Here is a 72089-nt window from a genome sequence, read left to right as displayed (position 1 = left end):
TCCCCATATACTAACTTGAACGGGGTATGGCCAGTGGCTCGTTTGAAGATCGTATTATAGGCCTACACTGCCACGTATAACTTTTTATCCCAATCCCGTTTCTTTTTCGATACAATTTTGGACAGGATGCCCACAAGCTGCTTGTTGGTGCTTTCAACTTGCCCATTGGCTTGCGGGTTATATGGGGTTGTCTTGTTATGCTTGATTTGCCACATCTCTGTCAAACCTTTGATCACCTTATTCAGGAAATGGGTTCCGCGGTCCGACACTAATTCTTTTAGCAGACCAAACCGGCATATTATCTGCTCTAAAAGGAAACTAGCAGTTTCTTTAGCATCATATTTCCTTGTTGCACGTGCTTCTGACAACTTTGTGAAGTAATCAGTTGCTACAATGATGTACCTCTTTTGCGTAGTCAACGACAGAGTAATAGGACCCACAAAGTCTATTCCCCACTTCTCAAATGGAAGTATCGCCATAATAGGGGTAAGTGGTCGTTTCCTATTCTCTCGACTATCATGTCGTTGACATATATCGCATCTCTTAACATACGAAAACGCATCCTGGAAGATGGCAAGCCACCAATAACCTGCTCTTAAAGCCTTTTGTGCTGTAAGCCATCCTGCAAAATGGCCGCCGCAAGCAGAATCATGGCACTCCTCCAAAATGAATGGCACCTCGTCAGGCATCACACATCAGCGATAGATGTCATCAACCCCTTGCCGATATAATGTACCTGCGATCAAGGCAAACTTTAACGCTTGCTACTTAATTTTCCTTCTCTCAGCTTTAGATAATTCGGATCCCGCCTCTCCCGTCGATAAATAATGCATTATTGCAGCGTACCAGGAGGGAATAGATGCCGTATCTATTTTAAATAACAACTCCATGTCACTACCTTCAGCCACAGATTATTTCGACTCCCCAAAGTCCACAAGACATTCCAAGATGCCTTGCAGCCTTGGTGGCTTACTACGGATTTCATAATCAAATTCCTGCAAAGTGATCAACCACTTTGCTAGACGATCAGGCGGCTGTAGCTTATTCATCAGTAATCGAAGCCTCTCCGCCTTCGTATAAAGCACGACTTTCTCATAGAGAATATAATGCCTAAATTTCTTGGTCCCAAAGACCATCGCTAGACACAACTTCTCCATGTAGGTATAATTGATTTCGGATACCCCCAGCTTCCGGCTAGCAAAAGCAATCGGGTGGTACCACTTCTCTTCCCAAATTTGGGCTAAACAGATACTATACATGGTGGTTGTTGAAAATATATAGAACACCTCGCCTCTTTTAGGTGCTTTTAAAATGGGCGCTCTTGCTAGCTCTTGTTTCACATCCTGGAATGCTACCCTACAAGGGTCACCCCATACAAATGAACAGCTAAAGGACAATAAATTTGTAAGCGGCAACGTTCTTTCTACCAAGGCGTTTATGAATCTACGGTAATAACCAACCGAAGACAAAAAGCTATGAACTTCTTTCGGAGTGCGTGGTGGACCCATGGCAACTATAACTTTGACCTTCTCGGGGTCTGTCGCAATTCCTATCGAACAAACCACATGACCCAGCAATAGCCCATAAGGTACTCCAAAAACACACTTCCGTGGGTTTAGGGCGATGCAAAATTGTCTATAGCACTCAAAGAATTTTCTTAAAATGATAAACTGCCTTCCTCTCATGGTGGCGGCCCCTAAGTCATCAATAAACACCTTCGACTCTTCAGGGGATATGTCACCGAATGTCTTATCTGCTGTTCGTTGCCACGAACCAGGCGGATTGCATAAACCAAAGGCCATCACATGGTACACAAAAGTACCAAATACAGTAATAAAAGTTGTTTTCAACTTGTCCTCTTCTGCAATTGCCATTTGGTTGTATCCTGCAAAGCAATCCATAAACGAATATATCTCCCTACCCGCTAATTGATCCAAAATCTAGTCAATAAATGGCAACGGGTAGTAGTCCTTAACTGTCTACTTATTCAGCTCTCTAAAGTCTACACACAATCAGATTTGATTATTCTTCTTCTTTCTTATCACAACCGGCGAACACCATTCCGTGTGTTGCACAGAAAAAATCAAACCCGCTTTGCGAAGCTTCTGTAATTCTTCAAACAGCCCGTCTCTCAGTTCGAAAGGCATACGCCTTACTTTCTATCGTATAGGACGACTGCCCTCTTTCAACGGAATTGTATGAACAGCAAGACTAGGAGGAATGCCTCTCAACTCATCATAACTCCAGGCAAAGATATCACAGAATTCCTGGATCAGGGCCACATAGTCCTCCCTTTCTGCTGTGCTGAGCATAGAACCTAATTTGATTGGCCGTGAATCATCAGACGTACCAAGGTCTAGCTCGATAACATCTGCATCTCTTATACGATCTTGGCCCTCTATTGGTTTGTTCAAAGTAATCTGATAGATGCCTTCGATGGTGGATCCCTCTTTGGACTCATCACTCGATGATGTCTCACTGGCAGATAAATCTTCTAATGTCTCCAATTCTGTAGAAGATAGAGGAGCTCTCTCACTCTGCGGGGACTCGGGATAAGCATCAACCACCACACGCTGGGCATCTCTACCGAATATTAGTCGACCGGCGGGTATATCTACTTGGCAGTCCGCTTGCAAGATCCAAGGTCATCCGAGTAATACTTGGTAACTTGGATGCCCTGCAAAACAAATCACCCTAAAGTCCAACAGGCATTCTACATTTGCAACAGTGACATGGACCTTAGTAATGCAGCCTTCCGGCTGTCTCAAACTATCATCTGCCATTCTGAGGATTGTGGAGGTATCTTTCTCGATCGCAAGACCCAACCTTTCCATTAGTTCAGAACTCATAATGTTAACAGATGATTCCGTGTCGACAATGGCATAATCTACTAATATCCCATCGGCATAGGCTGCAACCCTTGGGCAATGCTTCTCAGCATTCTCAAACTAGTCATCACCAACTCGCACAATACCCAAAGGTTCTACGATATACCCGGTACGTAGGATCTTTCTAAATTCCTTGCGTACTCCTGGGGAAAGCTTAATAAGCTGTAAAAGATTCACATCCGGCTTGACTTCGCAAAGAGAGCTCGCCAAATCAAATTCATGATAGTTTGACACAGCTCGCTTTTCACGCCAAACCATCTGCTCTTTAGGTTGCTGAACCAGCTTTATTGCCTCTTTTTTAACTTTCACCTTCTTCTTTGGTGGTTCCTTATCGGCTTTACTTTCCACGGGCTTCAAAGGTCTCCCTTCCATGGCAGGATCCAAAACTTGCGTTCCTTTGTCGCCTTGTTTAGGGTTTCCGTCGACAGGCTTATCCTTGTCGGCTTCTCTACCCTTTTGACCTCTTGTAAGAACAGCTCGCAGATTAGAGGTTTCAGCATTATTAACGCGTACAGCCTCAATCAAACTAACCCCACTACCACTAGGTAGCTCCTCCACTGTAGTCTTTGGTCGTTGAAGTATTTGTTTAGGCCCATCTTCTCGCTGGGAATCATTTCCTTGCGCATGATGATTAACATGCCCTGGTTGCCAACTTCCTCGCTGGAGGGAACTGATCTTACTCCAGTAAGTAGCTGCTAAATGGCCGGATTTTCCACAAATGTCGCACTTAACATTTGGGCAATTTCTTTGATAGTGCTGCCCACCACACCATTTGCAACTAAACCTTGAAGGTGCACCCTCCTCTGGGTATCTACTTCCTATCAAATTTTGTTGTTTTTTAAGGAAGTTGACATCAACGGCTATTTGCCGATATTGCTCCATGATCATGTCGGTATAATGCTTCATCATGTCCTTAACCTCACCAAGAACATTGGAAGCGCTCGACTCATAGCCTTGGTCATTACCATGTCATTCCATCGGCCTAACTATTCGATTAGGCACTGGTTGTTGAGCCACAGGCATGGTATTAGAATTGACCGCCTGGCCTCCACCATTTGGAGCCATTTGACTGCTCGTAGGCATCGACATGCTAGGGGGAGCTGGTAATAAAGGCACATTCTGCATCATGTTCCCTCTCCCATTAGGGTTAGCCATCGCTATCCCTTGGCCACTACTACCATTGGCCATTGCCATATTGTTTCCCGATACTAAACCCATATTTGAATTGCCTCGAGAAGCATAGGCTGCTTGTAGTCAGGATTCCACCTCTTGTGCTCGTGTAATGGCAGTATCTATATCCCCCAAGGGGACACTACTCAACTGCAATTGGATATTAAAGTCCAAACCATGTGGGAAATATTGCAATTGGGCAGCTGCGGGGATAGAAATAGAGGTGTCCAACTTACGGAAAACCTCTTTTATTTTCTTCTCATAAGCACGAATATCCTCGTGTGGTTCTTGACGGGTCACGTTGAGTACATGCAACCAATATTGCCCACCCCTTTCAGAGGAAAACTCCCTTCGAAAAGCTCCATAAAATGAATCAATATTCAATATGGTTCCGACTTCTAAACCACAATACCATATGGCAGCTCTTCCTTTGAGAGTCATGTTGAAGAACATCATTAAATGTCATTCTTCTTGAATACGACAATTAAACATCAGCTTTTGAAACTCCCTAATGTGGAGTTCCGCATCTTCCTCAACTAACCCATTAAAAATGGGTAGCGGGTAACCTAGAGCCGGCAAATCCGTCATTCCTGCTAGAATTGCAAGGTTGCGCCATCACAAGAGTTGGATTTACACTAGGAATAGGGGACGGTGGGGTTACACCTCCCACACTTGATGTAGACTGGCTTATGGAAGGAAGGGGAGCACTAGAGCTTCCACCTTCTCCTACCTTACTGCTTGTGGCCCTAGGACCACTAGATCCACTTCCCCGTAAGGGTTTAGCACCGCTCCACTTAGGGGAATATCTCCTAAAAATTTCAACACGCCGCCTAGCTCTTTCGTCTCTCTCTTGCTTTTGGATTTTTGCTAGACGATGCTTATCGATAAATAACGGATCAATTACAGTATCCTTTGGCATAAACTGCTAGTTGGTCCCTAGACAACCAGGATTCAAGGACCGCCACTTTTAAGCGGCTCCCGACAGACGCACCACTGATGGAACCTAGAATGGGTCGGCACTGGCTCGTGCACTAGCCGGACCTCTATCTCACGTGCTCAACAACCCCACGGCCTCACGGCCAGGAGCATTGATGACACATACATTGCCTTCCTAAATGTCTTGCTTTTGTATTACGTCGTTTTGTAGTCTACTCTTCTCTCACCCACTACTCCTCAGAGGGAGTCCCTTACACATTTCCTAATGGCACGAAGCATAGACATAGGGGGTCCTCCAATGGCTGAATTCCACCATCCCTCTGCGACTCTCCTACACCTTGGGGATTGGCCCCTCGATGCGTCACTCAACATATAAACATTTCGCACAAAATCCACTCAAGGTACCATTTAATCTTATATAGGAATGTACCATTGTCCTTACTTCTCTTTTCCTTAGACCCCACGACTAGCCTATGGCTTAGGGTGTCCTATCTCTCACTCAACGTGGGTCAAGGTCCTAATGAAAGCAATTGCTGTGCATCCAAGATTTCTAATACCTTTAAATATCCCCATGATGTATGCATAGTGTGGATGTTAAGTGCTCAAACAATTATGAAATCAATATTGTGCACATGTGAAAAACATCCTTTTAATGATTTTCAACTACCGTTCTTATGCGGCGTTGCACGAACCTAGCACCGAGGAAACCCTCGTACTACTAGGCTCTTATTTTATAATTATTCACCGACCTATATGGCATGCCAACAAAAACAACAATCTTTTCATCATGTTACTCCACATTTAGACACATTTTAACCACTCTACCCTCCCATCGATCAAATATTGCATTATAGTATGGATTTATAGGGCATTTTTCCATCATTTTATGTGTAAAAAATGGAAAAAACACACTAGAACAAGAAGGTAGGGTTGAACTGAGGAAAATCCTCATGCTTCACTCCCCACAAACATTCACAAACATTGTTCTTAATTTTCATTAATTTTCCGCACCCAAAATGCATTTTTTCCCTATTTTTTATGGTTTTTTTTCTATTTTCCTTGTATTTTTCCTTATTTTTTGCATTATTTTATTACTGAAAATTCAAAATAGATTATGGGCTGTGGCCCTTAGTTCCTTCTTGCAGTAAAAATGAAAATTTAGTTGGTGTTCCTATTCATTTTTCCATTTTTATGCCCAAAAACATCATTTTCCCTTGATTTTCCATATTTTACGTGTTTTAGTGTATTATTTGGAGCCACAAGATGCATATTTTTCTGATTTTCTGATTATGATCAGCAAGTACTCATGGAAAATAGCAACATAAACAATTTTTAGCCCACATGAACAACATTTTATCAATCAAAAGCCATGAAATCTCAAACTTCCTTTGAAAATATTGAATTACCGCTTATTTGCACGTTTCGGGTTTCATGTCCATGGCTGCAAATCTGAAAATCAGCAACACTTCATGCTCATGACGATCACAAATCACCATTTCCAGCCCGGGAAGCAATCCGATCCATGCCGGACAAGCCTCCACCATTCTTTCTTCTTCCTTCTTCTTCCCACATGAACTTGCCTTTAGAAGAGAGAGGAGGAGGAGAGAGAAAGACTAAAATCAGAGATCTTCAAAGAGGCCATCATTGCACGAGCAAAGGGCGGAGAAATGGCCAGCATATAGAAGGGAAGCAAGGGCCATGATCATTGTGATGGGTTGTATTGAGGTTGCATGATGCCTCCATCTCCATCAAGCGCATTTTTCGGTGCCTGATGGCGCCCTCTTCTTCCACATTTTTTGCCTCCTCAAAAATGCCACGATTTGATGCCACTTTCAAATGCTACATGTCCCCCCCCCCCCCGAAAGGTCATGACCACTTGGCCAAACTTTGGTCCACCTTTTCAAATCTTGCCCACTTTGTGGCTATTTCCCCGTCCGGACTCGGAATTGAGCTCTGAAAAATCTTGGGCGTCCGGCTTGGCATCCTGCATTGGCCAGTAGCTCATGTGAACCCGCACGACTGTTTGAAAATTTATAAAAAATTCAACAAGTGTCGCTCGGGCACCTTTAAAGCACTTTGGTGCTTAAAATCGTCCTAGGTCGAGTCGCCGCCTTTGACGTTGCATATTTTTCCCTTGATATTCATAAATTTTAGCTATTTTTAAGCACTTTCCGGCACCAAAATTCTGCTCTCAATATTCCCCAATATGGTGTTTCTGCTTTAGATAAGGACCAAAAGCTCTTATATAAACCCGTTATGGACTTTCCTTTTAAAGGGAAAGGTATGGAAGACCCTCTAAGAGGGGATCAAAAGGACATGTTGAAATTTATAGGACTCCCTAGACCACTTAGTGAGTTGGCAGAAAGGGATGTCAGTGACCCTACACCGGAAAGGGTGGGGATGGAAGAGGTTAAAGATCCTAAGAGGTTGGACCCAGATCATGGTGAATATGAAGATTTTAATGACCCGGTGTTGATCCCAAAGGAGAGGACTAAATGTCTTCCTCTTTATAGGAATCTCCCAGTGTTTTATGGGTTGCCAAATGAGGATCCAATGATTCATTTAGAGAATATGACCTAACTTGCATTGCAAGTGGGTTCGACGATATCCATCGGATGCTCGTATTCCCAAGTACCGTGAAGGGAGAGGCAAGGAAATGGTATTAGAGCCTCCCAAGAGGGTCGATCAGATCATTTGATGAGTCTTGTGATAGATTTCTAGATGAGTATGAAAAGCAGCTTCCTATGATTCAGGTCTTAGGGCAGCTTATGCAGTTTAGACAGGAGTCTTATCTGCTGTTAAAGAGTATGCTAGAGCCTTTGATAGTACTCTTACGCTTTGGCCAAGAAGAGCCAGTGCATTACCAGATGATGTGCTATGTGAGCTCTTTCTAAATGGCTTAGAGATTAATACGCAAATCCAAGTGGGATTGCGGAATCCTAAGTCGTTAAGGGAAGCAAAACTACATGCCATTGATTATGAGGATCATATTCAGAGATTTTGGGAAAACTTTTGGAGTTTTCCCCACTCAGTACAAGTGCATCCTAGCTTCCAACCATTTCTGCAAGAAGACAACTCACTTGTTGATACCAAGGCAGCCTATGAGGGGAAATCCGGATATATTTTGTCGAACCCCCAAGAGGATAAGACTGGATATACATTTGACAATATACATTACCTTGGGATACACCCATGTGATGTGCCTAGGCTTGAAGCTCCACCTAGTTTGGGTCGCAGCACTGATTTATGTAAAAACCCAAATAGGGGAGGTTCGAATGAGTATAAAGCTATGATTATTTCTGCTAAAGGAGCCACTCAACCGCTTGAACGACTAGTTTATTCGAATGACAATAAATGTGGGACATGTGAGCCCACTGAGGCCGTTCATTTAGCTCATAGTGCCCAAGAAGGGATCAGCCTTATTGATGAGTAATTTGTGGAAAGGCTTGGATTAGTAGCTCTACAAAAAAAACCTAAGATAAAAAAATACAAGATTAAGCTTTTAGCCAACTTGCATGAGTAGCATGGGGCTAGTCAACCTATGATATGCTATCCTTGGCACCCTGGGTAGTCTGATAGGGTGTGATGTATATGCCAAGGACATCAGCATTACCTGGACTAAAATGACCTATCTAGTTTTAAGCTAGGAAGGCTAGATGCTTTGGATATTACGTCCATATTTCATTAGGCCAAGAGGGTTAGTTGTCTGTTTAGTGCAGGTGCGGTTAATGGTTTCTTGTTTTAGTTCTGTGCTAGACAGGCTTGAAGAAGAGCTTGGAAGGAGCCTTTTGTTGCGTGGAAGCTTCTCGTGGCCCTATCCAGGTGATATCTCTCCTTTATGAGTACCGTGTTTTTATGCTATTTGTGTCTGTGTACTTGTAGGGGTTTTTCTTTTCTTGTTGGGGACCGGAGTCCAAGGCATGAAGTCCCAGGTTTAGGTTCAGTATGTTTGAGGGAGGTCTGAGTAGTTGTTGCCTCCTGTAAAGACATTGTCAAGCATCAAAAGACCTGTTTTAGAAGGTAGTCCTAGTGACCCTGTTCTGCTAGCCTGTTAGGTAGCCATTCTAAGAGTTCTTGTTAGTTGTGAGGCAGTTAGAGAAGCCTGCCAAAAGGGAAAAATGATGATGATAGAGATGAAAAGAAACCCTGAATATCTCAAAGAACTAAATATATACAAAGGTGTGTAAAAAGGGGTTCTAACCACCTATCAAAATCGAATAGAAAAGAAAAGAAAGGCAAATTTATAAGCAGTTGATCATCGCCTTGTGAAGGCCTGGTAGGTTCCTGGGGATGAACCAGACTCGGGGCCGATGCCTTGTCTTCCTAGGGGTGGCGTCTTGCTAGAAAAGAAGAAAGTAAGGAAGGTTGGAGTGAAAATAAAAGTGAGCGTTAGAAAATGATTAAGTGTCACCTTGCGAGGGCTTGGTAGGTTCTTGGGTACCGAGGCAGGACCTGAGGCCGATGCCTTGTTCTCCTTGGGTCAATACACTCAGCTCCCTCCTTTTTACATGCCCGAGTATGGAAGAATAAAAACCCTAAAAGAACAAATGTGCTGAAAGCAATTACTTCTTGATCAGGCTATAGGAGTCCTCACCTAGTAGGAGCTCCTGATTGAGTTGTCCTTACTTAGGCAGGTAGTTCAGACCACCACATAGGGCAATTTCTTTGATTATTCTTTTTAGTTTGGCCGTGTTGGAGCAGTTGGTTAGTGACTTGCTTTGGACCTTCTATCAGATTATGCTAGGCCTACTCCTTGTGGATTTCATGCCTTGGTTTTGTTAGGGGGTAGGGTGAGCATTGTGTTGTGTTTTAGTATGTATCTATTTTATATCAGCTTGATGCTTCCTTTGGTTGTTTTGTGCAGATTTGTTGTGGGATTCAACAGGCTGAGTCACCCTATCCCATGGTCACCAATGAGAGTGGAGTTTTGAGCTCGGGATGTGCCTAAAATTTGCAAAAAAATCCAAAATTTAGAGGAAAAAGATTCAACATCGAAGGCGGCGACTCCAGCTAGGACGATTTTAAGCACCAAGTGAAAGACGACTTTTAAAAGGCGCCCGAGCAACACTTGTGGATTTTTGATAATTTTTCAGACTACCTTGCGGGTTGTCAGGAATTGCCAGTTAATGCGGGATGTCAAGCCGGATGCCCAGGATTTTTCAGAGCTCGAATCGCAGCCAGGACGGGGAAATGGCCACAAAATGGTCAAGATATGAAAAGGTGGACACTTGGGAGACCAAAATTGGGCATGCCTTTTGAGTTTGGACCCCCCCCCCCCCCCCCCCCCCCCCCCTTTCAAAATTTCAAGCATACAAGATGAAAAAACGTGGAGAGAGAAGATGAAGAAGGAGGAGATGGAGGCGCCAACATCACGCCAAATTTTGCGCCCTCTCTCCTCTCTCTCATGATTGGGGGATTGCATACAACCCATGGGACAGATCTTGGGCCTTGATTCCCCCCTGTGGGCCGAGCATATCGCCGTCCTTCGCTCGTCCAATGATGGCCTGGATGGAGAATTCTGATTTTAGTCTTTCTCTCTCCTCCCTCTCTCTCCCTTAAGGGGCTATTCTTGTGTGCAAGAGGAAAATGAAGAATGGTGAAGGAAAGTTTGTCCGGATGAGATCGGATTGCTTCCGGATCAATGAAGACATGAAGATTGCTGATCTTGAAGATGTTGGACATTGAATGAGGGCTGACACGCAGTCCCCCACCAAAACCGAGATCTCGAGACATGAAGCCTAAGCGGTAATTCAATTTTTATGAAGAAAAAATGAGTTTTTATGCTATTTGGTTGATGAAACTTTGTTCCAATGGGCTGAATATGCATCATGATGTTGTTTTCTATGAGTTTTATTAGTTTATGCTCTAAAAATCAGAGAATCATAAGTGATATGGCTGAAAAACACGTGTTTAAGGGGTAAAATATGAGACATAATATCAACAAAACCTGAAATTTTGCTGTCAAGGAACGTAAGGGCCACAGCCCACAATCAATTTTAATTTCTAGTCATTTTTTATTGAAGAAAATAGAGAAAAAATACCAAAAAATGGTGAAAATGGGTTTTAAATGGGAGAAAATTAGGAAATGATAAAAGGAAAATTCCAAAAAATTAAATAAGTGTTTGTGCAATGTATAATGAAGGTAGAACACAAGGTTGGACTTGGTTTACCCTCATTTCTATGTTTCTGTCCGTGTTTATCGCTTTCTCTATAAAGAAATACACATAAAACGACCTTTTCACCTATCAATGAATACAAAACATTAAACGGTAGGGCGAGAGGGGAGTTTGAGCGTCAAAGTATAGTCTTAAATCTGATTTATGTGTTACATCATGGCTATAGGACGTTGTCAAAGAGTTTACTGTTCATAATATAAATCATAGGATTCTTATGAACACAGAAGAACTTCACTGGGAGTTATATGAGGAATTTGCATACAAAACTCAGACATTGTTATCCAATAACCAACTTAGTTATATAAGTTCTTTTGTATTTAGCATATAATTTTTAGTTATACCATGTATATTGATGAAAAATAAGTCTATGGGAACCTACAACTTGGTCAACTGGAAGTAATTGACAGTCTGCAAGATAAATCACATTGATTCAGGTGTAAAAATATGGTCAGAACTCAAGAAAATTGCCAAAAGTTGCCAAAAGTTCACTAGGTTCACAGGGGACCTGAAGTAATAGACTAAAGTGACCAACAAGTGACCTGAGTAGGTCAAAAAGTGACCTCGGCCTGAGCAGGGAGCAGCCCGCATTTTTCGGCGCAAAATGCGGGCTGCACAGCCTGAGCACAACTGGAGAAAGCTGAAGCTATGGTGCATGCTTTGGAGCATGCAAACTGGAGATCAACAGGACTAGAAGATGAAGATGTAAACACGGTGAGAGCTCCACTTATCTGTCCATTTGTCCTTATGAAAATGCATGTTATAACAGTTTATAAAAGGGGGAAATCTGAGAGAAAAGTATTCAGCCTGCCCTTATGCATGACTTCTCTCATTTTGTCCACCTCAATCTTGGTCCAATGAAGCCCGACTTGTACCCAAGTACTTGAGTGACTTTGGGGCAAACAAAGGGTGAGGATTTTGAAGGTGTATGGGCTGTTATGGGCTGAAATAACCAGTCATAAATAGGGCAGCCCACTGTTCTTGTCCATTTTTATGAGCAAACAAGAGATTTAAGTGGTTGTAATGGAAGAAAATGACCTCTTTTTATCAGGTCTTTGTTCATTAATGAATAGAGGAGCTTCTTCATGAGTTTATGCACTCATTTTGAGCTTGATTATGGGCTGAAATTTTATGTTTTAAAACAAGGCTGAAGCTAAAAGTATGCTCCTTCAATGCATTTCATGTTCCATTGGCCCAAATCTTGAATGTATTTGAAGTCTATCAATATACTACTTGTCCCAAAGGGTTGAAATCCATCTATGAACTTGAAATAAAAGCCATTAGAACTTGCATTTGATATTCATAATTAAATTGAGAATCTGAAAATATCCTTTATGTTATGGAGTATGTATCCATAGGCATTTGATGTAATCAAGATAGAGTTATTTCTTTTGTTAATGTATGCTAAATGTTGAGATATCGAGCTCCACTCGTGATACGCCAGGGTGACCGTTGTGCATTTATGTCACCGATGTGTTAGTTGCAGACGCGGTTGGTACACCGCCCCTGAATAATAGCCACATGATAGCTATCCTTATCTACTCTAGTTTGTGGCTGAGTTAGTATGCCACCTTAGTTAGTTGAGTTTGGTTTGAGACCTATATCTAGGGTTCTTCTATTTCTTTGTAAGTGAGTTCTTTTGGCTTACACAACTAAGAAGAGAAAAACGTTTTCAGCCTCCATCTCTGTGTGTCTTCCCCCATTGTGCAAGCAAGAAAGCTTCAAGCGAGACTCCTTCCTTCTCTCCCACAATCTTGACATGGTATCAGAGCCTTGTTCGTGGTAAGGAGCTCAAGAAAGCAAGCCAAGCTCGCGGTGGTCTGGTAAGAGGAGCAGTGTTGCTTTCATTTTCTGTTTTGGGAGCAGATCTCTGCAGGTAGCACAGCCGGAAATTGCAGGAGTGCATTGTCTCAGGTTGAGACGCCCTTCGCAGTGAAGCAAGAGGGCAGTATATGCTGCGGCAGAGGGCTTTAACCCTTGGCGACCTTGTTTTTTTGATTTGAGGCCATTTCGGGGCCTGTTTTGCAGACGGAAGTTTTCTGCACGCACTCAGGAAAAGGCTCAGTTTTATGCTGTGCGACCACTGTTCTACAGGTCGGTGAATAGTTACTATAAAAATTGCATTGTATGCTTGTGCACAGAGACATTGGGAGTTACAGAATCATCCCTGTTGCCTGTTGATGCAAAATCGTCACTAGGAAGTGACTGTGTGGTCAAATACCACTTTCGCCAGTTTTGCAGATTTTCCCTTGTGAGGGTGAAGCTGTGGTTTTTGCAGTGACAGAATTTTTTGCAGTCTTCTGTAATGGCATCTGATTCTCTTTCACAGATTGTCACTGAAAAGCTTGACAAGAACAACTTCCAAGCATGGAAGTTTAGAATGACGAATTTCCTTATGGGAAAAGGATATTGGGAATTTGTTGCAGGAAATGAAGAAGAACCAGTTCTTCCTGATGTTCCCAATCAACAGCAAATGCAGGCATTTAAAGCATGGCATGAGAGAGCCAGGAAAGTTATGTATTGGCTGTCTATCAGTATTTCAGACTCTATGATTGTGCATATTCAGGATGCAAGTACGCCAAAGGAGGCATGGGATACTCTGTCAAAGATGTATAGCACAAATACGCAAGCCAGGAAAATGCAGCTCAAGCAAGAGTTGCACAATGTGCAAAGAGAAAATATGAGCATCAATGACTACCACATGAAGGTGAAGAAGCTTTCAGATGCACTTGCTTCCGTTGGGTCGCCAATGGAAGATGATGATTTAGTTTCTGTGACGTTGAATGGTCTAGGAAAGGATTATGCGCAATTTTGGACATCCATTTCCGTCCGTGAAAGATTTCCTGATTTTGAAGAGTTGATTGCTCTTCTAATTTCTGAGGAACAGAGAAATGGTGGTGCATCTTCTTCAGGAGGAACTTCAAAAGAAGTTGTCTTCTACTCAAATGCTGGAAGAGGTAGAGGCAGAGGTAGAGGAGGCCGTTTTGGAGGCCGTGGTAGAAATCAGAATATGCAGCAAACTCAAGAAAACCAGTCCTATGGAGGAGGACGTGGTAACTCTAGAGGCAGGGGGAGCCAAAGAGGTCGTGGTGGATGGCAAAGAGGTCAAAATGCAAACAGTAATGTTGAATGCTACTACTGTGGTAAAATGGGTCATATGGCTAAAGACTGCTATAAAAAGCAGAATGACATCATGAATGGAAAACTGCAACAAGGGAATTATGCATCTTCTAGTAGACAGGGTGATGACAGAAATGAGCATTTGTTCATGGTGCAGCACATGAACAATTCTGTGACAAGTGGAGAAGAAAGTAATGATGTATGGTATGTTGACTCAGGTGCATCAAACCATATGACAGGTCATGCAGAATGGATGGAGGATGCAAGGAAAATGGAAAAACCAGGATTTGTGGAGACTGGTGATGATACTGCACATCCTATTGTGCAGATTGGAAAAATTCCCTTGTCTATGCAGGATGGGAAAAAGAAATACCTGTCCGATGTATTTCATGTCCCGAATATCACCAAGAATCTGGTTTCTGTCGGTCAAATGGTTGAGCAGGGCTTGCAGGTCAGATTTAATCCTCGTGGATGCTTTGTTGAGGATATGAAAAATAAAGGTCGCTTGATAGCAAAAGGAAAGAAGAAGGGCAGAATGTTTACGTTGGATGCAGACATGTCTGAATTGAGTGCAGCAATGTTTGCACATGGGACCGGTGTAGTTGCAGATATTGATATCTGGCATAAACGCATTGGTCATGTTAATGTACAGCGACTTAAATCAATGCAGGCCCAAAATATTGTTGCAGGTTTGCCAAAATTCAAGGTTGCAGAAATGCATAAGGTATGTGAAGCCTGTCAGTTTGGAAAACAGGCAAGGAAACCATTTCCTAGACATGTTCAAGAGAGTGAGAAGCCATTGGAATTAATCCACTCTGATGTGTGGACTACTAAAGCTGCATCTCTTGGAGGCTGTCATTATTTTGTTACCTTTATTGATGACTATAGCAGAAAAGTTTGGGTGTATTTTATGAAAAAGAAAAGTGAAGTTTTTGGGCATTTCAAAACCCTTAAAGCTATGGCTGAAAAAGAAACAGGTCTGCAAATAAAATGCCTAAGGTCAGATGGAGGGGGAGAGTACCTCTCAAATGAGTTTGCAAAGTTCTTGCAGGAGCATGGCATAAAGCAGCAATATTCATGCAGTTATACCCCACAACAAAATGGAATTGCAGAAAGGAAAAATAGGCATATTGGAGAGGTATCTCGTGCCATGCTCAATGAAAAAGACTTACCAGATTTTTATTGGGCTGAAGCAGTTGCTACAACAGTCTATATAATGAACAGGACTCCCACTGCAGCAATACATGGGATGACTCCAGAGGAGAGGTATACTGGTAGGAAACCAGATATTTCTCATTTGAAAATTTTTGGTTGCATTGCCTATGTACATGTGCCAGATGAGTTGAGATCCAAGTTGGATCCAAAAGCTGAGAAGTGCATCTTTATTGGTTACTCTCTGCAGCAAAAAGGGTATAGATGCTATAACCCTTCTACTCGTAAGTTTACAGTGAGCAGAGATGTTGTTTTTGATGAGATGAGTAGCTGGTATAAACCAGTAAATGTGATTGATGATGTAAATGCACAAAATGGTAATGCTGCACAGAATTCACAGCAGCAGTCACAAAATATTAGTGGACCTGAAGCGTCCTCTAGCAGTGGTTCACATTCTTCGCCATGGACAGGCAGATTGAGATCAGGAGAATCTTCTCAAAGTAATGCAGATAGTGGTATGCAGGTATCACGAAAAGGAAAAGAGAAGGTTGATCAGCCCATGTTTGATGTGAATGCAGGTCACTCTTATGTGGATGGAGAATCCAGTGGCTCAGAACAGAGCATTGATGATGAGTTGGGTATTCCTTCTATTGTTACACCTGGAGTAAGGAAGACTAGGGATGTTTTGAGAGCACCTGGGAGTGAACCCACTTTGCGCAGGTCTACCAGAGTTAGGTATCCTGTGGATAGGCTGAAATATGATGGATTTACAGCCATTCACTATGCATATATGGTCAAGGTGATACAGGAACTAGAACCCACTTCTTTTGAGCAAGCCATGGGAAAAGAAAAATGGGAGAAAGCCATGGATGAAGAAATGGATGCCTTGGAAGCAAACACTACATGGGAATTGGTACCTTTGCCTAAAGGTAAGAATGCAATTGGCTGTAAGTGGGTTTATAAGGTGAAGCACAATGCTGATGGTTCTGTGAACAGATACAAGGCAAGATTAGTAGTCAAGGGGTATGCACAAACATATGGCATTGACTATGAAGAAACATCCAGTCCGGTTGCAAGGATGGCAACCGTAAGAGCAGTCATTGCTATGGCTGCATCAAAGGGATGGTCTTTACATCAGATGGATGTAAAGAATGCCTTCTTGCATGGTGATTTGCAAGAAGAGGTCTATATGGAGCAGCCACCAGGTTATGTGCATGCTGTTCATCCTGAGTTTGTTTGCAAGTTGAAGAAAGCCTTGTATGGCTTGAAGCAAGCACCTAGAGCATGGTCTGACAAGATAGGACAGTATCTTGTCACTATTGGCTTTCAGATTTCCAAGGCAGATTTCTCACTTTATGTGAGAAAAACAGAGAAAGGTATCATGCTACTTGTCATTTATGTTGATGATTTGATTATGACAGGTGACAGTGACGAAGATATCCTTCATGTGAAAATGCTATTGAAGCAGAAGTTTGAGATGAAGGATTTGGGAGAGCTGCGTTATTTCTTGGGCATTGAGGTGATTAGATCACCAAGTAGGATACAGCTTTTGCAGAGGCAGTATGGATTGGACATGTTGTCCAAATATGGGATGACAGGCTGTAAGCCTATTTCAGTTCCTTTGGAGCAGAATGTGAAGCTGAGCACAGATGCAGGTGAGCTTCTAGAAGACCCTACTATGTACAGACGCATAGTAGGAAGTTTGATTTATATGACTATTACCAGGCCAGATTTGAGCTATGCTGTTGGACTGGTAAGTCAGTTTATGCAGGCTCCAAGGAAACCACATTTGGATGCGGCTAGACGCATACTCAGGTATGTGAAGTCCACATTGCAGTATGGACTATTTTATGAGACTGGGGTTCAGATACAGTTGCATGGATACATTGATGCTGATTGGGCTGGTAGTATTTCTGATAGACGATCTACCAGTGGATATGTGTTCTCTTTTGGGAGTGCTGCAGTCACTTGGAGCAGCAAGAAACAGCCTACAGTTGCCTTGTCGAGCACAAAGGCTGAGTATAGGGGTGCAGCAATGGCTGCATGTGAGGTAGCTTGGTTGCATAAGCTACTTTATGATATGCATCAGTCTACAGATGGGCCAGTTGTCATTTATTGTGACAACATGAGTAGTATACACTTGGCAAATAACCCAGTCTATCATGCTAGAACAAAGCACATTGAGGTGCATTATCACTATGTGCGAGAGAGGGTTTTACTAGGTCTTATTGATCTAGTTTATGTCAGCACAGAGGATCAGGTAGCTGACATATTCACGAAGGCATTGGGCGCAGAGAAGCCGTGCAAGTTCAGAGACCTGCTTGGTGTGCAGGAATTGGGATTGAGCTCGAGGGGGAGTGTTGAGATATCGAGCTCCACTCGTGATACGCCAGGGTGACCATTGTGCATTTATGTCACCGACGTGTTAGTTGCAGACGCGGTTGGTACACCGCCCCTGAATAATAGCCACATGATAGCTATCCTTATCTACTCTAGTTTGTGGCTGAGTTAGTATGCCACCTTAGTTAGTTGAGTTTGGTTTGAGACCTATATCTAGGGTTCTTCTATTTCTTTGTAAGTGAGTTCTTTTGGCTTACACAACTAAGAAGAGAAAAACGTTTTCAGCCTCCATCTCTGTGTGTCTTCCCCCATTGTGCAAGCAAGAAAGCTTCAAGCGAGACTCCTTCCTTCTCTCCCACAATCTTGACACTAAATACATAGAGAAAAAGCTTGAATTCTTCTTCTGTACCTAAATCATTTCTAAATCCCGGATCTTATTAAACCCCAATCTATTTCCCCTTCCTAAACTTTGAATCCCATAGTCCTCTTTTGCACTAAAGCCCTGGTAGTAGACCTTCAGCTCTTAACAGACGACAGTGTGAACCCAACGTGAAGGTCCGTTGTGAAAGAAGAAGTGCAATGGGGGAGTCATCAAGTTCAGGAGGAGATGCATTGCAACAGTTGGTTCATCTGATGCAAGAAAGCCAACAACAACAATTGCAATTTCAGCAGCAACTGCAATTGCAACAACAATGGAGGCAAGAAGAAGAGCGGATTGATGCTGCTGCCATTAAAGCTTTGGAAGCAGTTGAGCAAGAGCTCAAGCAATTTAATGGGCAAAATGTGTCCTCTTTTATCCGCCTCTATACTGACAAGATGGTCTTCTTTGGAGTCCCTCAACATGCCTGGAGCCGCTATTTTGCCCATCTGGCTGTGCATGGTCTCCAGGACCAAATTCATGGTCTTTTCCAAAAAGATGCGGGATGGACCATGTTCAAGAAGGCTCTTCGAGAAGAATTTTTTCTTGAAGATTCTGGCCTAATGACAAAGAAAGTCTTCACCGAATGGGTTGAAAGGCCCAATAAGGGTCTAACTGCCACTACTCTTCATCGAGAATTTGAAAGCAAATTTGCCCAACTAGATCCTGACGACCAACAAGGTATGGAAAGTCAAAAGATTGAATTATTTCTAAAGGCTGTAGATTCTTCTCTTCAGGAGAAATTAACTGATCAACTTGAAGACCCTGGCTCTGAGATGGGATTGAAGACTGCTTGGAGTGATGTCACTAAAGCAGTCAATATGATTGCTCGAAGAGAGCGGTTGCACCTAAGATGAGGATCAACCCCTGCAACAACTGAATCCATGAAGGAGCCTGTTCCAGTTTCTCGACCTCCTGTCTCTATGGCCGAGCAACCAAGAAATTATGTTGTTCCATTTCCAAAGAAGGATGTCATGGACGAGCTAATTAAAAGCATGCGGGATCTCCATCTTAATCTAACAGAGATGAATTCTAAAGTGAAAAGGCTTGATGTAAAAGTAGAAGAAAGGGGTCGGTCAATTGCCCAAAGGCCTATACGAGAAGGCTTCAAAAGACGTTGTATTTGGTGTGATAGCCTACAACATGACAAAAGGGAGTGCAGTGCATTCCGTGAGGCTGAAGCACAAAAACTAGTCTTTTGGAAGGATGGTAAAGGCTTCAAAAGACGTTGTATTTGGTGTGATAGCCTACAGCATGACAAAAGGGAGTGCAGTGCATTCCGTGAGGCTGAAGCACAAAAACTAGTCTTTTGGAAGGATGGTAAAATTCATGCAACCGAAACCGGGCTTCCTCTTGAGCCAAACTTTGGTAACGGTGGCATAAAGAAAATATTGGAGGATTTGGCAACAAGAATAGCCTATGCAACAACCTATGGGCTACAAATTGAACCAACTAATGAAATTGTTAAAGCATGTAAAACTAATGCTAAATCTAAAGTATGGATGCAGGCCTTGGATCGCATGGAGCAAGGCAAGGCAACTAAAGATGATTTAACCACTACCAGTCAATGTATCCGAGGAAGAACCGATTGGACCAAGCCTGTGGATTCATTTTCACCTTTTGCCCGGTTAGCTGAAATTAATAATCATGAAGCTATGATAGAAGAAAATAGAAGAAGAGATGATGATGTTGCCGGTCCTTCTAAATGCGTAACAAGAAGTAAACTAGACCAACAAAAGACTGCTAAAAATCCTCCATCGCCAGAGCTTGACATGGGAGATGCCCTCAAGCAAAGAAGACAAAAGGAAAAAGAAAAAGCAAACATCCCAGTTACAAGTTTCAGTCAGACATAAAGACCACAAGGGATCTAAAATGGATGCTAGAAGAAAGGATTCTTGGAAGTAGAATTGAATTTACATTAGGTGAAATTCTCGGAATTGCAAAACGAGGATTTCATGATGTAATAATTGATGTAATTAAACGAAAAAGAAAATATGTTGGTGAGGAAACTGAAGAGTCTGTACATGCTTTTTTGCAACCACTTCATGTGTATTTGCAGGATGAAGAGAAGCTGAAAACTGAAGGGATTCGATTGGAGGCAATCAAAGAATTGATTGCAGTCATAGAAGCCAAAGATGAAGACATTTATGAAGCAGAAACTGAAGAAGCCATTATGGTGGGGACTTCTCAATCTAAAGTGTAGCCCATGTGTAAGAAAGAAGCTCGTCTTCACAACATGCAAGAAGAAAGTGATGCTCACTTTATTCCTAGTAGTCACTACTCCCGTACCCATTGGGCAAGGGCGACCACTGAAACCGTTGTTAAAATTGGAGAAAAAGAAACTCCATGCATTGCCCTTATAGACCATGGTTCGGAGATTAATGTTATGTCAAGAAGTCTCTATGAGAAAGGCAGATGGCCCATTGATGTGGACCCATGATGGCGCATGAAGGCAGCCAATAACTCTTCTGGTGATCTTTATGCAACATGCCCTTATGTACAAGTTACTATTGGTAATGTAAAAGATGAATTTCATTTCTTTGTTCAAGATTCCTGTAGCTATCCTATCATTCTTGGGCAACCATTTATTTCCGAGTATCGTTTAAAGACAAAGGCTCTTGATGATGGTTCATCATATGCTCAGATAAGAAGTAAGGATAATGACAAAGCTGTCCAATTCCTGACCGTCTGTGTAAATCACCACCGGAATAGGGATCGATTGAGAGATCATCTTGTTTCTTCTAATGCCCTAGAATTTAAGGGTTTCGGGTAGCGCTGCTATAAGTGGAGGCTATGGCAGTGCATCAAGTCATAAAAAATTGCCTCCACCTATAAAGAAGGCAAGGCCAAAAGCTAATTTGCATGTTTTTACAGCCAATAGTATGGGCTGTTATAAACAGTTTTCAGCCATGAATAGGGTTGAAAGAAAGTATTTGTGTCATCTGGAACAAGAGCTGAAGCAAATTGATATTTTACCTAAAGATCAAGAAATTTTAGGGCTATTTTATGGGCTGAATTATAATGATACAATGGTTGAAATTTATACAGCCATTCATGTAGAAAATCAAGCTGAAAATCAGTCCATACAGGTATGTACATTGGATATGTATGACATAATTAATGGCAAAGCTTTTTCATTTCAGCCACATGAAATTGGTTGTGTGGATCTAAGCATTGTGGCACCAATGGTGATTTTTACGGTCCCACATGTTCCTTGGAATCTTAAACCAATTTCGGTACCAAGGGCTCATTTGCCTAAGTTATTGGAACTTCTAAATGAAAAGATAAAAATGAGAATTTTGGAGCCATCCTCACCTCCATATTCCAACCAATGGTTTACCGTGCCTAAGAAGAATGGATCTTTGTGATTCATTCAAGATTTACAGCCTATCAATAAAGTCACTATTAGAAATGTTGGATTAGGGCCAATTTTGATGAGTTTGCTAAAGCTTTTGCCGGTAGAGCAATCTATTCCATGCGAGATTTATATTCAGGCTATGACCAATTTCAGCTTGCTTTGGAAAGCCGAGACATTACCACAATGAAGACGCGTCTTGGCTTAGTCCGCATGTGTACTCTACCTCAAGGGGCTACGAATTTAGTAGCTCACATGATGAATGCCATGCATAAGGTATTGAGGGATTATATTCCTCAATTAACTCTACCTTTCCTTGATGATGTTCCAATCAAAGAATGTGAAGTTCATGAGAAAAATGAAGAACTCAATGAACTTGGATGTCGTAAATTTGTTTTCCGATCATATTAATGATTGTGCTCAAATCTTGTCTAAATTGGAAGAAGTCCATCTTACTCTTTCAGGAGCTAAATCTATTTTTGGAGTCGAAGTTCTTGCGGTCGGGCATATGTGTGGTCCATATGGCCGAAAGCCTTCTCCATCCAAAATAGATGCTATCAGCAAAATGCAGGAAATATGTACAAATGTTTCAGAGGTGAGAAGATTTCTTGGTGCATGTGTCTTCTACCTTATTTGGATACCACATTTTGCTCATGTTAATGAAAGAATTTATCAACTGCTAAGAAAAGGCCAAAAGTTTATATGGGAAAAAGAACATACTCAAGCTATTCGGAAACTCAAGAAAATGCTGATTTCAGCCCCCACTTTAAAGAGGGCTAATTACTCTAATGGACAGCCCATTATACTCACAGTGGACACGAGTCCTATTGGAGTAGGATGGGCAGTTGGTCAAGACAACCTTTATGTAATCCGCTTTGGAGCAAAGGTTCTTAATGAATGACAAAGAAGGTATGGTCAAATTAAAAGAGAACTTTGGGGAGTAGTAACTACATTGAAATGTGACAAGGAGTACTTCATGGGCGCACATGTAATAGTTGAAACAGATTGCCTTCCACTCTTGGGCATGATTGCCAACTGTTCCGCTCCCGATATAGCCATGCTAAGATGGATAGCCTATATTAAAACCTTAAATCCCGATTTGAAACATATTGCAGGAAGAGATAATCCAGTTTTGCTGGCATGCTTTCGCGTGCCATATATAAGGATGAAGAAGAAATGATGGATGAAGAAGAACCAGAGTTTATAAATGATGCTGTAAATCTAGGTACAAATCTGAAAATAGAAAGTACAGCTGAATCTAATGTTGATTCAACATACAAAAATGCAGGTACAACATTAATTACAACAAGTACAACAGGTTCACCTGCTAAAACAAATTTTACATTAGCAAGGAAGGATGAAACAACCAAGGAAAGACAGTGGGCAACTAGTAGATAGCATGCTCAATGTTTTGTTATGGTTTGTTCACACTTTAAAGAAGAATATTATGCAGACGATTGGCTAAAAATTGGCCAATTTTAAGCACTATGATAAAGAAGGAAGATTGGACTAATGAAGAGTTCAAGAGAATTAAGAGAAAAGCTTCTGGCTTTTTTCTTAAAGATGGTTACTTTTGGAGGCATGCGAAAAAGAAAGGAAGGGCGCCTATTCGTGTCTTAGGAGACAAAAAGACTCAAAGACAGGTTATGCAAGAATTTCATGAAAGCCTACTGGCTGGTCATAGAGGCATATGGGGCTCTTTTGCTAAAATAAAAGAAAAATTTTGGTGGTAAAACATGTATAATGACATTGAGCATTTTGTTGAGTCTTGTCATGTTTATCAAATGTACTCTATGGTAAAGCATAGAGATGGGCTTCAGCCTACCTATCCTTTATCCATTCACTATAGATGGGTTATTGATTTAGTAACCATGCCTACAGGAATTTGAAACATGAGATATCTAGTACTTGCCAGAGAAGATCTCACAAATCAAGTGGAAGGAAAAGCCTTGACAACAAAGTCTACTCATGCTGTTTGTAGATATTTACTTGAAGAAGTATTTTGTAGGTATGGATGTGTTGCCAAAGTAACTGCTGATAGAGGAGAATTGGATGCTGATGAGGCTCGCCATTTCTTTGCTCAATTGGGAATCAAGCTATCTCTTACTTCAGCCTACAATCCTGAAGGCAATGGTAAGAGCGAAAGAGGTCATCAACCAATTCTTAAAGCTTTAGCAAAATCATGTAAAGGAAAGATGAGGGAATGGCCTAGAATGCTACCATTCGCATTATGGGCTGATAGAACTACCCATAGTGCAGTAACATGTTATATGCCGTCTGAACTTATTTATGGACAGCCACCTATTATGCCTATTGAAGAGTCCATTGTCACATGGAGTATTTTACCATGGGATGAAGGCATGGATAGAGAAGAATTGCTGACTCTACGCATAAGGCAACTTGAAAGAAGGCCTAAAGATGTCAAGACAGCCATTGAAAGGCTGAAAACAACAAGATTAAAGAATAAGAAGAGGTTTGACAAGCATCATCGACTCTGTCCAAGAGCTATTCAAGAGAATGATTGGGTACTTTTCTATGATAGCAGCCTGGACAATCAATATAGTGCTCATAGGAAGTTAGCCAAGTGATGGTTTGGATCATATGTTGTAAAAGTTGTACATAATAATGCTACTTACTCTTTGGCTGAAATGGATGGGACCATGATTAAAATACCAATAGCTGGGAAACAAATCAAGCTCTTCAAATGAAGAGAATCTTCAACTTATGAGCTTGATGACTTAGATATGAACCCTCTACTTGAAGACAAGCAGGAAGAAAGAGACTTAGAATATGAAGATGAAGATATATTAGAAGAAGACCCTCCTTAACCTGTAATCTTATAAAATGGCACATGCCAGAGGATGTGCAGGTTAGGAGGGGATGAATGTCAAAGAGTTTATTGATCATAATATAAATCATAGGATTCTTATGAACACATAAGAACTTCACTGGGAGTTATATGAGGAATTTGCATACAAAACTCAGACATTGTTATCCAATAACCAACTTAGTTACATAAGTTCTTCTGTATTTAGCATAAAATTTTCAGTTATACCATGTATATTGATGAAAAATAAGTCTATGGGAAACTATAACTTGGGCAACTGGAAGTAATTGACAGTCTGCAAGATAAATCACATTGATTCAGGTGTAAAAATATGGTCAGAACTCAAGAAAATTACCAAAAGTTGCCAAAAGTTCACTAGGTTCACAGGGGACCTGAAGTAATAGACTAAAGTGACCAGGAAGTGACCTGAGTAGGTCAAAAAGTGACCTGGGACTGAGCAGGGAGCAGCCTACATTTTTTGGCGCAAAATGCGGGGTGCACAGCCTGAGCACAACTGAAGCTATGGTGCATGCTTTGGAGCATGCAAACTGGAGATCAACAGGACCAGAAGCTGAAGATGTAAACACGGTGAGAGCTCCACTTATCTATCCATTTGGCCTGACGAAAATGCATGTTATAATAGTCTATAAAAGGGGGAAATGTGAGAGAAAAGTATTCAGCCTGCTCTTATGCACGACTTCTCTCATTTTGTCCACCTCAATCTTGGTCCAATGAAGCCCGACTTGTACCCAAGTACTTGAGTGACTTTGGGGAAAGCAAAGGGTGAGGATTTTGAAGGTGTATGTTATGGGCTGAAATAACCAGTCATAAACAGGGCAGCCCACTGTTCTTGTCCATTTTTATGAGCAAACAAGAGATTTAAGTGGTTGTAATGGAAGAAAATAACCTCTTTTTACCAGGTCTTTGTTCATTAATGAATAGAGGAGCTTCTTCATGAGTTTATGCACTCATTTTGAGCTTGATTATGGGCTGAAATTTTCTGTTTTAAAACAGGGCTGAAGCTAAAAGTATGCTCCTTCAATGCATTTCATGTTCCATTGGCCCAAATCTTGAATGTATTTGAAGTCTATCAATATACTACTTGTCCCAAAGGGTTGAAATCCATCTATGAACTTGAAATAAAAGCCATTAGAACTTGCATTTGATATTCATAATTGAATTGAGAATTTTAAAATATCCTTTATGTTATGGAATATATATCCATAGGCATTTGATGTAATCAAGATAGAGTTATTTCTTTTGTTAATGTATGCTAAATACATAGAGAAAAAGCTTGAATTCTTCTTCCGTACCTAAATCATTTCTAAATCCTGGATCTTATTAAACCCTAATCTATTTTCCCTTCCTGAACTTTGAATCCCATACTGCTCTTCTGCCACTAAAGCCCCAGTGGTAGACCTATGGATTTTAAAATAAAGGGAAAGGCAGCATGAGCGTAAGGCTCGGTGTCTCTCCTCGTTTCAGTACATAAATGTTAGTATGGAAATAATGAAAAGAATGTTTGCGCACGATGCACAATGCTGATGTTCTTCTGTTTGTGCACTAAACCATTCACATTATGCACTATGCATGGTTCATGGTATCAAAGGAAAAATCTCTTGGACTGCATAGCAATTGTTTTCTTAGGACTTTGACCCACGATTGAAAGTGTGAGGTTATCCCTTGCCGTAGGGTAGAGGGTTGGTTTTCCTAAGGGACTGTTAAGTGAGGAAACATGGTATATCTCTTGGAAATACGAGAAATATAAAAGAGAGGAGTTTGTGTTCGTTTGTGTTATATGTTTAGCAGCGCATCAAAGGGCTAATCCCTGCGATGTAGGAGAGTTGCAGTAAGGCCGTGGTATTTCTATCGAGAGGTTGCCTCCATGTGTGTGATCGTGGCATTGCCAATGTGTAAGGGTTCTCCCTTTGAGAAGGGAACCGTTGGACTATAAACTATAAACACATGAATTAAGCTTTAGGGCAGTTTGTCCTTTAGCATTAGATTGACACTCCTGGTTTGCGAGGCCGTGAGGGTCTTTGTGTATCATGAGCATGAGGTCCAGTTGGTGCCATAGCCAGTGCTGGCCCATTTTAGGTCCCATCAGCAAGAATACCTTCATGAGCACTATGATAAGCTCCTACATGAACACATGCAACTCATCTCTAATGAGGAAGCCATCAAGCTACCCTTAACTGTGACATTCAACAAAGTGCTTTGCCAACAAAATCTCTTAAAGATAGAGAAACTAAAGCGATAATCAGAGGGTGGAAGAAATTTTGAAAATGTTGGTTTGAGAACAATGCTACAAAGGTCGGAACTTGGAGCCTATATTATAAAAGTCTTAGAGAAATGATTGGTCAAATGGCAGTCTCAAACAGACCCAACCTATGTGGTCCTAATTTCCTTTCGAGTACTGACTACCATTCAGGGTGTGGACTTAGCCAAAGCTAGCCAAGAGAACTCTCTGATTGATAAAATTCTCATTGAGGAGGAGCTACACGTTGCTAGTAGACTCAAAAAAGGTAACATACTACTCGATGTTGCAAAATATCTGTTGTTATTGAGGAGTACTACATGTGTGTACTACACTCTAGTAAAATCTTGAGTTCTACAATTTGTTTTTATCCTCACGAAGTGGCATGGATTTATGAATGTGTATATAAATAAACAATGTGTTTTGTGATTGTGTATAGATAATACCAAAAATGCAAAGCCAGCACACCACAAGCAATGATAATCAATCATAGGTGATATGCGTCGAAGTCAACACCACATGATTCATATAATGTATGCCTCTTTGAGTTGCATTTTTTCATTATTGTTGAAGCATATGACTTGCATGTACTCTCACAAGTTGTCAAGTGGATATAGGATGACATAGGTCTGTGTATGAAAGCATTCAATGTCCAAGTCACCACAAGACCACCAACCCGACAAAGAGCCATTACAGAAAAATCAACAAAAATACCAGGAGCAAAGAGCCATGATGGAAGCCCCGCTGATGGAAGAGAAAATCACCCCTATAGAAAAAGCACACATTGCATTTGAGCAAGGCCCAAAGCATAGTCATTGGCTATTCTCTCTTTCTTGGCCAAACTCTATATCTAGCTCACTGTAGTTGCTACTTTAATTGTACCGATGTCTCCCATGTTACAAAGAGGTGTGCAAAATCTCAAGTGTATCTCTCCATCTCAACAATTGTTCCTCTAGCATCGAGGCTAGTAACACAATCATCCTTGTAATATCCAATTTTCAAAGCCTATGGATCTCGACATTTCTCAGTCCAAGTGCAAGGCTGACAGTCTCAATGTATTGCATTGGTCGTGCTCATTTTATTTGAAAAAAAGAAAAAAAAGAGAGAAAACAAGAAGACAATAAAGAAAAGAAAAGAAAAAAAATAGCACTCACAATCACAGCACAACACCTAGGGGTCTTGAAATTGGGTACATCCGGTGACCTTGGTTGATTGGCTCTGTCCCTAGCCCCCTAGCCCTCTACACATCCGCCACAATTGTTCAGGGCACATCAAGGGCAGGACATACCTAGGGAGCTCGTCTTGCCTATGGTTAGACCTGTCACCCTGAACCATTTGCACAATGCTTTGTCACAATCCATCTTAGTGCCATTGAAATCAACAGTGGTAAGCAATGCATGAAAGACCATGGAAAGTACACCATACTCTTCAAACACTACGAGTAACCACTAGCTACTGAAAGCTAAGGCATCAATGAGCTCAATTATGCTACATCATGCTGCCAAAATCACAAATTATGTCTCAAGAAGCCTTCAAGGGTACTTCTCCTCAACATCGATAAATGTTTCCACCCATTGTGTTAAAATATTGAGGATGCATGGTAAGGAGGATCACTAATTAGAAAATAGATCATCTTAATGAGGCATAAGCTTTGACAAAGAAGGACAAATCATATTATCTAATCATAATACAAGTGCAACTGATGAGAATGACTGATAGAATGAGTGTGGGGACCATTGCCTTTTATAGTCTTACAGTAGGTGGTATTGGTAGGTGAGAAAAGGTTGAAAGTGACTGTGGTATTCACCAATTGTGGTTTTAATCAACCATGTATACATGACCTAGTCTAAGGCTTTATTTGCAATGTGTTTCTTTGCCTTGTTTGTTCCTTACAAAGAGGCTATGGTGGATGTGATTGCACATTTCTCAATACCCCTCCTCAATCACAACCATGAAAGACACGGAGTATACAAAGGCTATCACGAGTAGAACCTTGCTAAGTGTAGACATGGAAAGAACCAGCCATACAAATCTAGAGGTTGTTACAAGGCCTCACTAAGTGTGTAGAGGCTGTAGTGTGCAAAGGTTACATGAGGAGTATAGGAGTTTATGGTAGGAACATTAGGCAAGTCCACATTTTAAACTTAAAAATGTCTATCAGAAAATGAACTACAAAAGAGGGACTGGTGAGTCCTATCCTTTTGTTCTTGGGTGTCTTCTCCTTCTTCTTCTTCATTATTGTCTTCATCTTCTTTGACTGTAGCAAGATATGCTCTTTGAGACCTTTTCTTAGCATGGCAATATTTCTCAATATGCCTAGTTTTCTTACAAAAATCACAGACTATGCTCTTCTTCCCTTTCACATAGAGGGGGGATTTATTTTTTTGCGAGCTTTCAATTTCGTTCTTTTGCAGTCAATCTCATTTTTCGAGCTTTTTTGTGCAACATACATTCATAGCATGATTACTAATTCATAGTCATACAAACTATAGACATGAAGTCACATAAAAATAAAATTATAATTCTTTATTATTACTAAAATAGTATGAAAATTTGTATTTACATGAACACGCATTAAGAAAACAAGACCAACATGGTATATTCTCAGCATAACCAACCAAATCAAATATCCTAATGCATGTGATCCCTTAGCTAAAGTAAAGATAGGGAAAGAAAAACCAATATAGTCACATGCCAACAATATAGTTGAATGATATGGTGTCAACACAACCAACCACAAAGCATAATGTCAGACTAAACAATGTAATAAGTTTGCATACAAGGGTGGATAAACATTCCCTCTCTCCCTGAGCATAGTACAAGCATGGATAACCCTCTCTCCCTCCGCATAGTACCGGTCCACATACAAGGGTGGATAAACATTCCCCATAGAGCACATCATCTACCTCTAGACAGATGCAGTGTCTCATCTCCTCTGCACTGGCCTGTGCAAAACCACCACACCCCACAAACAAATCCAAAACATAGTCGTAGCACTTTGTAAATGTAGCTAATAACCACCTAACCATATCACCAATTATGATACTAAACGTTTGTAGCCATGCAAGTAGAAACAATGAAATAACTATACAATGAAACCTGAGAGCAAAAACATACAAAACTACTTACCGATAAAAAAGATGAGACCTCTCTGCCCCACCTCTAAGAATGACACCATCAATATTTGTGGGAAAGACAGAATCATCCAGCATGTAGCTATGATATGCTAGAAACAACCTCTCTAAAATCTTCTTCCCAACCTCTCTATTGTAGCAAGGTACAACATGACATGCACAATGCAAAAGACACATTGTAAGATCAAGTACCTATTCATGAGTGGAAATAGAATACGTGATTAGACCTTGTTTACAACATATAACAATATGTTTAAAGCATCCAACTTTGTTACCTTACTACCTCTCTAGAAATAGGGTGCTCATAAGCCTTGGAATTACACATGAGCATCCAAGTGTAGTGAAGCACAAGCCCCACTCTCGCTACATCCAGAATGAACTCACCTATATGCTCTGCCAAGCACATACTAACCAAGAATCCCTCGTCGGCCAAATACACATGAGCAAGATCCATGCAACCCGTTGTCGTCGTGTTGGGGTCAAAGGTCTACCACCAGGGTATGGAGCAAAAGAGGAGTGAGAGATTCAAGGTAAGAAGAGAGAGAAAAGAATGGGGTTAGATAGGTCTTGGGTTTTAGAGATGATTGTGTTGGAGAAGAAGACCTCAAGCTTTTTCATATACTTAGCATACATGAATGGCATCAAAGACTTTGACTCGATTACATCAAATGCCTATGAGGTTAATAGACCAATACATGTAGAGATTTTATCTCAGATTTAATCCAAATACATATTTCAAATGCAAGCCCAAACGATTACAATTTCATGAATGCCAATGAACAACTCCAAGATACAAGTATTTGAATGGTAGATTCCACTACTTCCAAGACATAAACCAAAAGCTCTTGAAATGCACTAACAAAGCTTTTAAGTCACTTCAGCCCTGTTTTATAACAGAAATTTCCAGCCCATAAACAAGCTCCAAAAATGCACATAAACTCAATAATAAGCCTCTCTAATCACTCACAAATGAAGCCCTGATATTTAGAGGTCAATACCAACACTTGCAACCACATAGATCACTTGATTTCCCTTCAAGTAGACAAGAACAATAGGTTGCCTTGTTTATGATAGTTTTTGGGAGAGCCTATTTAGCCCATACATTGGCGAAAATCACCTCTTCACTTTCCCCAAAGTCACTTAAGTACTTGGGCACAAGAAGGGGCTTCAATGGTACACGGATATGGTAAGAGAATGGAAGAAGACACTCATAAGAGCAGGCTGAAAATGAAAAACCCTATTTTTCCTTGTTTGGGACAGCCACTTGTGGCTTGATTCATAGCCAATGCATGAAATGAAAGAGCCCTTACTTGACAAGTGTTGGAGCATGATCTCTGTCCAGCCTTTGCACTTGAGTTGCATGTTGATCTTCGCCTTTGTGTGCTTGGAAATGCTTCAGCCATTGTATCCTCGAACAGGCCCTTCAAGTGCGCCAAAAATTGCAAGTTGAACTCCTCTTCTCCTTCCACACAAAAAGTGGACCATATAGGTCGCTTACTAGTCACACAAGTCTCTTACAACCATTACTTCATGTCCCATACAAACCAAATGGACTTTGGGCACTCTTCTTGACTTCGAAGGAAATACACCTCATGAACCAATGTGACATAACCTGTAAACTGTCAATTACCACCTGTTGATCAAGTTGAAGGTGCTCATAGACTTAGTTTTTGTCAATTTACATGATACAAACTGAAAATTGCATGCCAAGTTACAAAGGAACTTATGAGATTAAATGGCATCTAAGATAAATGACTGAATTATGTATGAGAATTTCTTATGTGGATCCTAATGAAGTTCTTGTGAAACATAAGAACTCCATGTTTTATGCCATGAATAGAAGATCCTTTGACATTCACCCCCTCCTTACCTGCACATCCTCTAGCATGTGCCACTTCATGAATTTGTAGGTTAAGAAGGCTCTTCTTTTGACATATCTCATCTTCATCCTCTAAGTCTTCTTCTTCTTCTTCTTTGTCTTCAAGTAGATGGCTTACTTCCAAGTTATCAAGCTCATAAGTAGAAGACTCTCTTCGTTTGAAGATCTTGATACGTTTGGCGACTATTGGTATCTTGATCATGGTCTCATCCATTTCAGCCAAAGTGTAAGTAGCATTATTATGTACTACCTTCACCACATATGGTCCAAGGCTAGCTTTCTATGAGCACTATATTGATTGTCCAAGCTGCTATCATAGACAAGTACCCAATCATTCTCTTGGATAGCTCTTGGATGGAGTCGATGACATTTGTCAAACCTCTTCTTATTCTTCAACCTTGCTGCCTTCAGCCTTTCAATGGCTCTCTTGACATTCTCTGCCCTTCTTTCAAGCTGCCTTATGCGCAAAATTAGCAACTCTTCTCTATTTATGTCTTCATCCCAAGGCAAGATACTCCATGTGATAATAGACTCCTCAATAGGCATAATAGGTGGTGCACAGATCAATCGCCATATGCGCACGTAGTGAGCGTCATAAGGTCCCCAAGAACAAAAGAACTCTACTTTTTGCACACAAATCAAAGAAGAAAACTTGCACGACATGAACAAGAGACCAATTGGATGCAATCTCCCCCCATGCCTTGTGTGAGCGCTCCACAAAGCATGTATTTTATATATTATTCATCTTCAAGCTCAAATAATGGCCCAAATTACAAAATAGCACGCTTTAGCTTTTGAGTTTGCTTTTGTGCCAATAAAGAATTAAAGCTAATGGGCGCCCAAGAAGTCAGGTGGTACCCAAATACAATGTCCAATACAAGTATTTAAATTGCGCGCCCATGCGCATACAAAAATAATAAATAAATATCAAGTGCTTTGACAAATAAACCGAATAAAATATAGGTGCCATGCCTAAGATACGCGCCCATAAAAAATATTGACAATAACTTGAATGCACGCTATCCTCCAATGCTTCTCAATGCCACCACTGCTCACTCTACACATCAACTGAAGCATTCACAATTGTTAGAAAAATAATACAATTAAACCGACAAAAGTGAATACCTAACAATCTTCAGCTACATAAATAAATTGGTTAGAAATCAATCCTAACCTTAATTTATTACGAGTGCGCACTCTAAACTCATAAACATTTATTAATTTAAATATGTATTTTGTGGAATCACCCGCTATGGAATCACCCATGTACGTATAAAATTAACAAAATGCCCAAAAAGAATAGGCATCCCCATCAACTTCTCACACAAAGAATCCACTTTGTGTATGAGCCCTGGTAATAAAATTTTACGAAATCCACCGCAAAACCTCACGGAATCCACCGTGGTACGAAATCCACCGTGGAATATGCCTCCTGGCATCATACCCTTGGGGTGGGATAGCAATTGTCCTCAATTGCTATTAGCTCAATGTGGAGCTAACAGAGTGGGGAAAGCATTTAAGTCTCTAGCATTCATCCATTGGGCCTCTTCAACAGGATGGTTTTTAAACTTGACCAAATATCTAGAATATCTACGGCCAATTCTAGTGGTCATAAAGTTAGTATCTATAATAGTTTCAAGCTCAAGGATTTTAGTTTCATCATCTAGTAAAGAAGGGTTTTCATAGACAGGATGCACATGTAATTGGCTCTTGTGTTCCATTATATCTTGTGCGTAGGAATGTTGCTTTAATGTGATAATATGTAGAAATAGTTTGTAAATTCAATTCTTTCACTAACTTTGCAGAAATAAAATCATGTGTGCTACCATCATCATGCAAAATAATCTTTTCTTTACCATGCACAAAACATTTCATTGTTAACAAAGAATGTGGAGTTGGCATACCTGGCAAAGTATCCGAAGTAGTACCAATATCGTCATCATCTTCCATAAAGTCAGGCATTTCCTCACGTTCTTCATCTTCCATTGTTCTAAGATAATTGATATGGACAGGTGGCTTTTTCGATTGACAATTGGCTGCTAGATGTCCAGGCATACAAAAATAATAAATAAATATCAAGCGCCTTTATAAATAAGCGCGACAAAATATAGGCGCCATGCCTAAGACACACACCCATCAAAATATTGATGATAAATTTGAATACACGCTATCCTCCAATGCTTTCCACTGCCACCACTGCTATCTCTACACATCAACTGAAGCATTCACAATCGTTAATAAAATAATACAATTAAACCGACAAAAGTGAATACCTAGCAGTCTTCAGCTACATAAATAAATTAATTGGTTAGAAATCAATCATAACCTTAATTTATCACGAGTGCATACTCTAAACTCATAAATATTTATTAATTAAATATGTATTTTGCGGAATCACCCGCTATGGAATCACCCATGTACATATAAAATTAACAAAACGCCCAAAAAGGATAGGCGTCCCCATCGACTTCTCGCACAAAGAATCCACTTTGTGTATGAGTCCCGTTAATAAAAATTTACGGAATCCACCATAAAACCTCACGGAATCCACCGTGGCATGGAATCCACTGTATAATATGCCTCCTGGCATCATTGGCCTCTAAAAGGTCGTAGTAAACTGATATGGAAGGTGTTGTGAATTTTCCAATGTTGTGGTAATTCTAGTTTAAATGCATTGTCATTGATTTTGTGTATAATATTGAATGGTCCATAAAATCTAGGTGCTAATTTCACAACTGGGTGTCTATCTACACTTTGTAATCTTCATTTTTCTATTCGTAACCAAACAGAATCATCAACTTTAAAATTCATAGTCTGTCTTTTCTTATTTGCTTGTTTTGTATATGATTGTTGGGCTTTGGCAATCATATCTTTAACTTCATAAAAAATAGTGGCATGCATGTTAGCAATATCATCAGCAGTTTGAATTTTGTTTGATAATGATGCAACAGGTGTAGGCAATCGATATCCATAAATAACTTCAAATGGTGCTTTCTTTGTAGCTGTATGTGGTGCATTATTATATGAAAAGTGAAGTAAATGTAGATCTGTATCCCATGTGTGTGGTTTTGAAATGGTGTAAGCACACAAAAGATCTAAAATAGTACTGTTAGTAGCTTCTGTTTGACCGTTTGTTTCAGGATGAAATGCAGATGAAAAATCAATCTTTGTTCCTAAGTTAGCAAACAAAGTAATCCAAAAATTATTATAAAATCTAGAATCACGATCAGAAATAATGACGTTTGGTAAACCATGGTTAGTGAAAACAGTTTTCAAAAACATTTAAGCAGCTTGAGATGCAGTTAAAGTTTTCTTGCATGGAATAAAATATGCTTGTTTACTGAACCTGTCTACAACAGTCCAAATCATATCATGATTAGCTTTAGTGTTAGATAAACCAGTGATAAAATCCATTGAAATCTGTTTCCATGGTCGTGATGAAATAGATAATGGCATTAGTAAACCATATTGTTTACCATGGTATCTTTTAACTCGTTGACAAATTAAGCATTCAGATACAAAGTTAGATACATCAATGTCCATATGTGGCCAATAAAAATCTTCAGTCAATGTATGCAAAGTAGATATAATTCCTCTATGACCTTGATATGGAGGACAATGAATTTCATGCAAAACAAATGATCGAAATGGAATAGTCACACATAATCTTTTTTCATAAAATATGAATCCATTATTGTAAGATAGTGAATCAATAGGAATCCAATTATTTGCAGCTAGTTTATTCCAATCAGCTTGAAAAGTAAGATCCTGATGATAAGTATCTTTCATAAGGATAAGGGAATCAAATGATATCACATAAATATTATGAATTGTCGGTCTTCTACTCAAAGCATCAGGTACAACATTCTCTTTTCTTGATTGATATTGTATAAGGAGATGAAAACTTTGAATAAAAGCGGCCCATTTAATGTGTCAGTCAGATATTTGTGGTTGACTAAGGAGATGTCTAATGCTTTGTTGGTCAGTTTTGATCATAAATTCAGATCCCATTAAATAATGTTTCCATTGACGTAAGGCTTGTACTATAGCTAGCAATTCTTTATTATAGGTAGAATATTTAAGTTTAGATGTTCTGAGTTTACAGCTACACTACAAGATATAGGTCTTATACCGACGTTTAAAGCGACGAAAATACAAACAACAAAATTTGTCCCCGTTGTCGCAAAAAGCGTCGTTATTGGCGACGCCATAGAACAGTCGGTATTGGCGTCGCTATTAGCGTCATTATACACGCCGCAAACCATCACTATAAGCATCGGTATTGGCGTATAGCGATGGTTTGCGACGCGCATAACGACGCCAATAGCGACGCTAGCAGTAAAATTTATGATGCTAATAGCGACGGTAACAGGGAAAAAAAAAATTGTGGCACATATAGCACTGTGTGCTTTATGAGAGCCATACAAAATAGTTTCTGCACTACTGTGTACAATGCGCTTGCAAACAAAAATAATGTATACTAAAATCATAGAATTGATACATGAAATAAATACATGATCACATAAAAAGCAATTGGTACAATCATAACATGATATCACTAATACATAGAAAATGTCTACATAGATCAGGCGACTCAAAAATAAAGGTGTGTGAGCTCCAGGGATCCAAGGGCGAGCTACGCATCCTCGTCCCCCGAAAGCTCGTCCCGCCGCAAAGGAGCATCGAACGGACTCTGCAGAAAAAGAAACAACATATCAGTCCACTATACAATAATGCATTCAAATATCTCATGGTAACTACGGACAAGAAATATGCGTGACTTACAGGGCCGCCGCGTCTATACAATTGGTCGATCAATGCAGTGAGACCATGCTTCTCTGCAGTGAGACCGTGCCTCTCTACATATCGGTCTCAATGCAGTGAGACCGTGCCTCTTTGCATATCGAGTCTCAAGGCTAGTCGGATCGCGATTTGTAATGGAGTGCTGCAAAGAAAACAAAATGCTAACTGTTAGAAACATGATTGTCAGTAAAAAAAATATTTCAAAAAAATAACAAGCAAAACAAAAGAAAAACTTACAAAGTCCTCCAAATATGTCATGTGGCCGCCACTCCCAAGATGATGGACCACTCCAGCCTCGAGTCATGCCCTCGCCGCCTCGCGCTACTGACTCCAACGTCCTGGAAAATCTGTAGCCTCCTCCCTCAGTCGGCGCTAGCCGTCTGCATCTAACCACTCGGGCTTTGCAGTCCCACTCTTGATTGACTTGTGTGCATCCGATCGTCTATGTGACATGTATGCACGCATACAATCCATCATCTAGCCCGTAGAGAATCTATCTACTGTGGCTGGCACTGAAAACTTCTCATACAAGGATGCTACTATGTAGTCCTTGCTCCCCTTTGGTATGTTCTTCCAATGATCCAAGACGTTGTGCCGAAAAACTTGTTGGCACAACTCTCTCATGAGAGCCATCACCCTCCTCCCCTCATCATTCATGATGATGGCTCCTGACCTACTATAAACTAGATATCCATAACCCCTAGGAGTATGCCTAAGATGGGTCCTCTTCCATCTGCATCCATGCTCCTGGGCATATCCAGGAGACCCCTCTACATCCGGTGTACCGACGGGGGTAATCTCTCTCGGAGTGGCACCCATAGGGGTGCCACCTGCTGCTGCTGACGGCTGTGCAAAAGCCGGAGTAATTGGAGTAGACGTCCCCACAGGTGTGACAAATCCTGGAGGTGACACAGCTCGAACTGAACGATGAGATGGAGACACCGCGTCCATGTCTGCACAGCAACCACCTGAGCCACGAGAGTGAGGAGTCGCACCTGTATCACGTGTCGACCGTGGGCTCACTACCTCTGTATCTCTGTAGCATTCTCCTAATCCCGATGCACTCTCTCCCTCTGGCCCAAGTCGTGAGCATCGAGATCGTCTGCTCGAAGCTGAAGCATTCGATCACGCTAAAGCAAATCTAGCAGAGCACCCCAACGAAGACCGAGACAGCTCCTCGTCTGCCATCTCTCTGAATCTGGCGATCTGGTCTAGAGACATGCATGCGAAGATTTCCTTTAACTCCTCATCGCTCATCCCTCGACTCATCCTGAAAATGTCACCTGCATAGATAAAAAATAATGTTAGAATAATCAATTTAAATCATACAAAGCACAATAATATAAATCATTTAAAAAAAATCTCACTTAAAATGTATATCTTATGTACCCTTATAAGTGATTGGTCAACGAATTGAGTAAGTGGATGCTCCAAGTATGAAGTATCCTATGGTCCCATGTTAATCTCCTGACACAACTTCGCATACACTGGAAGGTCGATAGACATGTCACCACAAAAGATTGAGTCCACCTCGTTCTCAAAGAATTCTTGGACTCCTGTATTTCCATCATTGTTAGCCGATGCTAGCTCTAAGCTTTTGGCGGCCTCCACCCCTTGCAATATCGACCCCTTTATTTGCATATTATCTTCATCTATGCTCGAAACATCGCTTTGATCATATACTCTCGCACTTCGGGGAGTTGAAGGTATAACATATCACCATCGAGGTTGTTGAGGGTTTGGATAGAAGATTACTTGTTCACAAACACGTACAAGAGAGTTCAAACCATTGTGACATAAACCATGTCGTAATACAATTAGCAAGCAAATGAGTCCATGCACCTGTTCACAATGGGTTGGCAACACAAAGGTGTTGCGCAAATCCGTCCCTTTTTTTTCGGAATCTATTTCGAGAAATCTAGATGGACCTCGTCGAACTGTTGCTCCAACTCCTCCAAGTACCACTTTGAACCACTGTACATCGAATAGTATCATGGAAAAGCTACGGTAATCCACCGTAACAATACTTTGCAAGTTTCCAAAATACTCAATCTCATCCACAACCATGTTTGGATCCGTTGCTCGTCGCCAGCTCTCTTGCTCGAAACTTGCCATGATACCACAGTCCATTGTGGAGCCCATTTTGTCAATACGCTCCACGCAAAAATGTCGTCCGTGTGACCATGCTACACTATATATTTTGTATTGTACATTGAAACACTCAAATTAGATGTCGCATATAAAATTTAGATACGATAGATTCTAAACCCCTCATCACCTTTGGACTAGATCCCTTCGAGAATTCCCACTCCTCCATTGAGACCTCTGTCCCTTCACGAGACGCTGAGGTCAAAGCTCCATGCAACCATCGTGTTGACATAAACCGCGGCATCATCTCCATGTCCTCGGGATATCGAATCGGTTGATGACGCGTACTACGTCGGAATTCAGCTCTCGCTTCCTCTCGATCTTGCCTAACGATCTGGTATTTGGTGAGCCATGTCTCCATAGAGGCATGGTGCAACATACAAAAGCGATTCATTTTCTCTTCCATTGAGGCATCCATTCTTTTTTCTACCCCATTCCCAACCACCACATCTCCAGTCAGTCTATCATCGTCCTTCAACGACCATTGCATTTCATTGTCTGGTTCCACCATTGGTAGCCATTGTGAAATATGCACTAGCGCCTCAGACACCAACCAACCTTCGGCCATGCTACCTTCTGGCCGAGCTCATTGTCGCACAAAGCCTTTCAAGGTTTTCATGAAGCACTCCAAGAAGAATATCCATCGCGTATGGATAGGTCCAACAATCTCCACTTCATCCACAAGATGCATAAGAAGGTGGATTTGTATCGTGAGCATGCTGGTGGGCAGGTATTTCTCAAAGAGACAGACTATCTCCATTGCTCCCCGCCTCGCAGATTCAATAGAGGATGTCTTAATCTCCTTCTGTGAGATCCATTGCACCAAAGTCGACAAATTGTAAATGGCCTCACATATTTCTGGAGTAAGACATCTTGCGATCGCGATTGGTAGTACAAACTGCCACAAATGAGAAAGAATTATGAATAATGGCTACATTCCAAATAGCAAAATGTCCATGCTAATTACAATCCATTCGTAGTACAAACATGACATATCTTATGCCAGTCATGGGATTTTATCCCTGATAATAGGTCGTCTTTAGAAAATGCGGACCTGAGAGAATGCATCATACACGTCGGAGTGTGGATAGACTTAATTACTTGCTTCACAATGCGCTCTTCTTTAGTGGACAAAACCCAAGGAGCACGAGGAAGCTGCATGCAACCATCAACACTCGACTACGACCAAATCGCCTCCATCTTACCTATCTCCTTCAAATCCATTCATGCCCCTATAGTATCTCTCTTTCCTGTGATGTGGTCCCATAATAAGCTACCCACATTCTTGAAAATATGCATGGGATCCAACAAGTGGTTGACCCGTAAGTGGGTCCAATATGGCAACTCATAGAAAACTGAGAACCGCCGCATTCCATTTGGATGTGATTCAGCGTGGACCATTTTCAGCTCGTACCAGCTTGCGGCGTTCATACGTGTTGGAGGTCGTCCAAGGAAACCTTCCCTGAGTTCATGATCCTTCGACAAGAAAGCAGTGTGTCCTTGATATACCATCTTCTTCATGGTTCGTGACCTTCGGGAGTCTAACTGTGGCCCGCACAATGGACATGCATGATAACCTGAGGTAACCAGACTTGTTCCAACACCAGGACCTAGTGAATACTTGATTGAACGAGATAAAATATAGATATTACCAGTGATAACGGAGGCCTGCTCACCTGAGCACTCTCCCAATCCCCCAAAGTCATGCATCGTCCACATGAGAATGGCTCGAATATTGGCTGACCGCCGACCATTGCGCCTGCTCATATCTTGCACAGTGACCCCCTCCTCCCATAAAATCTTAAGCTCATCAACTAATGGATGAAGATACACGTCCATATTTTTTACTTTCTAGTGGCCTGGGACGAGCAAGCTAAGGATGAGATGTCCTTTCTTCGTAGAAAGCCATGGAGGGATATTATAGTTGACAAGGACTATAGGCCACACACTGTAAGAAGTTGAGTGTAGACCGAATGGGTTTATGCTATCCATTGCGAGACCGAGCTGAAGATTCCTTGGCTCTCGAGCAAAGCTTGGGAAGGTAGAGTCAATGTGGCTCCATGCATGCGAATCCGCTGATATTCGTTGAACTCCATCCGTGGACCTATTCTGTGCATGCCACGTTGTCAAGCTTGCCATGTCGGATGTACGAAACATGTGGTTTATGCGGGGGATAAACGGAAAGTGTCTGAGAACTTTTTGAGGGATGGTTTGCCCTTACGAGTCCTGTTGATACCTGTGAGCACCACACTTTGGACATGTCTCCATAGTCTCGTATTCTCCTCCAAATAGATAGCAATCGTTGATACATGCATGGATGTTATTGTAGTCCATGCCAAGCTTCTGTAAAACATGTCATGCATCATCACAAGACTCAGGCATGGTGTTTGCAAGTGGTAATATATGATATTTTAATAACTTAAAAAAAATCATAAAATACCTTGAAAAAGCACAAATTTTTGTAATAATAGTGCCGAAAAAAAAATCAATGAAGCGTATGTACAAGGTACATGAACAACTCGGTCACACTCGTATCGCTCCACCTGTATTTTTCTTGCACACTTAAGAGTGTAAGCAGTGTCTTCAGCCAAGATACTCGGCACCCATCATATAATGGTATGGATGCTTCCTCTCTAAGAGGATCAGAACTCTTGACATCCATGAGAATCAATGCATTGATCATTGCCTCCATCTCAGGCTCCAAGATTGTAGGTAGGTCTAGAAGGTTGCCTGTCTCCTCTGGCATTGAAAGTATAGATTGGCCTTGCGAGTGGTGGATTGGCTCCTACACTCTATCCATTGCACGCCCACGTACTCTTCTAATTGGCCGCAAAGGGTGCACTCCCCCTTGGAACGAGACATCACCTCCCTGGATAGAAAATTTGCCAACAAGACCCAATCTTATTGTATATGGTATTCAATTAGCTTGCGAGTACAATGCATGATTGATATTAACTTCAATTTACCATTTGCTGAAAATCTGCAATCGCTTGATCAATGATCTCAAATTGAAACTCGCCAAATCATCGTACGTGCTCTATAGACAATCAGCGTTTTTGTCTAATTGCCAACTTGCATTGAGAGCAAGGACATGGGACATGCTGATTAAGATACACCTCGCGATCTTGAACAACAGGACCTTCTTCGTTTTCCATCTTGTCTACGTTACAACAAACAATTTAATGACTTGTAATACAATTTGGGAAAACCCTTCACTCATTGTTTATTGGAGGTCATTTATACTTCTCGAGATGTTTATTTGATGTGAGATCACTTGGAATGCTATGTCAATGTCTTAGCATGCTATTGGACTAATTTGAGCACTCATTTACTCAATTTTATAGAGGTTTTCACTTCTATAATAAGTAGGGTTGAATGCTATTTTGTCAGAGAAACTTCATGCTTATTGCTTGTTGATGCTTATTGATTACTTTGCATGCTACACTAATGTCTATTGTTGATGCCATATACTTGGCCATGCTTCTAGAATGCACTTGGATTGAGATTGAAGCTTAGTCTCATTGAGTTTGACTGCCACTTCTCACATCAAGCATTAATTTAAGACACTTCATGCCTCTTATCATTGGATGATACATGAGTCATTTGTTAGATATATTATAGTGAGACAATAGGACTAATTGTGACATGTACATGCTCTCTTGATACTCATTGGATGCATTACCCCTATTGTAGGATGGTTTGATGTTTTGTCTTGGATCTAGTACTTATATTTGTCATAGTGTTGTGAGTGGTATTTATATGCTTCTAGGTTATGTATTGAGCCTTAGTGCCCTCTCTCATTTCCTTTTCTCTCTCCTCTCTCTCTCATTTTTTCTCTCTCCTCTCCCTCTCTCATTTCATTTTCTCTCTTCCTCTCCCTCTCTCATTTCATTTTCTTCCTTAAATGTTTTATTTGGAAAATATCTCCCTCTCTTCCTGCTAGCTTTCACTCAAGAGGCCCTTCCATTTAAATGCTCCTAACACTCTCCAATGAGTTGCGTTTAGATGAGTTACATTGTGAGTTCAATTTGAATGCAACCCATAGGGTGTTTTATCTAGAGAACTAATTTCATGTCGTAAGCAAAAAACTTTCACTAATCTCTTTCCTAATACAATTGATAAACATTAGATATAACTAATCCTCCATAGCAATCATTAGACATAATAGTAGACATAACTAATTTCTTTTCTAATGCAATTGATAAACGTTGGACATAACTAATCCTCCATAGCAATCATCAATCAATGCAATTCGAATCTCTACTACAAATGATTAGAGAGTTTTTTTATAAAAAATTGAGTTGTTGATTTCTATCTACTCTAATACACTCAGCCAATCAAATCATCATCTTTAATCAATTCAGCCTCACAATCCAAGCATGGCTCCCTCAATTGGTTATGCCACTCCATTTTGCAATCCATCCATTCCTCAAGTACTCCTACAAAGAGAGGAAGCATAGAAAAGAAAGAGGGATATCCCAACCTCATCTCAACTCCACCTCTCACCCTTCAAATTGTAGAAGAAGAAGGGGAAGAAGAGAAGAATGCAAGATAGGAGAGAAGCTTCACTCTTCTAGTTCCTCACTTAATTCCTCTCTCACTCTCCCTCACCCTCACCCTCACCCTCACTCTCGCCCTCAATGTGAAGCATAAGAAGATAGGATACAAGGAGAGAGAAGAGAGCTCTCAAGTTTACACACACAAGAATGATCTATGCATGCATCCTATGTTAATTTGAACACTTCAAAAAAGTGAATAGAGAGTTTTGCCCACAACTTCTTCCATTTTCTCCCCCTCCCTCCCTCTCCCTCTCCCTCCCTCCCCCTCCCTCTCCCTCTCCCTCTCTTTCTCTCTCATTTCCTCTCCCTCTCACAATATATCCTAACACTCTCCAAAAGCAAAAGGGAGAGGGAGAGAGAGAATGCACTCTCCCTCCCTCTCCCTCTCCCTCTCCCTCTCCCTCTCCCTCTCCCTCTCCCTCTCCCTCTCTTTCTCTCCCTCTCTCATTTCCTCCCCCTCCCTCTCCCTCTCTTTCTCTTTCTCTTTCTCTTTCTTTTTCTCTTTCTCTTTCTCTCCCTCTCTCTTTCTCTTTCTCTCCCTCCCTCTCCCTCTCCCTCTCTTTCTCTCTCATTTCCTCTCCTAAACAAGCAAAAGAGAAAGTGATTTAAACCCTAAACAAGCAAAAGAAGGAGAGAATAGACTCACCCAGAAGTCGGATATGACCCCATTACTACAACTTCAGGAGCTTCGCTACGAAAGTTTTAGAGGCTCCACAGATTTCATGTCGACAACCAGATAGGCTGCCATTGGCATAGATCTTGGAACCTCACCGTCCAATGATCCATGCCCACTACCTCAAGATCTACGAATCGCTTATTAGCACCACAAGCCTGAAGACTTTCAACTCAAAACTGAAGGTCCTCTACGCCCAGACAAAAGTTTTCAACCTAGGCCACAGCTTTTCAAGGCAAACAGCGTTTGGGGGGTTTCTCCAAAATAAATCCCTCCAATACCATCCTCCTAAGGGAGTGCTTCTTGTTTTAAGCGTTTTGGATACTCAACCGACGACCGGCTCCATAAGGGCATCAGAACAGTGAGAAAGATGCCGAGACTCGTCAGGAAAACTAAAACACACTCGAATCTCTCCTGGTCATCGTCATCACACCCCATCACCTCTCATTCACAAGCCTCAGTGTCCTCTACCCACTTGTTACACCTAGCAATAGCATCATCTATCCCACTACTTCCCACCACTGTGCCATGGGACTGGCACTCGTCTAGGAGGGGGGTAATGTTAACCCCAACAGGAAGAAAGCCCAACACAAAGAAAGCAAAAGAAAGCGGAAAAGACAAAAGTCCAAGGCAAATGCCGAAGGGGAAAGGTGCATTTTAAAATGGAAAAAGCGCACCCTGAAATATTGTAAAAGAGCGCAACCTGTGCAATTTGTAAATGCAGAAAGGCAGTGGAAAGGAAGCTAGGAGGATAGACGGACAATGAGAAAAGGGGCCTAGGCCAAGGGCCGGCCATGTAAAAAAGGGGGATGACCGCCCATGGAAATTATGGCATGTATATAAAGTTGAACAATGAATGAGAAGAGTATCCTCGCATGTGGCAAATAGCATCGTCTTCTTCTCCTCTTGTTTCTTACCTTCTTGCCTCCTTGCTTGTGCTTGAGAGAGGGACTGAGAGCGTGTGAGGGAGTGAGGGAGTGATCGTGGGAGGGCAAGGGATCTTGGAGAAGAAGCTCTCCATCTTCTCTCTTCATCTTCTCCTCCTCTCTTCTCTCCTCTTGTCTTGAACGTGGCTATGGAGGATGAAGCTCATGGGAGAGGGATTGAGGTTGCTTGAGCTTGCCTCAAGGATCGTGGAGCTGCAGGGGTGCAAGAGAGAGGAAGGTACTCGATCGAGCATCAAGGTAAGCTCACTACACCCACAAGGTAGGCATTGCGCGACGGCTATGTGAGAGGTAGTCATGGCTGCTCAGTTCGAAACACTTGAGTAATAAGTGGTCCGTAGGTCTCAGGGTAGAGCTCGAAGATCTCCCACACTTCTTGACATGACGTTGATCTCCGAACCATAGTCTATAAGGGCAATGCATGGAGTCTCTCTTTCTCCAAACTTGACAACGGTTTCGGTAGTTGCCCTTGCCCAATAATGGGTACGAGAGTAGTGACTACTTGGAATTAAATGAGCATCAATCTCTTCTTGCATGTTGTGAAAATGAACTTCTTTATTATGCATGGGCTGCTCTTTGGATTGAGAAGACCCCACCATAACATTCTCTGCAATAGCTTCTTCAATTTCAGCTTCATAGATGTCTTCATCTTTGGTTTCTATGGCTGCAATCAATTCTTTGATTGCCTCCAATCGAATCCCTTGAGTATTCAGCTTCTCTTCATCCTGCAAATACACATGAAGAGATTGCAAAAAAGCATGCACAGATTCTTCAGTTTCTTCACCAACATATTGTCTTTTCTGTTTAATTACATCAATTATTACATCATGAAATCCTCGTTTTGCAATTCCGAGAATTTCACCCAATGTAAATTAAAATTTTCTTCAAAGAATCCTTTCTTCTAGAATCCACTTGAGATCCGTCGCACTCTCTATGTCAGACTACAGCTTGTAGCCGGGATGTTTGCCTTTTCTCTTCCCTTTCGTCTTCTTTGCTTGTGGGGCATCTTCCATATCATGCTTTGGCGGTGGTGATGGATTTTTAGCAGCCTTCTGTTGATCTGGTTTTACTTCTTGTCACACGTTTGGTTGGCCCTGAAGAGGAGGGACCGGCAACATCTTCTTCTCTTCTTCTCTTTTCTTCTACCATAGCTTCTTGATTATTGATTTCAGCCAACTGAGCGAAAGTTGAAAATGAATCAACCAGCTCGGTCCATCCTATTCTTTCTCGGATGCATTGATTGGCAATAGTCAAATCATCTTTGGATGCCTTGCCTCGCTCCATGCGATCTAAGGCCTGTATCCACACTTTAGATTTTACATCAGTTTTGGATGCTTTAACAATCTCATTGGTTGGCTCAATTTGCAGCCCGTAGGTAGCTGCACCAACAGCTGCATAGGCTGTTCTTGTTGCCAAATCCTCTAGTCTTTTCTTCATGCCACCATTATCGAAATTTGGCTCAAGAAGAAGCCCAGTTTTTGTCACATGAATTTTACCATCCTTCCAAAAGACCAGTTTTTACGCCTTAGCTTCACGAAATGCATTGCACTCCCTCTTATCATGCTGTAGGCTGTCACACCAGATACATCGTCTTTTGAAGCCTTCTCGTATGGGTCTTTGGGCAGCTGTCCGTCCTCTTTCTTCCACTTTCACATCAACCCTTTTCACCTTGGAATTAATCTCTATAAGATTAAGATGGAGATCCTGCATGCTCTTGATTAGCTCGTCCATGACATCCTTCTTTGGAGGTGGAACAACAGGATTTATTAGTTGCTCGGCCATAGAAACAGGAGGTCGAGATATAGGAACATGCTCTTTTATGGACTCAGATGGTGTAGAGGTAAAACCACACCTTAGGCGCATCCGCTCTCTTCGAGCAATCATATTAACTGCTTCAGTGACATCACCCCAAGCAGTCTTCAATCCCATCTCAGAGTCAGGATCTTCAAGTCGATCAGTCAACTTCTCTTGAAGAAGAGGATCCGCAGCCTTCAGAAACAATTCAATCTTCTAGCTCTCCATACTTTGCTAATCATCAGGATCTAGCTGAGCAAATTTGCTTTCAAATTCGCGGTGAAGAGCAGTGGCAATTAGTCCCTTATTGGGCCTTTTAACCCATTCAGTGAAGATTTTCTTCGTCATGAGGCCAGAATCTTCAAGAAATAATTCTTCTCGAAGAGCCTTCTTGAATGCAGACCATCCCACATCTTTCTAGAAAAGACCATGAATCTGATCTTGGAGGCCATGCATGGCCAAACGGGCAAAGTATCAACTCCAAGCATGATGAGGGACCCCAAAGAAGACCATCTTGTCAGTATAGAGGCGGATAAAAGAGGACACATTTTGCGCATTAAATTGCTTGGAGCTCCTGCCAAAAGCTTTAATGGTAGCAGCATCATTCCACTCTTCATCTTTCCATCATTGTTGCTGCAGTTGCATCTGCTGCTGAAATTGCAATTTTTGTTGTTGGTTCTCTTGCATCAGACGAACCAACTGCTACAAGGCATCTCCTCCCAAACTTGATGATTCTCCATTGTGCTTTCTCTTCTGCTGCCAACCTTCACATCAGGTTCACCATTGTCATCGTGTTGGGGTCGAAGGTCTACCACCACAGTATGGAGCAAAAGAGGAGTGAGAGATACAAGGTAAGAAGAGAGAGAAAAGAATGGAGTTTCATAGGTCTTGGGTTTTAGAGATGATTGTGTTGGAGAAGAAGACCTCAATCTTTTTCATATACTTAGCATACATTAATGGCATCAAAAACTTTGACTCAATTACATCAAATGCCTATAACATTAATAGACCAATACATGTAGAGATTTTATCTTACTTAATCCAAATACATATTTCAAATGCAAGCCCAAATGGCTACAATTTCATGAATGCCAATGAACAACAACTCCAAGATACAAGTATTTGAGTGGTAGATTCCACTACTTCCAAGACATAAACCAAAAGCTCTTGAAATGCACTAACAAATCTTTTAATTCACTTCAGCCCTGTTTTATAACAGTAATTTCCAGCCCATAAACAAGCTCCAAAAATGCACATAAACTTAATAATAAGCCTCTCTAATCACTCTCAAATGAAGCCTTGATGTTTAGAGGTCAATACCAACACTTGCAACCTCATAGATCACTTGATTTCCCTTCAAGTAGACAAGAATAGTAGGCTACCTTGTTTATGACAGTTTTTGGGAGAGCCTATTCAGCCCATACATTGGCAAAAATCACCTCTTCACTTGCCCCAAAGTCACTCAAGTACTTGGGCACAATAAGGGGCTTCAATGGTACACGAATATGGTAAGAGAATGGAAGAAGACACTCATAAGAGCAGGCTGAAAATGAAAAACCCTATTTTGCCTTGTTTGGGACAGCCACTTGTGGCTTGATTCATAGCCAATGCATGAAAAGAAAGAGCCCTTACTTGACAAGTGTTGGAGCATGATCTCTGTCCAGCCTTTGCACTTGAGTTGCATGTTGATCTTCACCTTTGTGTGCTTGGAAATGCTTCAGCCATTGTAGCCACGAACAGGCCCTTCAAGTGAACTAAAAATTGCGGGCTGAATTCCTCTTCTCCTTCCACACAAAAAGTGGACCATATAGGTCACTTACTAGTCACACAAGTCTCTTACAACCATTACTTCATGTCCCATACAAACCAAATGGACTTTGGGCACTCTTCTTGACTTCCAACGAAATACACCTCATGAACCAATGTGACATAACCTATAAACTGTCAATTACCACCTGTTGATCAAGTTGAAGGTCCTCATAAACTTAATTTTTGTCAATTTACATGATACAAACTGAAAATTGCATGCCAAGTTACAAAGGAACTTATGAGATTAAATGGCATCTAAGACAAATGACTGAATTATTTATGAAAATTTCTTATGTGGATCCTAATGAAGTTCTTGTGCAAACATAAGAACTCCATGTTTTATGCCATGAATAGAAGATACTTTGACACTGTAAGACCCTTTGAGAATGTATTCCACTTGGGAATAGTCATGTCTTGTAAAAGAAATACAAGGGTCTTAACATATGGGAAGTGTTTTTTATGTAAACCTTGTATGAGAGAAAATGTAGCTTACCCAATGAAGCGGGACCTAGAGCATCCACAAGCAAGCCCATAGGAAAATCTGCAAATATCAATCGAGTTACCTCTTGACGTGGAATGCCATTTTTGCAATAAAGATGTGTCTTCTATGTTGCAAAAAACTTGTTGATGCTATTCAAAAAACAACACAAAGTCATTGATGCCAAGTAAAAAATGATGCAATGCTACATGCAATAGATAAATTGAGGTTCTTGCAAAACATGGTCACCATCTTTATGTATCAAGGGCAAATCTATCAATCTGAGTCACATCCACTAGCAAAGCATCAATGTATGTTTGATATTGAAACCTTGCAATAATTATTTCAAGTAAAATATTTCTAATTGTCAAACATGTAAGTCTTTCTATCAAGGGCGCCGAATAAAGAAAATGAATTTCAACTTAATATAAGATCTTCTTTTCCTCTTCCAGGAGTGAGGCATTGATATTTTTAATTGTCATACATGTAATTCTTCCTATCAAGGGCGCGAATAAAGCAAATGAATTTCAACTTAATATAAGATCTTCTTTTCCTCTTCCAGGAGAGAGGCATTGATATCTAGAAGCTTCGACTTTGGCATGTCGATTAATGTGGTAGACACATTATCAAACTTGAGTGGAAGACTCTTGAGAAGCACTCCAATGCAAATGTCTTCATCCATCTTCAAGTTGATTCCTACAAGTTGTGTCAACAAGCTTTCCATAAAATTCAAATGAGTTGCAAGTGAGGTACTACTTTTCATGTCAAGCCTAAAAAATTCAATTAGTAAGCCATATTTGGAGGATTTTGAATGAGCTCCAAACAAGGTTTCTAATTGATCCCATGATGCTTGAGAGGTTTCACAATCATCAACCTGATGAATGTAGCCATCATAAAATTCGAGCTTGATAATAACTTGAGCCTTATCATCATTTTTATCCTATATGACTGAAAGTGCAGCTTCCCTTGGTTTCTTCTCTTTACCGCTTGTGATTGACCACAAGCCTTTCTTCAGTAGGATTAGTTTGATCCTAGTTTGCCATATATGGAATTCGACACCATTGAATCGGGATGTCAGTGAGTCCTTGCCCATGTTGAGGTTGAAATATTAGCAAAAAATCAGCTCCAAAAATTTAAATTTCAGTTGAGCACAAGGGCCAAGAAGCACTAGGTGATTAGTATGAAGAGATACTAGGTGATTAGGTAACTAGTATGCCCTTTGAACTTGGGATCTTCAAGGTCTTGCAAGTTCAAGTGTTCCCCTTGATTTGATGCTGGAGTAACACAAAAAAAACTCAGATTTGATTAGAGGCAAAGATGTTTTTGTTAGATAACATAAGTGCTAAAAGCACTAGATGAGCATCAATGGACACTGTACTTGTATCTTCTTGGATTGAACTTGAATCTTCCACAATGTCCCCTTCTTGCTGGTTTGATGCCTCAACTATTACTCAAATTTAAGTGAGAATTATAGCCCAAGTGAAAAAATCTCCAATTCACTGAAAAGAGTGAGAAAATGAAGTGACATAGAAGCTTGAAGTTTGATGGCTATGGAGTCTGCATTAGGGTTTTTAGGGGCAGCTTGGTTTTTCAACTCATGTGAAATGAATAGTTCATCATTTTCAAAATTGATAGGCTACCAAAGCCCCATGATCATCATTAGCATCGCGGCGTGTGTAGGTGGATTGAGTAGTACGAATGGAAATGGCACAGATCTAGTAGCGATTCATTGTAGGTGGAATGCTGGAGTTGAGAGGTGACAATGTCACGGCCTGAGATGATAGGGAGGAGCGCCCTGAGGCAAGGAAGATTTTCCCATAAGGAAGTATCAGCTGAAATGGCCTAAGAAGAGAGATTCAAGTCCTCCACTAAAGGTAAGTAGCTATGGAGGTAGGTAAGAGATTCATGGGAAAGTGGAGGGAGCCCAAAATTTCGAACAAAAGTGACCCAATCAATGGCCTAATGACTCATTACCTTGAAATCTATTTTGATACCATGTTAAAATATTGAGGATGCATGCTAAGGAGGATTACTCATGAGAAAATAGACAATCATAATGAGGCATAAGCACTGAACAACTGATATTATCCAACCATAATGCAAGTACAACCAATGAGAATGGCTGATAGAATGAGTGTGGGGATGAGTGCCTTTTATAGGCTTACAGTAGGTGGTATTGGTAGGTGAGGAAAGGTTGAAAGTAACTGTGGTATTCACCAACTGTGGTTACATACATGACTTAGTCTAAGGATTTATTTGCAATGTGTTTCTTTGCCTTGTTTGTTCCTTACAAAGAGGCTATGGTGGATGTGATTGCACATTTCTCAACATTCTTCTTTAGGACTAGAGCAGATTATGGTTGATGTTCAGAAGCAAAAAGTACAAGAAGATCAGAAAGCCGTGAAAACAAAGGATCTAAGGTCAAAAAAGAAACCCAGATTCAAGCTGCTTTTTGACATTGAGATGACTACAGACTTGAAGAAGATGCGTGAGGATTGGATTCTTAACTGCAAAATTGAATTCACTCTTGAAGAAGTCTTGGGGATTTCCAAAAGAGACTTTCACGATGTTATTGATGAGCCGACACAAGATATGATCAATCGAGAGGCTTTAGTAGTTTCTAAGGCTATTATCTATGGCTTCAGGTTGAGGAGATTGATTCTGATGAGATTACTAAGGAGTCTACAAATGGAGCTTTATGTAAGCAGTCAAATAAGACTCTTCAACCTTTACTTCAACCCATACAGTATGCAAAAAGTGATGGCACACCTAGATTGGTACCTTGTAGCCATTTTTCTTGTAGTCACTACTAGGCTCATGCGACTATGGAGATGGTAATCAAGCTCGATGAGTTGGAGACCCCTTGTGTTGCTCTTTCGGATCATGGCTCTAAGATTAAGGCCATAGTGTGTGGATTGTATGATACTGGTAGATGGCCAATTAATGTGGATCGTGGTTTTGGCGCATGTGTGTGGCCAACAATACTGCAGGAGATTTGTATGTTGCTTGTCTGAACTTGAAGAATTCTATTGGAGATATGGATGAGACTTATCATTTCTTTGTGCAAAACTCATGTTCCTATCCTATTATTTTGGGGTAGCCATTTATTGCTGAGTCTCGAGACTAGTAAGGTTCTGGATGATGGGTCTTGAAGTAAGGATGGAAAGAGGGTTGTCCAATTCATGACAATTTGTGTCAACCATCAGTGGAATAAGGATTCTTTGAGGGATTCCCCTCTTCCAATAGGAGAGCCAGATTTTTGTTAGGTACCAGTGTCTTGTGAGATGATGGTGGTATGAGACAAGGAAAGCTCTCACCTCCTGGTAGTGATAGTTTTTCCTTAGGAGTTTATGGTGTGTCTGATAAAATTACTTTGTGTTTTTAGCATATTTCAGGCATGTCTAGAGTTGCTAGACAATACTTGAAGAGAAAAGGAAAAGAATAGAAGGCTGCAGGTCTTTTACAGGATGAAGATAGGGTAGATGGTCTCTATGATAGGCTATCATGCTCAAATACTATGGAGGAACTTTCAAAATTGTTGAAAATTGAAAATAAAGAGTTGGCATATGTCTTACAGGTCCATTCTCTGGTGATGTATTGCGAAATTGTTGATTTCATGCTATAAGAGAATTTGGGTACTAAGATTTCTCAACAAAAAGTATTATTTGCTAAAATATTTTAGCAAAAATAGTTAAAAGGTGTTGTTTATATACATCAAAATTTTTGTTTACTAGGAACACCATATTAGTGAATTTGGGAATCTCCCAATTCCCATTTTTGAAGACTAAAAAAGAGGGGCATGGATAACATGTTAGTTTGTTTCTCAAAACCCCATCAAGTAACCTATCATTGGAAAGCGCTTGAAAAATGGAATCTAAAGAGCCATAAAGCACTCATTTTGGAGAAATAATGCTCAAGTTATGGGAAATCTAAGTTTTTGACCATGTGTGATCAGATCAGCCCCTTAAACGAGAGAGGAGGAGAGAGAAATATTGATTTTTGATCTCATCAACTTGGCAATCAGAGAAGTTCATTGGTATGATCTGTTCAGAGGGTTTTTCTCTCCCCCAAGATTTCCCTCTCATAAAAAATGCCGCCAACAATGGCAGCATCACAATGCATCATTCAAAACAGCGCCCCCCTCCCCCCAAAAAATTCATTTTTTTAAAAGGGGACCTTGGCCCCCCCAAAAGGCCATTGTCTAATGCCCAAGATTTGTTGCCCTTTGGCCCTTTTTGTCTTCGTCTTGTCCGGCCTCTTGCATTTTGACTTTTCCACCTCCTTTTTCGACTTCTGAAAATTCATGCCTACTTGGCTCGGGGTCCTAGCACTACTGGCCACTTGCTATGGCTCAATCAGGTGTCTGGAAAATTTATGAAAAATCTACAAATTCTCTTTGAAACTACTTTGAAATCCCATCTTCCGCGGCTTGAAAAATTTTAGCATGTGGAAGCCTATTTATGTTATTGATTTCTCTATCTTTAACTTGACATGGAAGTCCACCAAAGTTAAATGGTTGGTTTATTATTTGGAAATTAGTCCCTTGTACTAAGCAGAATTTGCCTATTTTTAATAGGAGATTGTGTGCAATTACTTGTGTGATTTGTGTTGAGAATGCTACAAGTGGATACTACAATGTGTGGAAGAAAAGAGATTGGATGCAGCACCAAAATTCACAAGAGAGTAAATTGATATCTCTAACATGAATACTATGTATTCTCCATTGTTACACGAGAGAAGATCGACAACATGGGAGGGAATGTTTGTCCTTGGTGGCTCAATTACCCCATAGGAGTTGTCCCAAAGCAAGAGAAAGATCTGCATGTGAGAGTAAGTACTTTAATTCATATAAAGAATCTTGTCACTTATGTAGAGATAGTTTCTGTACCCATGCATGGGAGTCTTTAGGTTGAATAATGCTTGTAGGGTTCATAAAGGAAGTTGCTACTCATGATTGACTTACCACGCCCACTACTATAGAGGAAGTACAAAAGGAAGTACTCAGGCCACTAAAGCTAGCAAGGTTGCTACACAAGCGATTGAAGCTAGCAAGAGTGCTACACAAGCTACCCAAGGTACGCAAGGTAATGAGTAGGCTACTCAAGCTATCCACTAGAGCCCCTGCTTCTCCTCTTGCTAGCATTGTTGAAAAGAGCGGTAGAGGGCTTATGCCACAACCAAGCACCTCTATAGATCTATAGAGAAAAAATGTGTTAGAGCCCTCTATGAATGGCACCCACCACCTCCTTTGTTGTAGAGTCATCTCTTGGATGGAAGAAGTGACCTATGACTCACTCAGTCATAGGTGAGTAGTCTTTTTCAACTTGAAATTCATATGCTTTGTTGGTTTCTTGTCCATGAATGTAGTCATCTATGATTATTAAAAATGCATTACTCAAAATAGTTATTGAAGGGCTCCAATATCAAACATATCTTGATGCTTTGCTAGTGGATGAGACTCAATTTGACAGATTTTCCCTTAATAGATAAACATGACAATGAAATATTGCAAAAACGTCATTTTACATGTTTTATGTAGCATTGCCTTATTGTTTATTTAGCATCAAGATGTTGCCCTCAATATGGCTAGTGTCAAGATTGTGGGAGAGAAGGAAGGAGTCTCGCTTGAAGCTTTCTTGCTTGCACAATGGGGGAAGACACACAGAGATGGAGGCTGAAAACGTTTTTCTCTTCTTAGTTGTGTAAGCCAAAAGAACTCACTTACAAAGAAATAGAAGAACCCTAGATATAGGTCTCAAACCAAACTCAACTAACTAAGGTGGCATACTAACTGAGCCACAAACTAGAGTAGATAAGGATAGCTATCATGTGGCTATTATTCATGGGCGGTGTACCAACCGCGTCTGCAACTGACACGTCTGTGACATAAATACACAATGGTCACCCTGGCGTATCACGAGTGGAGCTCGATATCTCAACACTCCCCCTCGAGCTCAATCCCAATTCCTGCACACCAAGCAGGTCTCTGAACTTGCGCAGCTTCTCTGCGCCCAATGCCTTCGTGAATATGTCAGCTACCTGATCCTCTGTGCTGACATAAACTAGATCAATAAGACCTAGTAAAACCCTCTCTCGCACATAGTGATAATGCACCTCAATGTGCTCTGTTCTAGCATGATAGACTGGGTTATTTGCCAAGTGTATACTACTCATGTTGTCACAATAAATGACAACTGGCCCATCTGTAGACTGATGCATATCATAAATTAGCTTATGCAACCAAGCTACCTCACATGCAGCCATTGCTGCACCCCTGTACTCAGCCTCTGTGCTCGACAAGGCAACTGTAGGCTGTTTCTTGCTGCTCCAAGTGACTGCAGCACTCCCAAAAGAGAACACATATCCACTGGTAAATCGTCTATCAGAAATGCTACCAGCCCAATCAGCATCAGTGTATCCATGCAACTGTATCTGAACCCCAGTCTCATAAAATAGTCCATACTGCAATGTGGACTTCACATACCTGAGTATGCGTCTAGCCGCATCCAAATGCGGTTTCCTTGGAGCCTGCATAAACTGACTTACCAATCCAACAGCATAGCTCAAATCTGGCCTGGTAATAGTCATATAAATCAAACTTCCTACTATGCGTCTGTACATAGTAGGGTCTTCTAGAAGCTCACCTGCATCTGTGCTCAGCTTCACATTTTGCTCCAAAGGAACTGAAATAGGCTTACAGCCTGTCATCCCATATTTGGACAGCATGTCCAATCCATACTGCCTCTGCAAGAGCTGTATCCCACTTGGTGATCTAATCACCTCAATGCCCAAGAAATAACGCAGCTCTCCCAAATCCTTCATCTCAAACTTCTGCTTCAATAGCATTTTCACATGAAGGATATCTTCATCACTGTCACCTGTCATAATCAAATCATCAACATAAATGACAAGTAGCATAATACCTTTCTCTGTTTTTCTCACATAAAGTGAGAAATCTGCCTTGGAAATCTGAAAGCCAATAGTGACAAGATACTGTCCTATCTTATCAGACCATGCTCTAGGTGCTTGCTTCAAGCCATACAAGGCTTTCTTCAACCTGCAAACAAACTCAGGATGAACAGCATGCACATAACCTGGTGGCTGCTCCATATAGACCTCTTCTTGCAAATCACCATGCAAGAAGGCATTCTTTACATCCATCTGATGTAAAGACCATCCCTTTGATGCAGCCATAGCAATGACTACTCTTACGGTTGCCATCCTTGCAACCGGACTGAATGTTTCTTCATAGTCAATGCCATATGTTTGTGCATACCCCTTGACAACTAATCTTGCCTTGTATCTATTCACAGAACCATCTACATTGTGCTTCACCTTATAAACCCACTTACAGCCAATTGCATTCTTACCTTTAGGCAAAGGTACTAACTCCCATGTAGCATTTGCTTCCAAGGCATCCATTTCTTCATCCATGGCTTTCTCCCATTTTTCTTTTCCCATGGCTTGCTCAAAAGATGTGGGTTCTGGTTCCTGTATCACTTTGACCATATATGCATAGTGAGTGGCTGTAAATCCATCATATTTCAGCCTATCCACAGGATATCTAGCTCTCGTAGACCTGCGCAAAGTAGGTTCACTCCCAGGTGCTCTCAAAACATCCCTGGTCTTCCTTACTCCAGGTGTAACAATAGAAGGAATACCCAACTCATCATCAATGCTCTGTTCTGAGCCACTGGATTCACCATCCACATAAGAGTGACCTGCATTCACATCAAACATGGGCTGATCAATCTTCTCTTTTCCTTTTTGTGATACCTGCATACCGCTATCTGCATTACTTTGAGAAGATTCTCCTGATCTCAATCTGCTGTCCATGGCGAAGAATGTGAACCACTGCTAGAGGACGCTCCAGGTCCACTAATATTTTGTGACTGTTGCTGTGAGTTTTGTGCAGCATTACCATTCTGTGCATCTACATCATCAATCACATTTACTGGTTTATACCAGCTGCTCATCTCATCAAAAACAACATCTCTGCTCACTGTAAACTTACGAGTAGAAGGGTTATAGCATCTATACCCTTTTTGCTGCAGAGAGTAACCAATAAAGATGCACTTCTCAGCTTTTGGATCCAACTTGGATCTCAACTCATCTGGCACATGTACATAGGCAATGCAACCAAAAATTTTCAAATGAGAAATATCTGGTTTCCTACCAGTATACCTCTCCTCTGGAGTCATCCCATGTATTGCTGCAGTGGGAGTCCTGTTCATTATATAGACTGTTGTAGCAACTGCTTCAGCCCAATAAAAATCTGGTAAGTCTTTTTCATTGAGCATGGCACGAGATACCTCTCCAATATGCCTATTTTTCCTTTCTGCAATTCCATTTTGTTGTGGGGTATAACTGCATGAATATTGCTGCTTTATGCCATGCTCCTGCAAGAACTTTGCAAACTCATTTGAGAGGTACTCTCCCCCTCCATCTGACCTTAGGCATTTTATTTGCAGACCTGTTTCTTTTTCAGCCATAGCTTTAAGGGTTTTGAAATGCCCAAAGACTTCACTTTTCTTTTTCATAAAATACACCCAAACTTTTCTGCTATAGTCATCAATAAAACTGACAAAATAATGATAGCCTCCAAGAGATGCAGCTTTAGTAGTCCACACATCAGAGTGGATTAATTCCAATGGCTTCTTACTCTCTTGAACATGTCTAGGAAATGGTTTCCTTGCCTGTTTTCCAAACTGACAGGCTTCACATACCTTATGCATTTCTGCAACCTTGAACTTAGGCAATCCTGCAACAATATTTTGGGCCTGCATTGATTTAAGTCGCTGTAAATTAACATGACCAATGCGTTTATGCCAGATATCAATATCTGCAACTACACCGGTCCCATGTGCAAACATTGCTGCACTCAATTCAGGCATGTCTGCATCCAATGTAAACATTCTGCCCTTCTTCTTTCCTTTTGCTATCAAGCGACCTTTATTTTTCATATCCTCAACAAAGCATCCATGAGGATTAAATCTGACCTGCAAGCCCTGCTCAACCATTTGACCAACAGAAACCAGATTCTTGGTGATATTCGGGACATGAAATACATCGGATAGGTATTTCTTTTTCCCATCCTGCATAGACAAGGGAATTTTTCCAATCTGCACAATAGGATGTGCAGTATCATCACCAGTCTCCACAAATCCTGGTTTTTCCATTTTCCTTGCATCCTCCATCCATTCTGCATGACCTGTCATGTGGTTTGATGCACCTGAGTCAACATACCATACATCATTGCTTTCTTCTGCACTTGTCACAGAATTGTTCATGTGCTGCACCATGAACAAATGCTCATTTCTGTCATCACCCTGTCTGCTAGAAGATGCATAATTCCCTTGTTGCAGTTTTCCATTCATGATGTCATTCTGCTTTTTATAGCAGTCTTTAGCCATATGACCCATTTTACCACAATAGTAGCATTCAACATTACTGTTTGCATTTTGGCCTCTTTGCCATCCACCACGACCTCTTTGGCTCCCCCTGCCTCTAGAGTTACCACGTCCTCCTCCATAGGACTGGTTTTCTTGAGTTTGCTGCATATTCTGATTTCTACCACGGCCTCCAAAACGGCCTCCTCTACCTCTGCCTCTACCTCTTCCAGCATTTGAGTAGAAGACAGCTTCTTTTGAAGTTCCTCCTGAAGAAGATGCACCACCATTTCTCTGTTCCTCAGAAATTAGAAGAGCAATCAACTCTTCAAAATCAGGAAATCTTTCACGGACGGAAATGGATGTCCGAAATGGCGCATAATCCTTTCCTAGACCATTCAAGGTCACAGAAACTAAATCATCATCTTCCATTGGCGACCCAATGGAAGCAAGTGCATCTGCAAGCTTCTTCACCTTCATGTGGTAGTCATTGATGCTCATATTTTCTCTTTGCACATTGTGCAACTCTTGCTTGAGCTACATTTTCCTGGCTTGCATATTTGTGCTATACATCTTTGACAGAGTATCCCATGCCTCCTTTGGCGTACTTGCATCCTGAATATGCACAATCATAGAGTCTGAAATGCTGATAGACAGCCAATACATAACTTTCCTGGCTCTCTCATACCATGCTTTAAATTCCTGCATTTGCTGTTGATTGGGAATATCAGGAAGAACTGGTTCTTCTTCATTTCCTGCAACAAATTCCCAATATCCTTTTCCCATAAGGAAATTCGTCATTCTAAACTTCCATGCTTGGAAGTTGTTCTTGTCAAGCTTTTCAGTGACAATCTGTGAAAGAGAATCAGATGCCATTACAGAAGACTGCAAAAAATTCTGTCACTGCAAAAACCACAGCTTCACCCTCACAAGGGAAAATCTGCAAAACTGGCGAAAGTGGTATTTGACCACACAGTCACTTCCTAGTGACGATTTTGCATCAACAGGCAACAGGGATGATTCTGTAACTCCCAATGTCTCTGCGCACAAGCATACAATGCAATTTTTATAGTAACTATTCACCGACCTGTAGAACAGTGGCTGCACAGCATAAAACTGGGACGTTTCCTGAGTGCGTGCAGAAAACTTCCGCCTCCAAAACAGGCCCCGAAATGGCCTCAAATAAAAAAAACAAGGTCGCCGAGAGCTAAAGCCCTCTCCCGCAGCACATACTGCCCTCTTGCTTCACCGCGAAGGGCGTCTCAACCTGAGACAATGCACTCCTGCACTTTCCGGCTGTGCTACCTACAGAGATCTGCTCCCAAAACAGAAAATGAAAGCAACACTGCTCCTCTTACCAGAACACCGCGAGCTTGGCTTGCTTTCTTGAGCTCCTTACCACGAACAAGGCTCTGATACCATGTCAAGATTGTGGGAGAGAAGGAAGGAGTCTCGCTTGAAGCTTTCTTGCTTGCACAATGGGGGAAGACACACAAAGATGGAGGCTGAAAACGTTTTTCTCTTCTTAGTTGTGTAAGCCAAAAGAACTCACTTACAAAGAAATAGAAGAACCCTAGATATAGGTCTCAAACCAAACTCAACTAACTAAGGTGGCATACTAACTGAGCCACAAACTAGAGTAGATAAGGATAGCTATCATGTGGCTATTATTCATGGGCGGTGTACCAACCGCGTCTGCAACTGACACGTCTGTGACATAAATACACAATGGTCACCCTGGCGTATCACGAGTGGAGCTCGATATCTCAACAGCTAGGTGGTTACTGGACATATTCACAGAGAACTATGACTATGTTTTGGATGTGTTTGCATGGTGTGGTGCAATGCACAAGAGATGAGACATTGCATGTGTCTAGAGCTAGACGATGTGTTCTATAAGGAGTGTTTGTCCACCATTGCATATGGACCAATTCGGTGCTAAGGAAGATAGATTTTTTTAAAAAACTCTAGACATTTCATCTTTTTGCCGCTTTTATATGTTTATCATGTACTTCTTCATGCTTAAGAGAGTGTACCTTGTGACTATATGCCACATATATTTTACTAGTTTTTGTTTGATTATGTTTAGAATATGCCATGTTTGTTTTTTTTCTTGATATGTGCTCATGTAAATGCAAAGTGCCATACTCTTTTAGTAATAGTGAAGAATCACTATTTCTTGTTTTGTGTCACTTCATGCCTATAGTTTGTATGACTATGAATTAGTAATCGTGCTATGAATATATGCATGAATATCATGTATGTCCTAGGATACTTCCATGTGGGGATATGCTACATAGAGATATTTATATGTAGAATCCTTATGTTGCACAAAAATTCTTTTTAAAAAATGACTCATTGCAAAAAAATGAAAATGAAAACTTGCAAAATTAAAATCCCCATTGCGAGGATTGTGTAAGCTAATGGCAAGTATTTGGATCTCTAAAATGCCCTCATATGCTTGATTGATCAAGATATTTGTTTTTTTCATCTATGTAGATGTTATTGAGTTTTTTTCATATTCACATTTTTTGGACTTTAGCATTTCCCCTTTGGTGAATATGTCTCTTGTCGTGCCCTAAGGCATGGTTTAGGGTTTTACCTCTAGTCATCATTGAGTATTGCAGAATTCACTAATTTACATCTTGATTGTAATGTCTTGCGATGAGCAAGTTGATATAAGTATTGCCTTTTGATTTCTCTTCTCTCTTTCTTTTCAATCTATATACTATCATGTTAATGAGAATTTATACTTTGGTATAATATACTTCTTTTCTTTTTCTAAATGGAAATTTCTTATTTATGTTTGCTTTTTCTTGTTTGAGTGAATGAGAGATCCATGGTGCTTCTTATTGGCTATGATGTTGGTGCATATTTATTTGTGCACCTCCATTGGTGCATATAAATTATTTTTAGATTCATAGACAAATATGTAGATAGGCATATATTTTTTGAAAAATATTTGCACCTAGAAATAAAAATTCTAGAAATGTATAGATAGGTCTCCATATAAAGGCAATATTTGTACCATTTTGGGAGGCCTTGTATGCAAACAAAAATCCATTTATTATAAATAGGAAGATTTGGTTGTAAATAATTTTCATGTTAATGCATTATTAATGAGATGAAATACATTAGTTCATAGCATTTTCCTCAATCATATCTAAAAGATTGGGATTTGCTATTGATCCATTAGATAAGAATCGTAATACATTAGTTCATAGCATTTGCCTCAATCATATCTAAAAGATTGGGATTTGGTATTGATGGGTTAGGTAAGAATTTTAATATTCTAATAGGCTTGAAGAACAAAGAGTATTTTTTTAATTCAATTATGTGTGTACTAAGATGACATAAAAATTTGCTAATGCCATAACCATAGCCAAGCGAAGACATGTGTTGTGACATGTAAACCATAATGTTCAATTTTATTTGAGACTCCTTTAAATGTTTAATCCTTTTAGGAGTTCATGTTTTCAATGTAATTTTTAGGATCCAATAAGGCTAGGTAAGCATAGGCTTAGGATTTGTTAGAGGAACACGAGGAATACACTTAGCCTAGGCTACATTATGGATATTTTAGGCTTTGCTAGGCTAGATCTAGACTAAGCAATGGCTACACTATGCATATATTAGGATGTGGCTAAGGTTAAATTATTTGAGGCTATATTTATGGTACATAAGAAATAGATGTCGGCCATGCTAGGGTTAGGATTTTGATATGATATGATTGGAGTTTAGGCTATGCTAGGCTTAATATGTAGTAGACTATTCCCAAGCTTAAGCTAGTTAGAAACTAGGTTGGGGGCCCTTGTACCTCCCCTTCCTAGGAGGTCACCCATCCTAGTCTTCTTCATACTAGTGTGCAATTAATGGAAAGTTTTTCATAATTGGGCTAGCCATCTATCTCCCAAAACCTTAAGGTGATGGATAACCACTAGTCTATCCAATTATGGACATCTTCCTCCATTCGGCCTAGGATTCAAACCTAGTCTCAACACATCATCGCTACATCGATAGTGAACTAGTTTTCTCTAGCAAGTGTGGATTGCATTTCCAACACCCCCCTCGAGACACACATTGGTTGATGTCCTAGTGCCACCCAAGCTTAGCAACATGGGCTTTGATACCAAGTAAGAAATCATAGTGCAAAGTGGATAGAATTTGAGCGAGTAGAAAACACATAGCAAATATGAGAAGAATAGATACTTCTTTAATTTCAAACAAACTAATACATAGATGACTCTATCCACTTGTGCGCTTGCATTGTGAAGCTTAGATGGTAGTCTAGATAGATGATAGATGAGGAGCTTGGGATAGCTAGAAGAACTCTAATTGGATGAAAGATTGATTGATGATGGCTTTAGAGGGTTATCCCATTTATAGCTTGGGGGAAGATAGTCTAATTAGCAAGTCTGACCATATTATGAACCTTTCCTATTTGGCTGAGGAATATTTAAGGGAATTTTGAAATTGTATGTGATACTATAGTCAATAGCTCCCTTCAAATATCTAAGCACCCGCATCCCAACTTTCCAGTTACTTTCTCATGGTTTGTTTGAGAACCTTCACAAAACGCCAATAAAAAAAATTATATTTGGCCTGGTGTTACACAAGTAGATGAGGCTGCCCACCAATCTCCTGTACCTCCGAGTCTCTCCTAGTGCTAATGTATCCTTAATGGATAACTTCACATTGACCTCCATAGGTGTAGCTATCTCCTTGTACTCGATCATGCCAAATGCTTTTAAGTTCTTCCATACATACTTCTTTTGAGAGATGAAGATGTTTCTAAGGTCTTGGCAAACTTCAATCCCCAAACAATAGTAGAACATGCCCAAGTCTATCATTTCAAACCTAGAGCTCAAAGTCTTTTGACTCTGTTGGATCATATCTTCATAGTCACCTATAATAAGAAGTTCATCCACATATAGGAAAATCACTATAGGCTTTTTACTATCCCTATAAAAATACAAATTAGCATCTGAGGCATATCTTTTGAAATTTAAACCTAGAAGAAATTTATCTACCTGCTAGTACTATGCTCTAGGGGCTTATTTCAGCCCATACAGTGCCTTCTTCAATTTACACACTTTGTTCGTTGAATGGGGGGCCTTAAACCTTGGTGATTGAACCACATATACCTCCTCCTTGAGATCACCATTCAAAAATGCTTATTGGACATCCATTTGGTAAACAGTCCACTTCTAATGAGCAACCACTGCACGTAAAGTGTAAATAGTGGTCATTCTAGTAGTTGAAGCAAATGATTCTTGCAAATCAAATCCTTCAATTTGCAAGCATCCTTGTGTAACTAATCTATCTTTGTACTTTTCTAATTTTCCATCAGCCTTGTACTTTACCTTCTAGGCCCACTTACTACCAATAATCTTCCTCTTTTCTAGTTGATCCAATAGCTCTCAAGTGTCATTCCTCGTGATGTTGTGATACTCAGCTTGCATAGATGCTCTTTATGCTAGATCGAAAAGTGTCTCTCCCAAGTCTGCTCACTCCTTTACGTCTCTCATAATCTCAGCCTCATCAAGGCCATATTAACTATGTGAACAACAGCTTTTCTTTACTCCTCTATTGTCAAAGACCTCCTTGGTCCATCTGCCTTTTCTACAACTATGAGAGGCATAGAATTTCTACCATCATAAAGCTACTTCACCCATCATAGCAATGGCTTTTTTATGGAACCATTGTAGGTTGGTGAACTTTGTCCTTATCATCCAAAGACAATGCTTCCTCCTCCTTGAGAGTAGGGATAGCTTCATAGTGGACTACATCTTTGCTATATGATAAAGTGGAAAAACATATATTCTCCTTCTCTACTATTTATGAATACTCTTTGAACACCACATCACAGCTTGCTATGATCTTCTTTTCCTCTTGGTCATACGATCTATAAGCCTTTTGCTCATCATTATAACCCAAGAAGATACATTTTGTGCTTTTTGAAGCTAACTTGTACAAATGGTTTCTTACTGGAGTAGGCCTCATGGGGATTTTTTACCTTTAGAGCCTTTGTCTAACTCTAATTGAGAATATAGATTGTAGTATTAACAACTTCTGCCCAAAATTGGTTAGGAAATCCATTTCCCTTAAGCATACACCTTGCCATTTCCACAATGGTGTAATTTTGATATTCACAACTATGCCATTCTCTTGACGTGTTGAGGCATCACCAATTGACACTTAATCCCTTTGTTGTTGCAAAAGTGTTCAAACTCCATTAAGTTGAATTCACCACCAACATCTATTCTAAACTTCTTGAAACTTTTCCCAATTTCATTCTCAATAAGTTTCATCCATTCTTTGAACTTACCAAAATCTTGATCCTTATCACGAAGGAAGTACATCCACATCTTCCTATTGTAGTCATTTATGGTTAGCATAAAGTATAAAGATTCTCCCAAGGATTTTGTAGGCATTTGACCACACAAGTCAGCATGCACCAACTCCACAAGAGCCTTTGCTCTATTCTTTCTCTCTTATGAAAATACCTTTCTATGTTGCTTGCCCATCATACAAGCTTCACATGGTTTCTTCATTTCAGTTTACTGTAGGCATGTGAGTAACCATACCTTGCTTATGTATCTCCTTCAACACTACATGATCAATGTGACTTGTGGCAGAGCTGCAGATGCAGCCTTGCCACAGTTAGAGCCACACAGGGCTAAGAGAAAATTCCTGCTGTCAAAGAAGTTAGACAATCGATCCCAAATAATGACAAGACTTTGTAAACAAGTACTTTCATGACATTAATTAACACAAATGTGCACTGCATTGATAAAGAAAATAACATAACTTAAATTGAGAAGTGCTACTGTGACAAAGCAAATATGTATATAATGACAGATTTCTCAAATTAGAAATGATATTTATTACTACTTACCGGCCCTCTGCGAGCATAGAGCTTCTCGATCAAGGCACTCAAGCCATGCTTCTCCCCGTATGTCACCTCTAGTGCAATCGGGTCGCGATTCGTAAAACCTTGCTGTGGCACACAAACATTGAAAAACAACGTACTTGAGATTCATGTTCGAAATACATACATCAACATGGATGTCATTAAATTAAAGTACCCTACCCTATTAATACTTACGAAATCTGCCAAGAATGTTGCGTGGCCGCCGCTACCAAGGTGATGCACCGATCCTGCGTCCAAGCGCACCTTTGCTGCATCCTTCTGTTGCTTCCACTTGTCTGGAGTGGATGTCGCCTCATCCTGGAGATTACTCCAGTCCTTTGTATCTAGCCACTCCGACTTCAATTTTCCCAGCTTGACTTCTTCACGTGCATTAGACTGCCTATGCGACTGATAGTCATGCATACGTGTCATCATCCACCCTCTCGAAAATCTATCATTTCTATAGGCCTGAGGGAACTCTCGATACAATGTATCGATTATGTACTCCTTGCTAGCATCTGGGATCTCCTTCCACTTGTCTATAATGTTGTATTGAAATACTTGTTGGCACAACTCATGCATCCTAAAGATGACAGCTTTTCCCTCATCATTCATGTATAAATGGCCAGTGGCCTTATCTATGAGATACGAGTAACCTGCAAGATTTTGCAAATGGGTACTTTCATGACATTAATACAACTGTGTCAAACACAACTTGAATTGATAAGTGTTACTGCGAAAAAGGATGCGAAAATACATACCTGGAGGAGTGGGTTTCGTGTACTTCTTGTCGGCCCTAGGAGTGATCGGTGGGGTGCGTGAAGGAGTGGGAGCAGTAGATGTCTGCCCGCCACCGCCAGTGAAAGACGATGTCGACTCCCTAGTGGCAGTGCGAGTGGAAGAGACTGCATCTGTATCCCCACAACAGGAGTTGCCTTCTCCTCGACTACGTGAAGCATCAGACTGTCTAGAGTCTACCGATCGTGCTGAGGTGGAACGGAAAAGCTGTGCATCGGCTCTATCTCTGACTCGTGCTAGCTGCTCCAGTGAGAAACGCGCTAGCATCGCGTGAATGTCATCATCTGTAAAATCGCGACTCATCCTGCCGTCCGTGCCCAAATCCTAAACCTGCACATACAAGGAAAAATAATAATATTAGATAATGAATTGCAAGACATAATAAAACTAAGACTTAATTTGCAAGACTTCATTTTAAAATAATTAAAAAAATAGATAATACAAAACACCATACTCCAAAAACATACAAACTGTCCTAACCGATTTGCAAAAAGTGGCATTGCTGTAGTGGGAGGAACGTTTTAATCGAGTCACTTTTGTTTAGGGTTCCACAATTTCATCTTGACATAGCTCAGTATACACCGGGAGATCTATACAAAATTCTCCACAAAATGAGGACTCTGCTTCATTTTCAAAAAACCCATCCTCTATCTCCATAGGTGAGATGTCTTGGTCCTCCAGGCGGTTCATCCTAGTTTCTTGTATGCCTTTTGTCATTGCCGCTATTAAAGGTGTCTCTTCTACGATCGGTACGGGGGTTCTGGCAAACATGGGGATACTCCTAGATGTCATGGGAATGACATAACACCATTGAGGTTGTTGCGGATTAGGGAAAAAGACGACCTGATCCATATTATGATTAGTATAAAAGTCCACTTTGAGATTGCTAAAGCGCGTCAAGTATTAGGGACTCTTACCTGCTCACAGTGATTTGGCAAAACAAATGTATCACTCAAATCGGTCCACTTCTTCGTTGAGTCAATCTAAACAAAGCCACTTGGCCCTCGCCGAACAGTTGCACCTGCTCCTTCGAGAGTAACCTTGAACCATTGCACATCAAATATGGTCACGGAGAAACTTTGATAGTCCACTGCAAGGATACTCTGTAAACATCCGAAATACTCCATCTCTGCAACTACATGGTTTGGATCTGTGGCACGTTGTCGGCTTTCCTGCTCAAACATTGCCATCACTCCACAGTCCATTGTCGAGCGTAACTTGTCGATGTGCTCTACTCTGAAATGTCGTCCACATGACCATGCTACACTATGGACCTTATACTGGGAGAAAAACAAGTATATTAGTTGCGATTTGCAGTATAGATTGTAATTTCTTGGGATTGCATCCACGTGAGAAGTCCCACTCTTCTTCAGTAACTGTTTCTCCATCTTGAGATGCTTTGGTTAGGGCCTCATGTAGCCATCCAATGGACATGAGTAGAGGCATCTCCTCTAAGCCCTTCAGATATCGAATGGACCGTTGACGTGTACTCCCAGATCTTGCAGACTCTCGCTCAGCTCGAGCATCCTCATACCATTGTAGCCACTTCTCCATCGTAGCGCTATGCAGCATACAAAATCGGTTCACCTTGGACTCCATGGATGCATCCATCTTCTTCTCTATTCCGTTTCCCACTAGGACATCTCCATTCAGACGATCATCCTCCTTAAGTGACCATATCAAGCCTTTGTCCCGGTCCACAATGGACAACCACTTAGAAATGTACACCAAGGCCTCCGACACTAACCAACCTTCAGCCATGCTACCCTCAGGACAAGCCCATTGTCACACAAATCCCTTTAAGGTCTTCATGAACCATTCAAGGAAAAACATCCATCAACTACTATGGACTAGACCTGCAACCTGCAATTCATCTACAATATGCACTAGAAGATGGGTTTGTATCGTGAGATTGCTAGTGGGAAGATACTTCTCCAAAAGATAAGTAGCCTCTACTGCCATGCATTTCACGGATTCAATCGATGATGTGTGAATCTCTTTTTGGGAGACAAACTGAACCAACTCGGACAATTTGTAAATGGCTGTCCGTACCTCCGATGTTAGAGACCCACCGATTGTGATCGGCAATACAAACTGTGAAAACCATGTAATTAATATTGTGTATAAACAAATGGAGATTCTAAAATCTAATATGTAGAATCATGCCATACGCAGCCTCATACCGTACATACCTGGCACATCTTATGCCAATCATGGGATTTGAGTCCTGTCAGTTGGTCATCCTTTGTGAATGCTATCTTGAGAGAATGCATTAGGTCAGTCGGCGTGCAAAAGGACTTGATGTTTTCCTTTACTCGTCGCACTTCATTGCCAGACAAAACCCAAGGAGCGCGCGGCAATTGCACTCAACCGTCGACGCCACTTACAGGCCAATATGGTTCCATCTTTCCCACTACTTTCAAATCCATCCTCACTCCTAGTGTGTCTCGCTGCCTGGTGAGGTTGTCCCATAGCAGGCTACCCACATTCTTAAAAATGTGCATGGGATCTAAAAGGTGGTTAATTTTTAGTTTTTTCCAATAAGTCAGCTCATAGAAAATTGAGAAGCATCGCATTCCACTGGGAAGCGAGTCTTGGTCCACCATCCTGCAATCAAACTAGCTCAGTGCGTTCATTCTCGCAGAAGGGCGACCAAGAAATCCTTCTCTCATGACATGACCCTCTGGCAAAAAAACCCGATGTCCCTCAAATACCATCTTCTTCATAAATTTTGACATACAAGAATCCAACCTTGGTCCACACAGAGGAAATACATGGTAACCTGACGTGACTAGCCCTACAGAACACACATGTACAATGAGGTATGTCATAACACCAACATCACTCAAAGAAAACTAGAAAAATAAGAAAACATGCTTTACCAGAGCATTCTCCATAACCTGGAAAGTCATGCATGGTCCACATAAGAATTTCCCTTATAGTTGCGGATCACCTACCAATATGTTTGCTCATGTCCTCCACTACAATTCGCCCCCACAACTCCTTTAGCTCATCAATCAGTGGAGAGAGGTAGGCATCCATATTCTTGACTTTGTATCATCGAGGCACAAGCAAGCTGAGCAAAAGGTGTCCTTTCTTGGTGGAAATCCATGGTGGTATATTGTAGTTAACAAGGACCACGGGCCATACACTATAGGAGGTGGAACATAAACCAAAATGATTTACCCCATCCATGGCAAGACTAAATCGTAGATTCCTCGCCTCCTTTGCAAAGTCAGCTGGTGTACATTGTACACCATCAGTGGATCGATTTTCCACATGCCATGTAGTCAACTTTGCAAAACTCTTGGTCCGAAAAATGTGACAAACACGCGGTATCAATGGAAAGTGTCTCAAAACCTTCTGTGGAACAGTCTATCCTTGCAAGTCATTTCGATACCTATCCGCACCACACTTGGGACATGTGGCCAACAATTCAAACTCTCCCCGGAAGAGAACACAATCATTGAGGCAAGCATGAATGCAATTATAATCCATGCCTAGCTTTTGCAGCACTTGTCTTGCATCACCACGAGACTCAGCCATCGTGTTTTGGGTAGGCAAAATGTAAGATTTCAACATTCTACAAATTGCAATGAAGCACATTATTAGAGTACTACATAGCACATTTTAATGGCTTTCAATAAAGAATCATACACATCATAATATACCTGAATAGCTCTGTCACACTCGCATTGCTCCATCCATACTTTGTTTGTATGTTCAACAATGCAAGAAGTGTCTTCAAATGGGATACTTGACTCCCATCATACAATGGGATGGCAGCCTCCGCAATTAAAGGATCTTGGGATTCTGAGTCCGTCAAAAGCAATGATTCAATCATGTCCTCTAACTTGGGATCCAAAAAAGCAGGAGGATCGTCCATGTCTCCAGCATTCTCACTCATAGAAGGGGGTTGAGAGTTATCACCTTCTATGAGACAGTTAGTTATCTCGGACGGCATTTGTATAGAGCACGGACGAACTTGTCTTACTGGATGCAAGAGATCTGCAAACTGCAATGTATCAACATGGCTCTGACCCTGTGAAGGACGTTAAGGAGCTAACTTCTAAGATAACCCCAAACTGTTATACTTAAATCAAGTACATGTCATATAGTAATGAGAGAGAACTTACCGCAATCTCCTAATTCAAGACTACTTGGTCGATTATCTCAACTCAAAACTCTCCATACCGTTGCACATGCTCTATGGACAAACGATGTTTTCGACGAATGGCCAATTTGCATTGTGTGCATGGACAGGGGACACGTTGATTGAGACAAGCCTCACGATCCCCACCATGTTGGTCGTGAGTGCTAGACATCTTGACTGCGATGTAATTGAATGATAATTTCATAATGATTCTATATTGTATATTGGAACCACTCCACTATATATATTTCAGGTCTTTTTTTTAAATTTTCGTACCTATCTCTTTGAGTTCCTTTCGGCTCTAAAATTATCTATCTTTGAGGTCGGCTCTAAACTATGCTCACACACATACATTTTTATAATAGTTAATAGATCTTCCACTATGCCTTGAAAGGCACAACTCCTTTTGAAGCTTTTATTGGTCAAACGCTAGTAGTGAGTTGTTTGAAAGTTTTTGGAAGCATTGCTTATGCTCATAGAAAGAAATTAGACTCTAAATCTCTCAAACATATTCTCATGAGTAATAGTAACATCACCAAAGCATTTTACTTTTGTGATCCTAGAAAAAGAAGTATTTCTACATCTAGAAATATCATTGTGGATGAATATGTAGTTTAGAAAGATCTTGCAAAAGATACAATCCAAAAAAAACAAGCATCTCATTTCTCTTTCTCTACATCTCTATCTCTCTCACTCTCTCTCTAAAATTATAATCAAGCAAAACAAGCATCCCCCTTCACACTCCTTTCCATTTCTCTTTCTTTCTACACTTCCTACCCTATATACATTGCAAAGATTGAAGAGAACCAACACAAGAAAAAATATAAAAACACTCTCTTCCATTTCTCTCTTTCAACACTTCCTAACCTACATTGCAAATTAAAGCAACACAAAGATTGAAGAAAAACCAACACTTTCTAACCTACATTGCAAAGAATAAAAACCAACACAAGAAAAAATTTGAAAACACTCGCTTCCATTTCTCTCTCTTTCAACACTTCCTAACCTATATTGCAAAGCAACACAAAGAAACACAAAGATCGAAGAGAAACCAACACTTTCTAACCTACATTGCAAAGCAAAACTAAGATTGTAAAGAAACCAAAATAGGGCATACTCTCGTGCTCTCTTCTTCTTCCACGACCTCTTCGTGCGGGCGACGCTCCTCTCTTCGCATGCGGCTCGTGGCTTGCTTCCTTGCTCACCTCCCTCTCTTGCTCACCTCCCTTTCTCTTTCTCTCCGCCTTTGCCTTGCTTCTGCAGCTCGCATGCGCGTTTGAAAGAAACATTCGGGTTTCCGCAAAATGTTACCAGAGTAAGTCGTCGCTATTAGCGTCGCTATTTACATCGCTAAATAGCAACGCTAATAGTGACATTTTTAGCGACGCTAATACCAACGCATTTTTTGACTTAAAATATTTCGAGGATTAGCGACGTAAATAGCGACGCCGAAAAAAAAACGTCGCTACTTAGCGTCGCTATATGTGTGTACCCTTGTAGTGCACTTTGCCAAATGGTCATGAGGTTGTAGCTTATTCATCAGCAGTCGTAGCCCTTCCAACTTTGTATAAAGGAAAACCTTCTCATAAAGGATATAGTGCTTGAAATTTTTAGTCGCGAAGACCATTGCAAGGCACAAATTTTTCATATAAGTATAATTAACTTCGAATACACCCAGCTTTCGATGATTAGCAAAAGCAATCAAGTGATACCACTTCTCTTCCCACATCTACGCTAAACAGCAACTAATGCTATGCATGGTAATTGCTGAAAAGATACAAAAAATTTCACCCCTCTTCGGTGCTTTTAGCACAGGTGCTCTTATGAGTTCCTGCTTTACATCCTTGAAAGCCACCTTACAAGGGTCACTCCACATAAAAAAATAGTTGAAGGATAATAGATTTTTCAATGGCAACATTCTTTCTACCAAAGCATTTATGAACCATCGATAATATCCAATTGATGATAGAAATCTGTGG

Source organism: Lygodium microphyllum, chromosome 2 (assembly GCF_053477565.2).
Source record: "Lygodium microphyllum isolate KBCC chromosome 2, Lygodium_microphyllum_v1.1.10, whole genome shotgun sequence".
NCBI classification, from domain to species: Eukaryota; Viridiplantae; Streptophyta; class Polypodiopsida; order Schizaeales; family Lygodiaceae; genus Lygodium; species Lygodium microphyllum.
The sequence above is the reverse complement of the archived record's forward strand: the minus strand, read 5'-3'. Positions refer to the sequence as shown.